The sequence below is a fragment of the Ochotona princeps genome, chromosome 2 (genome assembly GCF_030435755.1).
Source record: "Ochotona princeps isolate mOchPri1 chromosome 2, mOchPri1.hap1, whole genome shotgun sequence".
NCBI lineage: Eukaryota > Metazoa > Chordata > Mammalia > Lagomorpha > Ochotonidae > Ochotona > Ochotona princeps.
This window is the reverse complement of record NC_080833.1, coordinates 130290136-130362224: the sequence shown is the minus strand read 5'-3', so window position 1 is coordinate 130362224 and position 72089 is coordinate 130290136. Positions and strand designations below refer to the sequence as shown.

Here is a 72089-nt window from a genome sequence, read left to right as displayed (position 1 = left end):
GGAAGAGCAAAGGCATCCTGTTTCAGCTTAGACCTCTACTGTTACCTGTGAGCTGGAAGCAACCAAAGCTTGGGATTTGAAAATGTAGGTTGTTCTAGGACCCTTGAGGCAACGTGTGGAGGCAGCCCTTGGTAAAACATGGAAAGGAAAGGAGCTGCATGATCAGAACCTGAGTGTGAGCTGCAATATCTCTGTGTCCCATGGAACATTCTGTGAATGAGTCCAGCACCCCACACACACTTCACAGAGAGGAAAACAAGGAGAAATACAGAAGGCATCCCCAGCTTCTGACCCAAAACATCAGCCCTGGTCATGGGTACCTTCAGACTGAGATCACACAGCTAGTCCCATTAGAAAAAAAAAAAAAAAGGCTTAAATACTTGGTGGCCACTGAAGTGTGGATGTGTTTTTATATCAGAGAGATCATAGGCAAGTGTGGTATTGTTGGCTATAATGTTTAAAGATCAATCTTTAACATCTGATTTATTATTTGTATGATTTTGGACCATGTGTGTTGAAGCTGTTATCTGAAAAAGAGAGGCATTTTAGAAGTGAGTGCACAGGATCTTCTTGCCTCAGTGATACTCAGTGTATTTCTGGGCACAACAGAATGGACAAGCATCCCTGTTAATAGAAAAAAAAAGGAAAAAAAAAAAGCAGTTCCCTAGAGAGCCAAGTCATTGCTGAAGGGACATGATCCAGATACCAACTCTGCTACCTTTGGTAACCACAGGAGGAATCTAATGTTGTTTTAAAACATTTTGGCTGCTAAATTATATTTATAAGTTTTAAAAATATATATATTGGCTTAATACAACCTTCAAAACAAACATCTCTAATCATACCTATGATGGATGCACCTTATTTTTTCTTGCAATTTCTGATTTTGATGATTCAATCTTGTGACTGTGCATGCTTCGCAACATGTTTTGCTTTGGAGGTCAGAGGAAAACACAGATTTTATTAAAGCATTAGTTCAGTCTTTGTGTTTAGAATACAGGATCTTAGTTTAATGCAGAGACTGGAGACATGATGGAACATTGGCATCTTGGGATGATCCAGCGGCAAAGAATGTTCCCCATTCTTCTCTACTCTCACCTGACTCAGAAGGAAGCCTGAATCACAAACATCTTACAACCAGCAGACCAGCTCCCACCTGACAAGAGGTAGATAGGTAGAGGCGTATACCCAGCTGATGAGAACAATCTCGGGTTATACCCACATATGTGTTCTGCAGAGTACTTTTTCTGCTTGCTTCCTTCTGTTTCATGTTTCTAGGGCCTGCCTAGCCTCCCATCAGAGGAGGGACCAGCAAAGAGAATGTAACAGCCAGTCCTGGTGACCCCAAGGCTCTCACTGAAAAAAAAAAAAAAGGCAGTTTGGCTTTGGTTATTTACTTTTTTTTTTTACATTTAAAGATATTTTGTTTTGTTTTATTATATAGTTCCATAGCCTCTGGGGTTGCCTGTGTCCTTCCCTAAGGTCCAACTATCCCATTAATTTCCCCTCTAGTTTTACAATGGTTGTCATTCATGAACAGTCAAATTCCATCTTGTTATTATTGAAGTGTTTCCTGACAGTAGGCATAGATATTGTCAGAGTCCATCATCTTACTGCTAGGATGTATTCAGTTCTTTCACTGGGAGTCCATCTTTGGTCTGTATGCATAGAGATGTAAAGCACTTTGTCTCCATATATAAAAATATCAGTCCCTGCTACACTTCCCCTAAAATATAGAAGCTGTGAACACAGTCTACAACCGGGTGAAAACAATAGATTTCCATCAACATGATGTTAACAAACAAGCTACAAAAATAAAAATACATCACAAGAGTGCTGCAAATAGGAATTGAAAACCTTGTAGAAAAAGATGCTACATTGTATCCTCACCTCTGGATGTTAGTCTCCATTTCACAGCTACTGTACATCTCCTCAAATGAAAGTCATAATACAAAATCAATAATAGAAAAAATATACAAATTTATTATGCAATATGCATTTCTACTTCCAGACAAAGATGGACTTATAATTAAACTGTTCATTGTATCTTGACAACAGGATTCTGGACTCTCTGCCATTGTCCATGCCCACAATGATGGAGATAGGACTGGGTATGAAGAACTATACTTCAGTAATGATAGAGGAACTAGGTAGCGGTGGGGGGGGATTGGGGCTGGGATAAAGGAAATACCAGGACCCTATGGAATTGTATCACAAAATGACAATAATAATAATAAAATGTAACAAAGAAAAAAAGAAAAAGATGCTAGTGTGTGACCCCTTGTGGTGCTGAAGGAATTACAATTAAAAACTAGAGCTTATTCATGATATGTAGAAAAAAAGTTATTTAGTTTTGTTTAAAAAAAAATTCCCTCATGAATTTAAATGAGAAACAGAAACAGGAAGAGAGGGAGGAAGAGACAGACCATCCACCAAGTCATGGCCCAAACTCCTGAAAGCAACACAATGCTCTCCTGTGTGTGGTAGGAACCCAATCAGTTGAGCCTTATGAGAGATTGTCATGATCTGCATTTGCAGGAAGATGGAGTCTAGAACCATGATGAGAGGTTAAGCTCCAGTACGTTTATGTTTTAAGAGACACAGGCATCTTGAGCCTTGTGTGGACCATTAAGTACAAACCCCACCCTGTATGGTGATTTGATGTGTGCTGGAAAGTAGAGTCTTCCACAATCCAAAGGGCTCTTCTGACGTTCACCAGGCTATGTGACTGTGTTTTAGTCAAATTCAATTATATCAAGATTAGTGCAATAAAAATTAAAACAATGTAATGTAGTTTATTTTTAAAAATTCACTTAGTCATGGTAGTTCGGAATGTGTTTTATCTGTTGGCTTGGGCTACATTCTAAAGGCTTTCAAAGAATTTTAGATAACTTGCGATGGACAATTATACACTTTTGAAAAGAAAGCTGGGCCCGGCGCAATGGCCTTGAATGCGCTGGGATCCCATATGGGCGCCGGTTCTAATCCCGGCTGCTCCACTTCCCATCCAGCTCCCTGCTTGTGGCCTGGGAAAGCAGTCGAGGATGGCCCAATGCATTGGGACACTGCTCCCACGGGGGAGACCCAGAAGAGGTTCCTGCTTCCTGGCTTTGTATTGGCGCGTATCGGCCCGTTGCGGCTCACTTGGGGAGTGAATCATCAGATGGAAGATCTTCCTCTCTGTCTCTCCTTCTCTCTGTATATCTGACTTTGTAATAAAAACAAAATCTTTAAAAAAGAAAAGAAAAGAAAGCTAATATTGGTTATGTCATGAAGTTTTTCATGTATAGCTCATCTGCCTCTTAAAATGTGTCACTGAGTCAAAACAGTCAATGAATATAAACTTTTAATACACATGAAATGTTATAAATATGTATGTATGAATGTATATGTATGATTATATATGTATGTATATACATATAGTGTATGTGTTCATATGTATACTTATATATCTATATTTTTAATTCTTTAATAAAACTTAGTTCTTACCTTTTGCATTCTGACAATATCCAAAAATTATAAATCCAGAAGGTTCCAAAACCGAAACATTTTGAGAACTGTCTCCATGTGATAAATTGCAAATGCATTAAAAGCACCAAAGTGAATCCCCCTCAGGTTGTGTATATAAGGAGCGTATAAAATATAAATACATTTTATGTTTTGACTTTAGTCCCATCCCTCAAGAATCTCATTATATTCATGCAAAAATTTCCAAAACTTAAAAAAGGATAAACAAAGAGCATTAACAACAACAAAAAACAAAAACAGAGCTTTTGGAGTAGATTTGGCTGTGCACGTTTTAGATAACACATACTCAACCTGTATCCAGATAATTATGGCATTTGGAATTGCAAATCCCATCCCCATTCTATTTATTTGCACACACATATCCATGGCATCCTGTAAGCTGTTGATTTTAAGAATATACTCTAAGTCAAAATTAATGCTTACGAAGTGTTGAGACTCATTTAGATTAACTTGGCAGTGTTTAGTCGACCACAACTTACAAGAATATAAACACTCTCACATTTCCTATGTTACTGTCAAGGATGTATAGTACTTTTTTTATGAACATATTTGAAAACAGCAGCACCACACTATTTACCAGGCTTTCTATACTTCTGGCTTTTACTAATGCTTTATCGGCCCTTTGTGTTCTTGTGTATTTGCAGGAAAATAAACTGGAGTGGTTTAGTCAAAGGATTTATTGTTTGTATGCATACAGGTCATTAAAAAATGTTCCCAGAACATGTGTATGGTGCAAACATTCTGCATGGATTTCAAAATGTTTTCCCCATCATTTATCCATTGGTTTACTTAGAAGGTGGCTCCAACATTCAGGACAGAGCCAGAAGCTTCTTCTCGGTTTCCTACATGAGTGTAAGGAGCCAACTATTTGGACCATCTTTGATGCTTTCCCAGGTAATTGCAGGGAGCTGGACACAGCTGGGACACAGCCTTGTGCCTGCTGTAGTGGTTGGCATTCCTGGGGGCAGCTTTACTTCTGTGCTACAACACTAGCCCTGAATCTGAGAGTTTGCTCTTTTGTAAATAGACTCTGAGTGAGTGAGAAAGAACCCGGGGTTCACCTTCTGTGCTCAAATCAGTGCTGTGCAGTGGACTGCTCTATCTGTTGTCTCCAAGGACATTTTTACTAAACAGGAATACCCCTCATTGTAAATACACTTGGAAGAAACAACTGTCTCACCACTGAATGAGTGATTCACTATTCACACCCACTCATTGAGCAGATTATTTCTTTTTAAATCTGTGACTTAAATAAAAGATGTGACTAAAAATGGTTACATTAGAAATTGGATAAATTGACATTGTGAACTTCAGGGCTCCATTCGGTAGGCTAGTGGCTGAGGTCCTCACTTTGTATGCACTGGGATCCTATATGGGTGCAGGTTCATGTCCCAGCTGCTCCACTTCCTTTCCAGCTCCCTGGAGCCTGTGGCCTGGGAAAGCAGTCAAGTATGGCCCAGGGCCTTGGTCTCCAGCCCCCATGCGAGAGACCTGGAGGAAGCTCCTGGCTCCTAGCTTCAGAATGGCTCAGCTCCAGCTGCTGTGGCCACTTGGTGTGTGAGCCAGAGGGTGGAAGATATTTCTTTCCATCTCTCCTTCTCTCTGTATATCTGACTCTCCAATAAAACTAAAAAAAATCTTTTAAAAATATGCTGTGACCTACAGTTTTTTTAAATGAGTATATGTTTTAGAACTTTTTCTCTCTATTTTTAAAATATATTTAGCCACTTAAAAGGCAGAGTGAAATAGTAGGAAGGAGGGTTAGAGCTTTTCCTTCTGCCTGTTTGCTCCCCAGATGACTCTGAAAGCAGGGTCTGGCCAGGTTGAAGCTGGGAGCACAGGACTCCACCTGAGTCTTTTTTTTTTTTTTTTAAAGATTTTATTATTATTGGAAAGCCAGATATACAGAGAGGAGGAGAGACAGAGAGGAAGATCTTCCATCCGATGTTACACTCCCCAAGTGAGCCGCAATGGGCTGGTGCGCACCGTTCCAAAGCCAGGAAGCAGGAACCTCTTCTGGGTCTCCCCCGTGGGAGCAGTGTCCCAATGCATTGGGCCATCCTCGACTGCTTTCCCAGGCCACAAGCAGGGAGCTGGATGGGAAATGGAGCAGCCGGGATTAGAACTGGCGCCCATATGGGATCCCGGGGCGTTCAAGGCGAGGACTTTAGCCGCTAGGCCATTGCGCCTGGCCCTCCACCTGAGCCTTCAAGGTGAGTGGAAGGAGCCAGGCACTTTGGTCAAGTTCACCTTCCTGCAGTCAAATCACTAGGTTAGGGTTGAACACACAGAAGAGCAGAGACTTGAGAAAAAGACAAGCATTTTGAAATAGGGTTTGGTTATACGAAATGGCAGGGTAAAATGTTGTGCTACAATGCTTACTTCTAAAAGTATTCTTAATATTGCTTTTATTCTTATCCATGCATTTTTACTTTTCTCCAGTTTTCATTTATTATTGTGCAATGATTATGAAAATACACAGACTGTCAGGAGATGCTGTAAAGACTTTGTTTCCATGATCTCATTTAATCTTAGCAATTAGCCCTTGAAAAAGTTGAATGTTGGACTCATCTTCATAGGGATCTCAGGGTCAGGGATGTAAGCCACTTGGCAAAGAGACCGCTAGACAGAAACAGACAGGCATCCTCTCAGTCAGTCTGTCTCCACATGATCTGGGCCACTCCCCTCTGCTGCTCTAGTCTGTGCTATACACGGTCTAATTGGGGCAAGTAAATAAGTACACTGAGCATCACCTGTTTCCAGGACTTGGGTCACATGTACAAAGTCCACGTACTCTGTATCCTACTTCTTCTCCTAGGTTTGTTTTGATGTTCATTATTCAATTCACTCCTAAACCTGGTAATTTTGGCCACCTTTCACAGGTTTCAGGGATCTACATACAAAGACATGTCTTAATTAAAGCCGTGTGGTTTACTTTTCAGTACCTGTAATCCTGACTGTGCTTTGAGCTCTTCTTTAGAGAAGGGTTTTAACATCAATTTCTGGGTCTTGGTCTTAGTCTTTCAGACTTTTCATTTCAATGCAGGCTGAATTTCAGCTTTGTGCAGGTCCTGTGTGTGTATTTTGTGAGGATGTACATATATTGGTTGGTTGATTCAACGCATTGAGCCCAATGCTATACATTGAAAATCACTTTAGTCTTCATCAGTACTTGTAACATAAATATTTACATTTGGATATCCACAAGAAATATAAATATCTGATAATTTAATGCTGGAGATTTTTTTTTTTTGCTTTCTAAAACCAGAAAAACATGCACATCTTTTCTAAATCATTTCTATTTCTAAATCATCACCTTTACTAACCAAATCTGACAAGTCAAATACTTTATTTTACTTGGCTTTCCATTCTCATGCAACACAAGAGCAGAACTTCAGCCAACAAGTTCCACGCATTTTTCTTGTTGACATTGATACAGAGGTGAAAATAGTACAGCCTTCACAAGGAATGATGTAGGTTTGGTTTTGTTTTTTTTGAGAAATGGAGGTTTTCCTGGTAAAAGTTATATAGGGAAGATAATCTCCCTGCTTGCATTTGGTTGAGTGTATGTGTGTTATGTGTGTATATTTTATGTGTGTTATGTGTATTGAGACATTTATATATTTGAAAGCAGAGTAACAGGAAGTGACGGAGAGCCTAAGACACAAAGGAATCTTTCATACACTATTTCACTTTTTCAAATGCCTGTAAGCGTTAAGGCTTAAACAGGCTGAAGCCAGAAGGCAGGAAAAACTGTCCCATTCTCCCATATGTGTGCAGGCACCTAAATACTTGCTGAAAGTGCTGAATAATCAGAGATCAAACCAGGCACTCCCATAACGGATGCAGGTGTTCCATTCTGTGGATTCTGTTACTGTGCCCCAGTGCCTCCTCCTCTTCCCTGCATGCTTTAAACAGCATGTGGCTCACTGACTGGATCTGGGAACCCGCTGGCTACAAAGACTGATGGACAGAAGAAAAGCATATACAGTTGTACTGTATTTACATGTGCATGGAGACTTTTACAAGAGAATGAAGCCCACAAAAATGGCAAAAGCACGCTGCTTTGCAATTTTTAGAAAAAAAAAAAAAACAGGACAAATCAATCTCTAGGCCATGTTAATGAATTCTAGGAACGACACAAAAAGAATTACGGGTTTAGAAAATACAGTAGCTAATTACAAGAGAAGTTGTACTGCAGAAGGCTTCCTTCTTTAGATCCATCACAGACCAGTTACCCTGGTGATTAAAGCCAATTTCATACTTTGATTTTGAGGGAACATCTTCCCAAAATAATGCTTTAACTTGCTGCATGTAGAATAAAACAGGCCAAATGGCTTTTCTCCACAGTTATAGACTTCAGATTAATTTCCAAATGAAAAATATACCCACTAGATATATTTGAAGTTGGTATATGCTAAAAGCTTAGTGACAAGACTTATCGGTACCTCCAAGTCACAAGATGCTTGAGAAAAGAATAGGCATTTGAAAGTGTTATTATTAAATGAATGAATAATTCATGCACACAGAGCTGGCTACTGTTCTGTGAGGGAAAATAAGTTGAATTGCTCTTTACAGGACTGATTAGGAACTAATAGAATTTGTAGCATTTAGCTGAATTGTAGCAAAAAAGTCGAGTTTTGTCTGCAGAGAGTGGAATGAGTAATAGATATAAAGGCACAAAAATTTACAATTAGGGTTCTAAAATCAAATGCATTGTCCTTACTTAGATTAATTTATTCTGCAGGAAATTCTGTAAGTCTTCTTTATCAGTCCAGCAATTTCAGTTTTTGCTATTTCTTCTTAAACAATGGGTGTATGCATAAAAGTTACCATTTTACCATTTTATCTATTTATGGTTTAGTGGCTTTGAAAACAGTCACAATTATCTGTTATCATTGATACTCAAGGCTTTCATTTTTCAAAAACAATATTCTGCTTGTTAAACTCTAACTCATTGCCCTTCCTACAATGTTGAATCACCTCGGGCCCAGCACGATAGCGTAGTGGTTAAAGTCCTCGCCTTGAACGTACCAGGATCCCATATGGTTGCCTGTTCTAATGCTGGTAGCCATGCCTCCCATCCAAGCTCCCTGCCTGTGGCCTGGGAAAACAGTTGAGGAGGGCCCAAAGCCCGGGACCCTGCACCGTGTGGGAGACCCGGAGGAGGCTCCTGGCTTCGGATTGGCTCAGCACCAGCAGTTGCGGCCGCTTGCGGAGTGAATTTCTCTGTCTCTGTCTCTTACACTCTGTCTCTCCTCTCTGTATATCTGCCTTTCCAAATAAATAAATAAATAAATAAATAAATAAATAGATTAAAAATAAAAAGTATTAAATCATCTCTATTTTACTTTTTTATCTCTGTATACACGCTTGCCTGTACAATAAATGTAAGTGGAATTAAGCACCCTGTGTCCCGTTTTCAATTAATTTTTTGCATGCTGTTTTCAAGGCCATTCTATTTTGCAGCATGCATCAAAATTACATTGTTCTAGGGCTAGGCTATATAGTATATTATGTGTGTTTATATCTCCTTTTAATGTTTATTTAACTATCTATGGGATTAGCTATTTTGATTATCTACTGAATAGGCTTTTTTATGGCAATTGCTTTATTTTACATTCCCATTAGCTATTCAATCCCCTTCTCTACATTTCCTTTTGATGTGCTTTTGCAATAGCTATCCTAATTAGTGTTAAGTGTATCTCATGGTGGTTTTGCACTTTACTTCATAAATAAGGATGTTGAGTACCTTGGACGTGTTTAATGAGCACTGGGAGAAAACAGAAGCTCATTGCTGATTTTTAATTGAGTTTTTTGTTGCTGTGATTGTCATTGAGACTTAAGAATTAATCAAATATTCTAGAGAATCATCCTTTTTCAGATATGTAACTCAAAATTCTTATTCTATGTTTTTTCACTCTTCATGGTCGCTTTTAGATATAAAGGATTTACATATGTTTTAATTTTGATGAAACTGGAATTATTTTGTCTTCACTTTCCTCATCAAATCCTTTCATGTTCAAGAATTTATCATCTAATACAAGATTATAAAGATTTCAACTGTATTTTTTTCTAAGAATGTTACAGTTTAACCTCTTAAATTTAGATAAATCCTGACTTCTTATATTCTGAGATAAAGGTTCATAGTTTTCATAGATACCCAGTTTCTTCAGCATTATATGTTGAAAAAATATACTTTTTCTGTTGAATGGTCTTGACGTATTATTGAAAATTCATGTATTATGATTATGTGACCATCTCTCTGACCCTTGCATTCTGATTAATATGTGTACTTCATTCAAGGATGGCATGGGTTTAATCATTATTGCTTTACATTTTGAAACCAGGAAAGGTGCATCTCTTTTGTTCGTTTTCGAAATAATTATGAATATCTAGTACTAAGTGTTTCTGAAGTTTTTATATGAAACTAAGATTTTTCTAGTTCTGCATATTTGATACAGATTAATTTATAAATGGCTTAGAGTAGTATGTTTTTCAATCCATCAACATAGGTGACTTTCTATTTCTTTGATCTTTAAGATGTACTTATTTTTCTGAAAAAATTATAAGTATCAAGGGAAAATAGGTATTTCTTCCATCTAGTTGTTTGCTCTCCAAATGGCTGCAATGGTCTAGGTTGGGACAGGTGGAGGCCAGGAAGCAGGATCTCCATCCAGGTGTTTCATATGGGTGCAGGAGTCCAAGCGCTTGGGCCATCCTCTGCTCCATTCCCAGGCCCTCATCCGGTAGCTGGCTTGCAAGCGGAGCAGCTGAGGACATGAACCTACACTCATGTGGTATGCCAATGTTGCAAGCAGTTTCTATCTGCTCTATCAGCATGACAGCCCTGTTATTTGTTTTCTTTTTTTATTATTTTTTATTTTTTATTAAATTTATTCATCAATTACATTGTGTTGTAATTACATAGAATCTGGGATTCTACCCCACCCTCCCCCCATGGTGGGTTCCTCCACCCCGCTGCATAACCATAGTTCAAGTTTAGTTGAAATTCCCTCCCTGCAAGAATTTGCCAAGCATAGAGTCCAACATCCCATAGTCCAGACAAGTCCAACTACTTATTGGGAAGACCCTCTCAGGTCTGAGGGCAGAGTCAGCAGAGTATCTTCCCGGTCAAATAAAAGCACTAATATACCGTCTGCAACAATTAACATCATTATGGATTTGATTGGCATGGTATTGAGCAGTCAACATGTTAAAAATAAATGTGATTTCTTAACCACTATCTGTGACCCCCCATTCACAGCTCAATTTTAGTTTATATACTATAAATGACATAATATCCATAACATAACATGATATGCTTAACATCATATCATATTAAATTAAGGCAAACATGTGGTATATAACCTTTTGGGATTGGTTCATTTCCCTTAGCATTATGGTTTCCAGTTTGGCCCATTTGGCCACAAAGAACTGCATTTTGTTTTTTTTTTTAATAGCTGAGTAGTATTCCATGGAGTAGATGAACCATAGCTTTCTTATCCAATCCTCTGCTGATGGGCATTTTGGCTGTTTCCATGTTTTTGCAATTACTGATTGTGCTGCTGCTATGAACATAGGAGTGCATGTTGGTTTCTCATAAAACAAGTGTTCTGGATATATTCCTAGGAGTGCTATAGCTGGGTCGATTTTGAGTTGTTTGAATATTCTCCATACTGATTTCCATAGAGGCTGTACCAATCTGCAGCCCCACCAGCAGTGGAGTAGGGTTCCCTTTTCCCCACAACCTCACCAACAAGTGTTGTTGGTGCTTTTATTCATGTGGGCCAGTCTTACTGGCGTCAGGTGGTACCTCATTGATGTTTTAATTTGGATTTCCCTTATTGCCAGGGAACTTGAGCATTTTTTCATATGTTTATTTGCCATTTGGGATTGTTCCTTTGTGAAATGTCTGCCCATTTCCCGTGCCCATTTCTTGAGTGGCTTGTTTATTTTGGTGTTTTGGCTGTTTTGTAATTCTTTGTATACTCTGGAGATTAGTCCTCTATCACCTATGTCGTGTGCAAAGATCTTCTCCCATTGTGTGGGTTGCTTTTTTACTTTGTTGATTGTTTCCTTTGCTGTGCATAAGCTTCTTAGTTTGATGAGGTCCCAATTGTTTATTTTGGTCTTGATTTCTACTGCATTTGGAGTCTTTTTTAGGAAGTGAGAGCCTACCCCTAAGTGTTGCAGTGTGTTTCCAACATTTTCTTCCAAAAATTTGAAAGTTTCGGGATGTAGGTTTAGATCTTTTATCCATTTAGATTTGATCTTAGTATATGGTGAGAGATGTGGGTCTATCTTTTTGTTTCTACAGGATATCAACCAGTTATCCCAACAGCATTTATTGAAGAGACCTTCCCATTTGCCTGGATTATCATTTGTCCTTTTGGCTGTTTTGATAACCACTGCCCTATAGTATGTCCAGAGGTCCGGAATTGTGATTCCCCCTGCTAACTTTCTGTTCTTGAGAATGGTTCTAGGTATTCGTGTTTTTTTGTGTGTTTCCAGATGAACATTTGGATCATTGTTTCCAGTTCGGTGAAGAATGTTTTGGGCAATTTGATTGGGATTGCGTTGAATGTATATATTGCTTTTGGCAATATAGACATTTTAATGATATTGATTTTACCTATCCAGGAGCATGGGATGTTACTCCATCTTTCTAGATCTTGTTCAATTTCTTTTTTCAGTAGTTTGTACTTTTCCTCAAATAGGTCTCCTTCATTTTTGGTTAGATTTATTCCAAGATACTTCATGCTTTTCTCTGTTATTTTGAATGGTATCTTGCTGGTTAGATCTTTTTCCATCTTGGGGCTGTTTGCATACACTATGGCTGTTGATTTTTGTTCATTAATTTTGTACCCTGCCACTCCACTGAACTCTCGTATAAGTTCTAATAGTCTCTGTGTTGAGCCTCTTGGCTCTTCCATATAAAGAATCATGTCATCTGCATATAGTGAGAGCTTGACTTCTTCATTTCCCATTTGGATTCCTCTGATTTCTTTTTCTTGTCTTATGGCCTCAGCGAGTACCTCTAGAACTATGTTGAATAGCAGTGGACATCCCTGTCTTGTTCCAGATTTCAGTGGGAAGGGTTCTAGTTTTTCTCCATTCAGTATGATGCTGGTGTTGGGTTTTTCATATATTGCTTTGATTATGTTGTTGATTTTTCCATCTATGCCTACCTTGGTTAGGGTCTTTAGCAGGAAGTTGTGCTGGATTTTGTCGAAAGCTTTTTCTGCATCTATTGATACTATCATGTGATTCTTGTTTTTCAGGTTTTGGATGTGGTGTATCACATTTATGGATTTCTTTATGTTGAACCACCCCTGCATTCCAGGGATGAATCCTACTTGATCTGGATGAATGATCTGTCGGATGATTTTTTGAATTCTATTGGCTAGGATTTTGTTGAGTATCTTAGCATCAATGTTCATCAGAGAGATAGGTCTGTAGTTTTCTTTCTCTGTAGGATCTCTGTCTGGTTTTGGGATTAAGGTAATGTTGGCTTCATAGAATGAGTTTGGAAGGGTTGCTTCCTTTTCTATTGTTTTGAAGAGTTTGTAGAGGATTGGGGCTAGTTCGGGTCAGAATGTTTTGTAGAATTCTGTAGTGAAGCCATCTGGGCCTGGGCTTTTCTTTGTCGGGAGGTCTTTAATCACTGATTCAATCTCTGCTTCAGTTATGGGTTTGTTCAGGTTGTTTGTTGCCTCTGGGCTAAGTCTTGGCAGGTTGTGTGAGTCTAAGAACTTTTCCATTTCTTGGAGCTCCAATTGCGATGAATTTACCCCGTAGCACTGCTTTGGCAGTGTCCCACAAGTTTTGGAATGTTGTGTCAGGGTTTTCATTGGTTTCCATAAGTTTTTTGATCTCATCTTTAATTTCTTCCCTGACCCATTGTTCATTCGATAGCATATTGTTCAGCCTCCAAGAGTTTCTGTATTTCCTTGGGCTTTTTGAATTGTTGATTTCCAGTTTCATTCCGTGGTGGTCTGAGAGGGTACATGGTATGATCCATATCTTTTTGAAGTTATTTAGATTTGCTTTGTGTCCTATCATGTGGTCGATCCTGGAGAAGGTGCCATGCACTGCTGAAAAAAATGTATAATCTGTGGTCTTAGGATAAAAAGTTGTATAGATGTCTACTAAATCCAGTTGTTCTAATGTTCGTATGAGCTCTGTTGTTTTTTGTTGAGTTTTTGTTTTGTTGATCTGTCTATAGTTGTTAGCGGAGTGTTAAGATCGCCCACTATTATTGTGTATCTATGTCTCCCCTTAAGTCTGTAAGTAATTGCTTCACGTAGCTAGGTGCATTGGAATTAGGTCCATATATGTTCACGATTGTAATTACTTCCTGATGGATCAGACCCTTCACCATTGTATAATGTCCTTCTCTGTCCTTTTTGATGTCTGTCAGCTTAAGTCTAGGTCATCTGAGATTAGAACAGCTGCTCCAGCCTTTTTTTCTCGTCCCTTGGCATGAAATGTCTTTTTCCATCCCTTCACTTTAAATTTCTTACAGGCTTTTCTGGTTAGATGTGTCTCTTGTAGGCAACAGATTGTTGGGTGCTGTTTGATGATCCATTCCGTTAATCTATGCCTTTTGATTGGTGAGTTTAGGCCATTTGTGTTTAGAGACAATATTGAGAGAAATTGATTTTAGGCTGCCATGAGTGTGTGTAAGTGTGCAAGTGTGTATTTGCGACTATTAGAGTTTCTGACTGGTTGACTTTCCTTGTGTGGGTTTCAGTGGGGAGGTCTTCCCATTTGCCATCTTTGATTTTGGTTTTCATTTTTTCTTTCTGGGTTTAGCACCTTCCTGAGAAGATTTTCCAGAGCTGGTTTCGTGTTGATGTATTCTTCGAGTTTCTCTTTACTGTTGAAGTATTTGATTTCATTCTCAAATACAAATGAGAGCTTTGCTGGGTACATTATTCTTGGTTGGCAGTTGTTTTGTTTCAGGATTTGATAGGTTTTACCCCATTCTCTCCTTGCTTGGAGCGTTTCTTCTGATAGGTCGGCTGTGATTCTGATTTGCCTTCCCCTGAAAGTAATCTTATCCTTTTTTCTTACTTGTCTTAGAATAGTTTCCTTATGTTCACTTGAGGATAGCTTGAGGACCGCATGTCTGGGTGACGATCTGTTTGGATCATATCTACTGGGGGTCCTTTTTCCTTCCTGGATTTGTGCTGGATTTATATTTCCGGTGTTCTGGAAGTTCTCCTGTATTATCTCATTGAGCACCCGTTGCAAGCCTGTCTCCTATTCCACTCCTTCAGGAAGGCCTATTATTCTAATATTTGATTTTTTGAGGTTGTCTTTCATTTCTTGTATGGACCTATTGGCTTTCTCTAGATTTGTCTCCAATTGCTTGATGAGCTGCTGCCTTTCATTCTGATTGTCTTCCAATTCTGATTATCTGTCCTCTGCTATGTTCATTCTGTTGGTTAGGCTTTCAATTTTGTGCTCTATATAGAGGATTCCCTTTTTGACTTGGTTTATTTCTGCAGTGACATGGTTTTCAAATACCTTGGACTCTTCCCAACACTTCTCACTGTCTCTGATGAATTTCATCACTAGTTTCTTAAATTCCTTCTCTGGTAATTCCTCTATGTCATCATCTTGCATCTCAGGTATTGATATTAGTTTTTGGTTGTATTGGGAGGGAGTGCTTGATCTTTCTTCTGGGTCATTGCTTTTTGTGATACTTCTCCTCATTGTGTTTTGCCTCCTGTTGTTTTGGGATTTTAGCGTCTGACTTTTTTTGTCCACAGCCGTTGCCCTCAGTCCCCTGAAGCGCCTCCCCACTCCTCAGTAGCTCCAAGAGAGTGCAGAGGGAACTGCAGCGGGGTCGTGGACTGTGGCTCAGAAGTCCCCACACCAGCTCTGAACAGTGGAACGGCTGCTAGAGCATTCACTGGCTCTTACTGCTGGGCGTAGCTTGAGCTCCAGAGGCCGGACAACACTCGGCACAACCCCACGACCTGGGCAGAAGAGCAAGCAAGAAGGGGCATGGCTGCATGCTCCCCACAGCCCTGCTCCCCCCAGGACTCTGCTTCCAGGGTTGAGAAAGTGCAATTGAGAAAGTAGCCTCTCTCAGGCAGAATCCCCTGCTGGGCCCATCAGGAGAGGCCAAACCAGAGCCAACTCAGCGGAAGCTGGGAGACTGGTTCTTCCAGCAGGAGCCCCGCCCAGAAGAGTCTGCTTATGGTAGCTGGAGGCGACACTGCCCCTCTCAGCAGAGCAGCAGCTGAGAAGGAATTCTGTAGCAGCACTCCCGAGCGGGAATTCTGGAGAGCAGACTGGTGCTGAGGCCCTTGGAACTCTCCAACACAGCCCGGGACTGGGGATCCCAAGGCTTGAGCAGCAGAGGCCCACACGGAGGAGGAAGTCCTCAGTGGGGCACCGCCCCTGAGATGGTAGAGAAAGCTAAGCTGCGCAAGTCTGCTGCGATGAACCACTCTGGGCGCCCTGTAGGAACCCTATGCCCCGGCTCCCACACAAGTTGGAGTGTTCAGTTCTCACACAGCTTCAGACTGGGAGAATTCCGGGGGAGATGGTTCAGTTCTCACACAGCTTCAGACTGGGAGAATTTCGGGGGAAATGGGGCACTGAGCAGGGTCAGTCTCAGTATGGTTCTCTCAGGGAGCGAAAAGGCTGAAAAATTTTTCCTTTTTCGCCCCTGGCGCACTCCACCTCTCTGGGTTCCTGTGCGTCCTGGAGTCACCGGTGCCCACTCCACAACAAAGCTGCTAAGCCAGGTGCCTCTAGGGGCCTGTGTTGCTTAGAGCGCCAAGCAATCTCACAGCTTTGGTTGCTGGAAGTTCCACCAGGAAGGCAGCGGTCGCTGCTGCTGGTAGGGGCCTTCGCAAAAGGCAACCCGTCCCACTGTCTCCAGCCGCCCTGGGTCCTCTGGGCTTCCAGCTGATGCGCCCCTTTCCCGGAATGACTCACCACGTTTTAACCGGGTCTTTGTGTTTCCTGCGTTCCTTCTCTCGATTTCTTCAGAGTTATGTGTTTCTTCTTGGATGCTTGATGTCCAGGGAGCTTCTGGCACTCCTTCCTGTGGTTCTTTGGTCCGCAGATCTCTCTCCAGCCGCACCCTGTCTCACTTTCAGCACTTCCCTTTCTATGCCTGTCCTCTCAGGTTGGCCATTATTTTTCTCTCCTGTTACTTGTTTTCAAACAATGCTTTGCATACTTAGGATGGGAAGCCATTCATTTCCTGTATAATATTCATTCTAAAGGATTTTATTGTTGAAGCTGCAATTTTTAAAGGACAGTTCAGATTTCTTACTGAGAGCATATAAAGATGTGTCTGGGTTTTGTTTTCCTTTTATATTCTGCAACTTTGATGATTTGTCAGATTTTTGTTTTACCATATTTATAGTTTTCAGCCTAGAATATCATGTTCTGTATAAATACAGATAATTTTATTTTAACTTCCAATTTGAGTGTCTTTCCTTTACTTAGAAAACGGTTTTGTTGAGAAGATCCTGTTGAATAGTAGGGGCGATCGTGTACAGCTTTAACATGCGGTGTGATATGGAAAGTTGGAAGTTTTAGCTGTTTTTTTTTTAATAACATCTAGTCTAATGGGTCAAATGTAATTATTTCACTACATTTTCAATTTGCTATTTCTGCCTTCAATTCTTACGTACTAGTCAAATTTTTACACTTGATCTTAGCCAAAAGGCCGAGAAGCGATACTAGTCACATTTTTAAAAAGGGAACGAGATGTATTTTGGCTCATGATTCTGGGTATTTCACAATCTAACTGGGCCAAACCCATTTGTTCTGCCTCTGGGAATAAATGACAATCTTGTTGCCAGAATTCTGAAGTCCAAGGAATATGACAGTGAGATTTGGAGTGTGCATGTACATGTCCGTGTTCTCATGGTCAACATGTATGTGCCACCTGTATAGTTCCATCAGATCCAATAACCTCCCAGCTCTTCTCACTGAGAACACTATAATTGGATTAAGCCCATACACTATTGGTCCCATTAATTCAGCACTTTGAGGATCAAATCTTCAGCAGATGGACTTTGGGAACATTCAACTTTGAAACAAATGCCCAAATCCTAGCACCTCAGGAGCTTTGCTTGGTATAACCAGGGCTGTGCTTTCTATTATTTCTACGTTTATAACATGGTGCCTTTGTCATCAATTGCTTGCTAATTTTTGGACTTTATTTTGTCAAAGAATAATTTTGTGACACCCATATCTTTTTGTTTAATCTTTTCATGGAGCATAGTTTATTCTTTTTTATGAATGAATTTAAAATGTTTTTAATAAAAAGGAATTAAAGTCTAAGTGTGGGACCCAGCCGTGTGACACAGGACCTGAGATGACAGCAACACATGTTGAAGTCTTGGCTGCTCAACTTATAAACCAGCACCCTGTTAGTGTGCCTGGAATGAAGCTGAAGATGATCCCAGTGTGTGCAACTCTTCTGGCCACATGGAAAACCCAGATGGGCTTCCTGGTTCCTGGAGCAGCCATGGCTACTGCAGTCATTAGTGAGGTAAGCAAGTAGATAGAAGGTCTCTGTCTTTCTCTGTCTCTGTCGCTCCCTTCCTCTCTCTCTTTCCAATCTCTATCTCCATGCATTTTAAATAAAATAAATAAATAAATAAATAAATATTGAAAAATGAACTTGTTTTGGTGCATTCTTAAAGTTTTTAGTTTTTCATAACAAGCATTTTAATTACTATTTGAAACCATATTTTATATAATCAATACTTCTTAAAGTTTTATTTTTATTGGGAAGGCAGATATACAGAGAGAAAGAGAGACAAAAATCTTTCTTCTGCTGGCTCACTCCCTAAATGAACGTAATGGCTGGAGCTGAGTCAATCCAAAGACAGGAGCCAGGGGCCAGGGGCCAGGGGCCAGGGGCCAGGGGCCAGGAGCTTTTCCTCTGGTTGTCCCACATGTGTATAAGGTCCAAAAGCCTTGGGCTGTCCTCAGCTACATTCCTAGGTCACAAGCAGTTAGATGGATGGGAAGTGGAGCAGTCAAGATGCAAACCAGTGCCCATATGGGATCCTGGTACACGCAAGGCAACAACATTAGCCACTAGGCTACAGTGCCTGGGTCCCCAGTGGGAAGACTTCAAGAAATGAAGAAGATGTGAAGCTCATCTCCCAAGGAATTGAATTTTCAAGTTTAACATGACAATTTTTTATGTAGATGTTTATGCAATAGTTGTTCTTAAGAGCAGGCATTGGATTCAGCAGTTAAGATGTGGCTTGAGATGCTCACATCCTATGCTGGAATGTCTGCTTTGGGGTCTGAGCTCTGCCCCTGTTTCTAAGTCACTGTGGATGTGCACCGTGGGGAGCAGGGTGATCAATCAAGTAGTCGGATTGTTGGTCGCCTTGTGGGAGTCTCTGGTTGAGAACTTGGTTCTTCAGACTAACTCAGCCACATGACTGTGGGAATACAGGCAATCAAATGGTGGATGACAGACTGTCTGCCTGTCCTCTCTGCATTTCAGATAAAAGAAATGAATAATATTCAAAGAGGTGTTACCCTTCTATTAGCTCCCTTTTTCTGTAATATTATTGTTGTTTGCCTTCAAGTAGTTTTCCATTTATTAACTGTTATATCCTGGAGAGTGCCTTGCTCATTCATCTCAAGATTTCCTTAAGTGACACATCATAGATTAGTAAAAATTATTGAACAAACTGTATCACAGTAGCAGATTTGAAGCAAATAATCACTTTCTCCAAGAAGTCACAGAAAGCCTCAATCTTGTCATTTCTAGACAGCCTTGCTTACTGCAGTAGTGGAACAGTCTGTTCTTCAATAAAGATTATGGTGAGAAGCTTCAAGATAATAAACAAAATTGGCTCAATACCAAAGTGTCAAATTAGTGACGCAGAAATATAGCAATTAATGCTTACTGAAATAACCAGAATAAAAACATCACTAGGAAGACAAAACATGTCTTAGTTCTCAGAAAAAAAAATTCACTTCTACTTTCACATTTGAATAATAATAGTTTTCAAGAAATAAATTAGGTGCTACATTAGCAAAAGTAATTTCCCTGCACTTCTCTACGGAATTATTAAAGTGGTTGGGTTATTGGTTGAGCATTTGACAAATTACACTGAGGCATAGCTAAATTCTGAGGCATGAGTGAGCAACAAAATAAAGAACCTCAATGAGTTGTTATAGGTGTTTAGCATTGGTATGTGCCATACTGCTGGCAAATACTGTTATTTTGGAAATAACTGCAAAATCTGGTGAGGGAAGAAACATCTGACTCCCCAGCTGTCCTTAGTCTTTGTGCATTTGAAATCCTTGTTTTTTTTTTTTAATTTTATTTTAAATTCATTAATTACATTGTATTATGTGACACAGTTTCATAGGTACTGGGATTCTCCCCACCCCTCCCCAAACCCTCCCACCATGGTGGATTCCTCCACCTTGTTGCATAACCACAGTTCAAGTTCAGTTGAGATTCCCCCATTGCAAGCATATACCAAACATAGAGTCCAGCATCTTATTGTCTAGTCAAGTTCAACGGCTTCTTAGGTATACCCTCTCTGGTCTGAAGACAGAGCCAGCAGACTATCATCCCGATCAATTAAAAGCTCCAACATACCATCAGCAAAAATTTACAGAAGGTGGATAGGAAATCGCATTTACTTTTACCATATTGGTTACTCATTACTATGTCAATTAATTCCATGGTGATGTAAATTTTTGCTGAAATCCTTGTTAATTGGGTGGCTCTGCTCACGCCATCAGACTACACATGGTAGAAGGACCCAATTGAGCTAGTTGTCCCTGCTCAGACCCTCCCCCACACAGTCTTGTACCTGCAGAAGTTGGAAAGCTTAGACATCAATGATGTAACTCTTTAGGACCACTTGAAAACTATTAACCCCAAGAACCTCACAAACCACAGCTGGATCCTATGTCCCTGCTTTTCACTACGGCTCCCCAGGGGCTGTTGGCTCTTTCTGGATTTTAGCTTCTGAGACATGTAAATCCTAATGGAGGACAGCTACATCTGTAATATCTATGCTTTATCATTAACTTGTACAGTATCAGTTATGTCCATAATAGTAACAGTCACTTTTTCAATTTTTATACATTAAATCCTCTTTTTCTGTAGACTGTTTTATTAGTGTTCATTATTATTTCATTTTTTTCATGCTATTTAATTTTGCGTTTTGAGTAAGGTTATATTATTGAGATTTGTTATTTGAAATTTTACATGTCATTTAAATTATATTCCTGAGTACATTATTGGTGATAATTGTTTTATATAAACATATTTTATATGTATATAAATTTTATATATATGATTTTTATATTATATATATATATATATAATTTTTCTGAACAACACCATTACATGCTTTGCTTTATTGTAGTTACACTTGAAGTCCAGCAGAATGAATAAGAAGTATCAGGGCCTGTGCTGTGACAGAACAGGTTAAGCTGCTGCTTGCAATGCTAGCATCCCTTATAGAAGAGCATGCTCAAATCCTGGTTGCTCCAGTTTGGAAACAGCTCCCTGCTCATTTGTGGGAGCCAGTGAATGATGGTCCAAATATTTGGACCCGTGCCCTCCCAGGTCCTAGTTTCAGCCTGTTTTAGCCCTGAATAATGTGGTTGTTTGGCTAGTGAGCCAACAGGTCTCTCACGCACCTCAACTTCCTCTCTCTCCTTTTCCATTTCTCTTGCCCTCTGTAACCCTTCCAAATGAATGAAAATATAAATGTTAAAAATATAAAAATAAACATGGTCATGTAAATAAATATTGTCATTCTTGTCCATTCCATTGACATTGCATTAAATTTCTTACATACTAAACCACTGAAAGATTTTAGACTCAGGGACTCACGTGTTCCTATGCATAAAACCTTGCCTCCATTTTTTTTTTCAATTTACAGAATCTCAATATGGCAATAGATATGTGATATTATTACACATTCATGACTCAAAAATCAATGATGCTCTTCAATCTTAGTTAACATTTTACTTTTTCAAATACAAAGTTTTCAATGTTTTTGGCAGTTTCATTTCTTAAAACTTAGCCATATTATCACATAATGTATTTTAAGTCAGTCATTAATTACATGACAAACAATTCATCAAGGATCATAAAAATTCATTTATTACAAACACTATGTTTCAGCCAACTCTATCATCAGAAGTCAATTTTCAAAGTTGCTGAAGTTGTAAGTATTGTATTCTGGTAGACTCAGCTTGAAATGTGAAATGAAAATAATACTAAAGAAAAACATGCAAATCAAAAGGGAAACATGTTTTTGATTCTGATTAATAATCAAAGAAGTGTTTCACACTAATTTATAACTAAATTGAGACCATCCAGGCCTGCTAAAATCTTGGCCACACCGTCAGGTGGGTGGCACAAGCATTGGCCACCAATTTCCTAACTAGTTAAGAGACCACCAATGGGGAACATCTTACCTATAGTTTCCCACCCAATGAGGAGTCAGAGAACACTTAAATGCCCAAGACCCTTCCTCAAACCTTTGGTGTCTCTCTGTCCCTCCCCCTTTCAAAAAGCACCCCACCTCCCAGCTTTCTCTCAGAGGTGCTTCCCTGTCCTTCCTGGCTAACCTGGTCCATTCACAAATAAACTTTTCTGTCAGCAAATGGTTCCTGGCTTTTATTTCTACATTAAGCTTTTCTGGTAACATAAATTAGTGTGTCTGCCAGAACAAAAAGCAGAAATACATCACATTACAATCAAAAATAAAAGTCAAATAACACATTCCCTGTATATGTCAATTATTGCCATTGGCAACTAACTTTAAATTCACACCTTGACACTATAGGTGGAAATTCTACTTAACTATGCAAATAAACTTAGCTTTATTTCTTTGTTTCTCTATAGTCTATTCTATGGTCTCTCTCCCTCTCTATCTCTAATTTCCTCTCTATTCCTCAAAAATGTAAACCCACCTAGTGTACCCCCTGATGAATCATCTGAGTTCACCATCGCAGATTCAAGTTCCAGTCTGACAGATGAATCCATCATACTTCATGATAAAAGAGAGGGTATCTCTGGTCATACCATGCAAGGGATTTATTACGAGTGAGTACAAATTCCACCTGTGTTTTCATGGCAGGTATGTGGATCATTAGCCTATTGCTCAATTTGATCAGAGAATACTCTAACACTAAATACCATTTGATTTGATTCTAAGTATAATGACTTGAACTGACTTCCTACATGTGGAAATATTTTAAATGTGAAGACATTGGGGTTGATCCCATGACAAAGAAACCCTAAGGTATAGGGTTAGGGTGAGGGTTAGACTTCACATTAGCTAGGGTTAGGGTTAGAATAAGGACTAGACCATATATTTGATGCGTTAGGGTTAGCTTTAATGCTTACATTTGCTCAGGGTCCCATATTGCCCTGGTTAACAGCTTGGCAGTTACATTCACCATATTTACTCTGCTGTGGTCTGGGAAAGCTGTAGATGAGGGTACAGAGAAGGGTTATAATTAGGGTTAGGGTTAGGGGTAGGACTTACATTTGCTCAGGGTCCTTTATAGGCCTTGGTTAATGGCCTGGCTACGCCAGCTCCCATATATCATCCTGTTGTGGTCTGGGAAACCTGTAGATGATGGCACATACATGGGTTACAGTTAGAGATAGGGCTAGGGTTAAGGTTTGAGGTAGGGTTAAGGTTAGAGTTAGGGTGAGGGTTAAGGTAAGGGTTAGGGCTTGCACTTGCTCAGGGTCCCATTGATGCTCTGTTAATGGCTTGGTTACTCCACTTCCCATATATCGACCTGCAGTTGTCTGGGAAAGCTGAAGATGATGGCACAAAGATTTGTTGGGGTTAGGGTTGGGGTTATGGTTAGAATTAGGGTTAGGGTTAGGGTTAAGATTAAAGTGAGGATTAGGATTACATTTGCTCAGGGTCCCATACAGGTCATGGTTAATGGCCTACCTGAGTAACTTTCCAATATATCACGCAGGTGAGGTCTGGGAAAGTTGTACATGATGGAACAAAGAGTGGTTAGGGTTAGGGATAAGGTTAGGGTGAGGGTTAGGTTTACAGTTAGGGTTAGGCTAATATTTGCTCAGAGTCCCATACAGGCCCTCGTTAATGGATTGACTCCTCCACCTCTCATGTTTCACCCAGCATTGTCCTGGGAAAACTGTACATGATGGCACAAATATGGGTTAGTGTCACGGTTAGGGTTATGGTTAGTATTAGGGTTAGGGCTTACATTTGCTCAGGGTACCAAATAGGCCCGGATGAATGGCCTGGCTGTCCAACATCCCATATAATGCTCTGCTCTGGTCTGGGAAATCTGTAAATTATGGCACAAAGATGGTTTAGGGTTAAGGTTAGGGTTAGGCTTAGGTGTAGGGTTAGGGCTCACTTTTGCTCAGGGTCTCATATAGGCCCTGGTTAATGGCCAGGCTGCTTCACTTGCCCTGTATCTCCCTGCTGCGGTCTGGGAAAGCTGTAGATGGTGATATAAAGATAGGTTAGTGTTAGATTCAGGGTTAGGGTTAGGTCGACTATATGTCATGCTCTCTAATAGGCTCTGGGTAAGCAATGGCCTGGCTGCTAGACAGGAAACGATCAGTGGGGACTCACACTTACCTTACTAGGTATGACACGAAAATAAACTACTCTTAACTGGGGAATGGAGGATTTCTCTGTGCAACCCTCCCAACAATGTTCTATGCCTCAATGGGTGTCACATGCCTTGCTAAAGGTACAAACCAGTTTAGACTATCCTATAATCTGCCAAGTTCAGTAAAAATTATGCTTCAACACAATAAACTGCTAAAAACTAAAATGAAAATAGACATGAGATAGCTGAATGGTATCCTATAGCCAATTAAAGGTAGATAGAAGCTAGTAGTGTATTTGAAGTGCTAATGAAGTAGTCTCAGGAGGTGGTTAAGAACTCGCATCCTCTAACATAGCAGTCACACAATACAATATAAACTAACCCAATAATGTTGGAAACTGTTGTTGATGCTACAGCATTAAAGAGGTCGGAACGATATTCAGCCAGCTATGTCTTCAGACCAGAGTTGGTCACCCAAAGAAACTGTTGAACTGAGCTGGATAATGGGATACTGGACACAAAGCATGGTGCATGCTTGCATTGAAAGAAACAAGACGAGATGTGAACTGTAATAACGAATTAAGGTGGAGTAATCCACCATGCGGGGAGGATACGGGGAGGGGAAGGGGCAACCTCAGAGCCTCTGAAATGTTATAACAAAATGACATGCAATAAAAAATATATATTCGAAAAAGGGAGAAAAAAGAAAAAAAGGTGATGGAAAAAGATGAGTTAGGGTTAAGGAAGGATACGGTTATTGCTTACCTTTGTTCAGGGTCCCATATAGGGCTGGTTAATGGCCATGACTGCTCCTCCTTCCATATATTGCCTTGCAGTGGACTGGGAAAGCTGTAGATGATGGCAAATAGATGGGTTTGGGTTAGGATTAGGCTTAGGGTTATGGTTAGGATTAGTTTTAGGGTTAGGGTTAGTGTTAGGGCTTACATTTGCTCAGGGTCCCATATAGGCCCCAGTTAATGGCCTGGCTGCTCCATTTCCCATACACGGCAGTGCTGTCATCTGGGAAAGCTGTAGATATTGGCACAAAGTTGTGTTAGGGTTAGGGTAAGGGTTGGGCTTACGTTTAAGGTTAGGGTTAAGGGTGACATTTGCTCTGGGTCCCTTATAGGCCTTGGCTAATGGCCTGGCTGTTCCACTTTCCATATAACGCCCTACTGTAGTTTGGGAGTGGTGTACATTATGGTAAAAAAATTTCTTTTTCTTAGGGAAGGGATTAGGTTTTGTTACTGTTAGGGTTAGGTCAGGGTTTGGGTGAGACTTTCATTTGTTCAGTGTCCCATAAAGGTTTTGGTTCATGGCCTGGCTACTCCTCATCCCATATATTGCCTTGCAATGGACTGGGAAAGCTGTAGATGATGGCAAATAGATGGTTTTGGGTTAGGCTTAGGGTTTTGGTTAGGATTAGTTTTAGGGTTGCGTTTAGTGTTCAGGCTTTCATTTGCTCAGGGTCCCATACAAGCCCTGGTTAATGATATATGGCTGGTTAATGTCCTGGCTGCTCCTCCTCCCATATATTGCCCTGCTGTGTTCTGTGAAAGCTGTAGATGATGGCACGAAGATGGGTTAGTGTTAGGGTTAGGGTAAGGCTTATGTTTTAGGGTTAGGGTTGTGGTTAGGTCTTACATGTGCTCAGGGTACCATATAGGCTCTGATCAATGGTGGGGCTGCTCAACCTCCCAGATGTTACTCTGCTCTCATCTGGGAACGCTGTAGATGATGGCACAAACATGGAGTAGGGTTAGGCTCAGCATTATTGATAGTGTTAGGCTTACTGTTAAGCTTAGGGGTAGGGCTTACATTTGCTCAGGGTCCCTATAGGCCCTGATTAATGGTCTGGTTGTTCCACTTCCCATGTATCTCCCTGCTGTGATATGGGAAAGCTGTAGGTGATGGTTTAGGGTTATGCCTTATATTGCTCAGAGTCCCATACAGCCTCTGGTTAATGGCATGGTTTACCTGCTTATTACATATCGTCTTTCTGTGGTGTGGGAACGCTGTTTATGAATTCACAAATATGGGTTTTGGGTAGGGTTAAGTTTATTGTTAGGGTTAGTTTTGGGTCAGGGTTGGGGTTGCATTTCCTCAGGGTCCCACAAGGCTTTATTTTTGGTTTGGCTGCTCCACATCCCACGCAACGCTCTGCTGTGGTCTAGAAATCTGCTCTTGATGGCGCAAAGATGGGTTAGTGTTCAGTTTGAGATTAGGGTTAGGCTTAAGGTTAACATTATGGTTAGGGTTAAATTTAGTATTAGGATTAGCGTTCAGGTTAGTGGTTACATATGCTCAGGGTCCCTTATGTGCACTGGCTAAAACCATGGCTTCTCCAATTTGTGTATCACCCTGTTTTGGTCTGGACACACTGTAGAATATGGTACAAAGATGGTTATTGTTAGGTTTAGGCTTAGAGTTAAGTGCGGGTTAGGCTTAAGGTCCGATTAATGTTATGGTTAGTGTTAGGGTTAATGTTTACATGTACTCAGGGTCTCATATAGGCCCTGGCTAATGGCCTGGTTGAACAACTTCACATAATTGCCATGTTGTGGTCTGGGAATGCTGCAGATGATGGCACAAAGATGCGTTAGGGTTAGGGTTATTGTTATCGCTAGGGTTAGTGTTGGGGTTACTGTTAGATTTATGGGTTACATTTGCTCAGGGACCTATATAGGCCCTGGTTAATGGCCTTGCTGCTCTACTTCTGAAAAATCCTCCTGCTGTGGTCTGGAAAAGCAGTGGTTGTTGGCACACAGATTGGTTTTTCTTATGGTTAGGGTTAGGAGTAGTTCTTACATTTGCTCAGGGTCCCATATAATCCCTGGTTAATGGCCTGGATGTTCCACTTCCCATATATCAGCTTGCTGTGGTCTGGGAAAGCTGTAGATGATGACAAAAAGGTGGATTAGTTTTAGGGTTAGTGTTGATTTAGGTTTAGATTTAGGGATAGGTTTCATTTAGGTTTAGGGCCTACATGTGCTCAGGGTCGTATGTAGGACCTAGTCAATGGCCTGGCTCTCCAACCCCCATGTATCGTCCTGCTGTGATCTGGTAAAGCTGTAGATAACAGCACAAATATGCGGTAGTGTTACATTTAGGATTAGGTATATGGTTAGTGTTAATGTTAGGCTTGTGTTTATGGGGTACATTTTCTCAGGGTCCTTACAGGCCCTGGTTAATGACCTGGCTACTCCACTTTCCATATATCACCCTGCTGTGGTCTAGGAAATGTGTAGATGATTTCAGAAAGATGGGTTAGTGTTAGGGTTAGGGCTTAGATTTACTCAGGGTTCCTTACTGGCCATGGTTAATGGCCTGGCTGCTTCACGTTCCATCTATTACCCTGCTGTGGCCTGGGAAAAGTGGAAATGATGGTGCAAATATTTTGAATCCTGTCCACATGTGGGATCTCTGAAGAAACTCCAGTCTCCTGGCTTCCTACTGGCTCTCTGGCCACTGCACCTGCTTGTTGAATGAATCTTAGGACGGAGGATCGTTTTTGCGGCTCCTTCTCTGTGTTAATCTGCCTTTGAAAAAAAATATATACTTCTTTAAGTGAAGAAGTCCTTTACGGAACTGAAAAAGGAAAAAAATTAGGCAAGATGAGAGCTATTCTACTTTCCAGTAAAAGCAATGGATAGGAGTCAGCTTTGGACTCGACTTCCCTCAGCTTATCTCTACCTGCATCCTACCTTATTTCTGCCATCCACCTCCAGGAAAACATGGTTGAGCCTGAGACCCGGACCTTTAGGAAGCTTGGGGCACAGGAGTATCAACGCCCACCCTTTTCGTAGCGTCTCTCTCTGCGCGCTGACGCTCGCTCAATGCGTCACAAGACCCGAGGGTTTTTCTCCCGCGGGGATTGGCTGCTGCCCTCACGGCTCCGCCCATCGCCGCCATGCTCTGCTAGTGCAGACAGGCATTACCTGTGGGGGGTACCTGTGGGGCCTGTGCTGTGGGCGGGGCCGGTAGGGGGGCGGTGTCTACGCCCTGGGGGCGGGACCTGCTGCGTGGGCATTGGGCCTGCTGCATGGGAGTGCGGTATGCACTCTGGGGCGGGGCCATCTCTGTTGAGTCCAGTTCCGTATTTCGGGGGCGGGACCACGCCGAAGGGGCGGGGCCGACACTGTGGGGCGTGGCTGCGCTGTGGGGCGGGGCTGACACCTGCTGCCTGAGTGACTGGATGTTCCCTCTGCAGGCGCCTGATGAGAAAGACGCTCCTCAGGTCAGTCCCCCTTCTCCAGTGGGTTCCCGGGGCACAGCCTGCTCCATCCTGCAAGTCAGCAGGGCCAGGCTGGGAGAGAAAGGTGGAGCTGTGCTGTGTGAAAGTTGGGGGCCACACCTGAGCGTAGATGGGGGAGGGGGTCTCCTCTCCTTTCAACCTTGGAGAGGAAAACCTCAACTTTTCACCGAGTAGCACCACTTGTCCAGAATGAAGGATACTTTACAGAAAAGGGAATGTACGGCTGCTTTTCTGCCCTGATGGTTCCACAGTTTAAAATGTTTATTTAGCACATTTATTGCCGGAGTAATGCGCAGTGCGATTCCAGAAGGGCGAAGAGAGACTCCCTGAAAGCCCTGATCTGAGGAAGTTTAGAGTTTCCTGAGAAACTTGAAGGACTTACCTTTGGTGCACTTGTGTCACATGCGGAGGAACTGGTAATTAGAAACCGAGGTTTGATTCACAGTGTCACCAGGTGCTGACGGGAACTTGAGACTCACGTGAGTTATTTTGGGTCTTATTCGTACTTTTATCATTCTTGTGGGGATTTTAAATGTGAGAATTTGTGAAGTGCCAGGAGTGTGAAATGGATGAGGATTTACTGAAATTGATAGTGCAGACACTCATGTGTCATGTGTCAGTGTTTTAAGAAATTTCTTGGTGATATTAAAAGAATGTTAGATCTAGGAGTCACTGTGAACAAAATACACTTTAAATATCTATAGTGAGTCTTTGTGAGGTACAGTGTGTGGAATTCCTGGGGCCACCCATCATTCTATCAGTTTACTTCAGCAAGTGGCAAGCAGATTGAGGTGTGTACCTCGGCTTCCCAAACAAAATGGGAAGGTTTCCACATGGCTCCCTGAAGTCCTGCATCCTCCTACATCTTTTTTGAACTAACATTTTCAATTAAATGATCCCCTTCTTCCTGAAGTAATAAATGCATAGAATAATTGAAAATATCTTTCAGATAATAGGATTTCTCTCTGAGTGCAGAGATCTCAGTAAAGCTGCTTAACCTTTACTAATAACAGCAGTAGACACTTGGCGCAGCAGTTAAGCCACTGTTTGGAATTCTACAAGTTATATCAGAGTACCTGAGAATTACACATCACATTGAGATCTTGTTTGCTCACCACTGGACAGCCAGATCCCAAGGAAGAGAGCTGGGGAAAGAACAGGTTTCTCTAAGAAGCCAGCCTGTTTGGGAACGGCCATGTTTATAATCAAAGAGGTCTGTTGCTTTCTTAGCAGATAGATGTTGGCTTTTTAATTAAATACAAGTGTCTGCTTGCTTCAGCTGTCATCTCTGCTGAGTTGGCTGTTCAGCTGGGAGCAGCCAGGGTCTAGTTTTGGCTGGTAACAAAATGGCAAGCCAGCCCGAGGTAGCTTTGTAGTCTCCAGGCAATGTGGTTCTCTCACTGGGCAAGCTGCCCCTGCTGGCATCTACCAGGCTGCTCCTTGTGAACTGGCTCTCTAGTTTTTTGTTTGTTTGTTTGTTTGTTCGTTTTTTTAACCTGCCCATGGCACTGTTCTTCCCAGTTGATTGGTAGCAGAAACAGGCTCTTTGACACTGACATGATATAATACACCACTGCTCCCAGGTGACAAAAGTGTTGCCACAACTTCTCTACATCGGGTCTTGTCACCAGCATCATAGCAGGAGCTGCGGTGCCTGCTAATCTGGAAAGCCCCACAACCAATACAATTTGCAGCATTTGGAAAGGCCTTTCTGTCCTTCCAACTCCCAGGAGATGTGCTGATAAGAACAAGACTAAGGATTTGCAGCTTGGGCCTCTGGCTGCTCTGGACATTGAGAACAGCTGTGCCCTCCACCAGCCTGTCCCTCTTCTTGGGACCCCAGCCTTGTTGATGGTCCTGCCGTCTTGTCAGGCTTCTCCAAGGGGCTCTTTGATGAAAGGAGGGAACTTTCATTCAGCTAGGTCCAGCCAAGCTTTAGTTCTTAGGAAAACAACAACAAAGGGGATGTGGGGAACTATTTATTCTAAGACTCAACAGAAAAATGATGCAAGTACTTTTTATGAAGAGCACTTTCCAGCTCCCTGAGCCCAGACTGTAACGGAAGTAATTGCAGAGCCACCTTTACCCGAGACATGACACCATGCCGTGGCAGCTGTGCGCAGCCTCTGTGGCAGCCAGTGCCACCTGCGTGTCCCAGTCCAAAACGGAAGTAAACCATGTTTTGTTCCTGCAGGCTGGTCCATGCTCCTCCAGGCTGTGCCCTGCAGCACTGACTATAGGAATGGGACCAGGCCATCTCTGAAGGCCCCTCTAGCTAGGCCAGTGAAGGGCGCATACAGAGAATATCCATATGGACGTTATTAAAAACAAACAGGAGGGGAAAATAGCAATTATGAGCAAATTTGTTACTGATTTCTTGTATCTCCCAGGATTCCTGTTGCTTTACCCACAACAGACAAGTAATTGTCTAAGTGTTTTTCTTCGTGATCCCTTTCTTCCCACCTTACTCCATTCTTAACTCTGCATTCTGGCTTCTTTATGTAGTGTTTTTAAATGAGTTAAAATAGATTTAGGAATATCGAATTAATTTTTTTAAGTGTGTAGATGCTTTTTTCTTTGTTGCTTAAATATAAACAGAAGTGTACCTTTTATAATAAAAAAGTTGAGAAAAAAAAACACAAGCCTGTTAGTTTCAGTAGTGACATTGCTTGCTTAAAGGTTCTGAAGTAAAGGTTTGTTAACTTTCTCTTAGTTTTGATTTGAGGCATCCTGTAAAATTGTAGTTGCAGAATCCCAAACTAGGCTACATTTCAAAATTCAGGGCTGTTTAAGATTTAAAAATCACAAACGTTAATGGCAGTAGGTGCCACCATGCAAATGTGAGCTCAGACGTCTCTAAAAATGTTTTCTTTAAAAGCACATGGCAGTTGAACCTTAAAGTTAAATTTTAATATGAAAGATCCTCTTGAATTAAATAGTTGATGGCAATTTTTAATGTTAATTGATTAAAACACCAACAGCAAATTCGGTTTGTAAAACTGACTTTTTCATTATGTGGGTTTTGAAATCTAGCCCCAGACATAGTACCAGCTACTAAAATTTCAGTATTTAAAAAGACAAAGTGTTTTGTCCATCTGAGATTCTGCACTCCATGAAAAACTCACTTGGACATTGGGGTCAAAAGGCAATGATTTTTTTGAGTTGACAATTTTCCATTTTCAGCTGTTTCCAAAGTAGCCAGTCAAGTATGTCTCAGCACTAGCATGATATAAAAAGTGACACTGCAGCTGAACGAAAAAGGAACCAAAATTCACTTTGTGCATAAGTTAAAGTCCTAATTGGATTTGTGCTGTCCTCCCATTTTGTTCTTGGAAGATTAAATGCTACATGTGTAAGTCTGCCTAAATAGGTAGCTTAAACTTCTGCCAAAATGTCTGCAGCAGTTTGTCAATAAAGTTTAATCCTTTTTTTAATTAAAAAAAAAAAGAGAGAGTGAGAGTGTGCTGACCCTCAAGGGCTTTTCCTGGACAGGTACCCTCCCCCTGGTTGTCTTCTCTGGAGGAAAGCAAACCCTTCAGACGGCCACAGTAGAAGCGGTAGAGGCCCAGGAAGCCATCCAAGGGCTCTCGTACAAGGTCGGGAGTTTTGAAGAAGCCTGAGGTCTAGACTGAATCAATGAGCGAATGCCACCCCGAAAAGACCGTGTCCACTGGGCGGGGTCAGGGAAATCAATAAACCCCGCACGTGCAAACACGGCTCACAGAAGCAGCGACCACGGGAAGAAAATTCAGTAGTGGCCCAGTCCTGTGGTGGCACAGATGGATTCAAAACTTAAGAAAAAGTTTCAGTTATTTATTATTATCAGTTATTTATTTATTATCCGACAGCAATTGAAAGTTTGTTTGTTACTGTCCAAATAAATAAATAAATAAAATAAAAAAATAAAACCGCGCCTGGCACAGGAGGAAGCAGCAACATTCATGGCCGAGTTCCCTACGCCGGCCGGGCTCCCTGCCCGTCACAGCCATGCTCGACTTCTTCACTATCTTCTCCAAGGGCGGGCTTGTGCTCTGCTGCTTCCAGGGCGTGAGCGACTCATGCACTGGACCCATGAATGCGCTGATTCGCTGGGTCCTGCTGCAGGAACGGGGAGGTGACAATTCTTTCACCCATGAGGCACTCACTCTCAAGTATAAACTAGACAACCAATTTGAGCTGGTGTTTGTGGTTGGTTTTCAGAAGATCCTAACGCTGACGTTTGTAGACAAACTGATTGGTGATGTGCACTGGCTTTTCCGAGACAAGGACCACAGGGAGATCCAGCAGCACAGTGGCCCGAGTCTACTGAATGGCACCTTTGACTTCCAGAATGACTTTCTGTGGCTTCTTCGGGAAGTGGAGGACAGCAGTAAGATCCGCGTTCCTGCTACCAAGAAGAAATTTGAAGATTCTGAAAAGGCCCAAAAACCTGTGAGATCCATGATTGAGACACGGGGGGAGAAGCCCAAAGAGAAAGTAAAGAACAACAAAATATGGGACCTAAAAGGAAGGTTCTGATGGCTCTTTGGCCACCAATAAAGCAGTCCCAGTGGACAAGTCGGGTCTCCCAGTGGGGCCAGAGAATGGAGTGGAACTTTCCAAAGAGGAACTGATAAGCAGGAAGAGAGAGGATTTCATCCAGAAGCATGGGAGGGGTATGGAGAAGTCGAGCAAGTCCAAGTCAGATGCTCCAAAGGAGAAGGGCCAAAAGGCACCCAAGGTGTGGGAACTTGGTGGCTATGTTAACAAGGAAGTCCTGGATTACAGTCCTCCTAACAACAACGGAACCCCTGAGGCTGCCCCCTTGTCTGAGGACATCAACTTGATTGGAGGGACTGGGCCTGGGGGGGCAGCTTCAGGATCTGGACTGCAGCAGCTCAGATGATGAAGGGGTCTCTCAGAACTCCACCAAACTGAGTGCTACCAAGGGGACTCTGGGTGGCATGTTTGGGATGCTGAAGGGCCTTGTGGGTTCCAAGAGCTTGAGTCGCAAAGACATGGAATCTGTACTGGACAAGATTCGTGACCATCTTATTGCTAAGAATGTGGCTGCAGACATTGCTGTCCAGCTCTGTGAATCTGTTGCCAACAAGCTGGAAGGGAAGATGATGGGGACATTCAGCACGGTGACTTCCACAGTAAAGCAAGCATTACAGGAGTCCCTGGTGCAGATCCTGCAGCCACAGCACCGCATGGACATGCTGAGGGACATAATGGATGCCCAGGGTTGCCAGCGCCCTTAAGTTGTGAATTTCTGTGGTGTGAGCAGAGTGGAGAAGTCTACCAGTCTTGCCAAGATTTCTTTCTGGCTATTAGAAAATGGCTTCAGTGTGCTTATAGCTGCCTGTGACACATTTCTTGCTGGGGCTGTAGAGCAGCTGCATACACATACTTGGCATCTGAGTGCCCTACACCACCCGGAGAAGCATAGTGGTCGCACTATGGTGCAGTTGTTTGAAAAGGGTTATGGCAAGGATGCTGCTGGCATTGCCATGGAAGCCATTGCCTTTGCACGTAACCTAGGCTTTGATGTGGTGCTGGTGGACACGGCTGGCCGCATGCAAGACAATGCCCCTCTGATGACTGCCATGGCCAAATTCATAACTGTCAATACACCTGACCTGGTGCTGTTTGTGGGGGAGGCCTTAGTAGGCAATGAAGCCGTGGACCAGCTGGTGAAGTTCAACAGAGCTTTGGCTGACCATTCAATGGCTCAAACACCTCGGCTAATTGATGGCATTGTCCTCACCAAATTTGACACCACTGATGACAAGGTGGGAGCTGCTATTTCTCTGACATACATCACAAGAAAATCCATCGTCTTTGTGGGCATTGGCCAGACCTACTGTGACCTACGCAGTCTAAACGCCAAGGCCTTCATGAAGGCTTAATATTGGCTCTTGTCCAATACCAAATCGCCACTTTCCCCAAGCCCCTCATCCTGTGGCAAGAATGTGCTTTAGAGTATGTGAGCAACTGGTCTTCAGTGTAGTACAAGGGCAGAGTAAGGGGACTTCCAGTGGCTTGCAGCTCCTTCTAACCCCATGCCTTGTCCAACCCAGCCTCCATCTGCTAGGAGGGCCTAATCATGTTACGATCACCGCCCACCGACTCCCCTGTCCTATTCAGGCAGCCCCCTTACACTTTTCCAACAGACTGTCTCATTACAGCTTTGACCAATGGTTGGAACACCCAACATCAGAAATGTTAGAACTTTGTTCCTCAGCATGGTCATGGATCGCCTGGGCCTAATGAGCAGGCTGCAGTGCTAGCACCTTTTGGTTAGAGACTTGTGGCACCAGTGCTGGGTCTTGAAATGGTAGCTCTTCCTCGGACACACAGGGTGACACCCACCTCACTATGGCAGTGTATGGCCTGTTTTTAATTGCTGCTAATTCTAATTCTGATGACTCTTATCCCATTGATGTCCCCAAAGCAACAGAAAGGCCACAGTGATTTCTTGAAATTAAATGGATAATGAGTCTCCACCTCACTCAGAACTGAGAAACAAAGGGAGCCAAGCTGCAGTGTTGCCTTCCAACTGGACCCCACAACTAAGGTCCAGGTGTAACCTTTGCATGTTCCCCTTCCCAGGAAAAAAGCTGTCAGAGGCTATCAGTTGTTCCCTCCCCAGCTCCATCCTTCACCTCCTGACCAAATCCTAGCTTTTCCCCATCCCTCTCCACAGTGCCTGGTAGACAAGTGCTATACTGAAGAATACAAACCTCTGTTAAGACCTGTCCTGTAGGGCCCGGCGGCGTGGCCTAGCTGCTAAAGTCCTCGCCTTGAATGCCCCAGGATCCCATATGGATGCCGGTTCTAATCCCGGCTGCTCCACTTCCCATCCAGCTCCCTGCTTGTGGCCTGGGAAGGCAGTCAAGGACGGCCCAAAGCTTTGGGACCCTGCACCCCTGTGGGAGACCTGGAAGAGGTTCCTGGTTCCTGGCATCGGATCATGCGCACTGGCCTGTTGTGGCTCACTTGGGGAGTGAAACATCGGATGGAAGATCTTCCTCTCTGTCTCTCTTCCTCTCTGTATATCCGGCTTTCCAATAATAATAAATCTTTAAAAAAAAAAGAGAGACCTGTCCTGTAGCTTGGTATTACAGATGTGCTATTAGTGCAATAAGGTAAAGGCTGTCTGCCCAGAGAAATACATAATTCATATAAGAAAATAAATTTCATAAACAAACTGCCAAAAAAGAAAAAGAAATGTTTAATAAACTTAGAATGGTGGGTTTATTAAACTATAGTGTTATTTACAGCCATAATACATCAATGACAAACATAATAATGTATTTTCATGGCATGCTACAACAGAAGTTTTATTCATTCAGAAAACATTGGCAAAATAAATTTCAATTGCAAATTTACAGATACAAGCTTCAAAGTATAAAGTTGTATATAACAAAAATACAAGTAATATTTATAACAATAACTCACAGATACAAACTGATGATAAACTACAAGTTCACAAAATATTGTAAACATTTTGCACACTTGTCAGTCCTTTCTCTTAGGCAAAGTGCTCTTTTGATGACGAAAAAATTAACAGATACATACTAGAGTGAACTATTTCCAGACAATACAAAAGAAAAGGTTTTGATTTTTTTTCTTGTAAACATGAGCTTTACAAAAAAAATGAATAATTGATAAAAGTGTCTTGCAGGCCAACTATAGATACATATCTGGGCAGCAAAGTGATGTTGGAAATGCTTTGGGTGTTAAATAAAAAAAATTAACATTAATATATTTTAGTGATATTTTATACATAATAAATGAGAAGTTTATATCCTTAATCATTTGTTTCTATCCCTGAAGGAAAAGGAATTAGATATGACTTATTGGCAGTTGTGTCACTGAATGGGGTATCAAGGGTTGGAGTCCAAGAGTTGTTGGTGAATGAACATCTATATAACTATGCAGCACAGTCAGCATTGTCTCATCTTGGGGCACATAGTCAGAATAAGCCATTTCTTCTAGCATGGGTGGAGACAGCCTGAAGGGCGGGACGGCTGTGACTGGGGCAGAGGATGAGTGATTCGGACTCACATGTTTCTTGTGGCGAGCTCAGAGTCTGGTTGGACACTGTCCCCTGTGCCCCCGCTGTGGCATCAGCTGCATAAAACACTTTGTTGCTGCAAGGGGATGTGCTTTTTGGCAGTTAGTGGGCTCCTAGGACTGGTCTGTTGAACTGCCGTCCATAACTCCCTTATGTCATTTATTGCAGTAATAGCAGGTGGGATAGAAGATTCTAAGAATGCTATCCCAGGCCTTTCATAAGGACACTTTGGGTTGATGAGTATTCTGAGTGAGAATTAAACATGGGTTATGCTTTCAAAGAGGGAATCTCTTGAACTGCGGTTATGCAACAAGGTGGAGTAATCCACCATGGGGGGAGGGTGTAGGGAGGGGTGGGGAGAATCCCAGTACCTATGAAACTGTATCACATAATACAATGTAATCAATGAATAAAACAAAAAAAGAGAATTAAACATGGGGAACTCAGATGTCATCCAACAATAATTAGGGCAGCCTATAGTTATGGTCCTGTGACTGAAAGCCAACATGACCTATATAGGCATTAGGTTCCAATGAATGAGGTTGCCGGGATCTCTTAAAGCTAGTTATGCCATCTTACAGAAGTGATAGGGGATGCAAGATTTATTGTAATATCAATGAAATACCTTTCTAATAGAGTGCTAGTGAAGGATTCTGAAATTCAGATGTAGTTTACTTTACATAGCAAATATTCAGTTCTTTCTCAGGCAGTAAAATTGTTTTGTGTTGTGATTTTTTTCAAGTTGTAGTTTCTAATTTGCAGATCCTAGATGAGATGTTGAGACATGACAGTTTAAAATAGCTTATTAGGTTTTTCACCAAAAATCATGGTTAAGTAAAAAGGAAAGTAATTTAAAGGATGCTGTTACAGACTGCTTTTTTTCCTTGTGATATGTTGCCTAAACATGTGTTATAAATATGTGTGTCTATGTTGCATTGGGTCTACATATTAACAATTGCTTAACAACTGTATTTTAATTGACTTACATTAAACACTCATGTAAATGAAAAAATATTAAAGTGATATTTTGTGTTTTAGCTCACTTATATAAATGTTGATAAAGTAAAAGTGTCTTTAAATTTGCTGACAGATGTTTATGCCTGGTTTGATTCTATCAAACCAGTATGGTTGATTATATCTGATAGATGTTTAAGATCACAAAAATATAAATTTAACCTCATATTATGTCAAAGTACATTAATTTTTTCTCTGTCATCACAGTCTTCTGAAAATATTTGTACTGTTTTCCACACTACATTTTTGTAGGTATAAGGATTCCTCCCTCCCCCCACCCTTCCTTCCTCCCCATCTCCTTTTCCCACCATTTTCGCTGTATTATTACAATAGTATAATATCTTTGTGCAATTTGTAAGTTAATTGTATCATGACATGAGAATTACAGCCAAAGGTAATAAGTCTGGTGTCATAATTTAAAGGAATATTTTAAATTTTCATTGGGAGCCCTCCTTTCATTTGGAAATAGAGATGCATACTGCATAGCTCCTTTACTTCCTGCTGTGCTAGTCTCATGTAGTGCATGTTTATTAATATATAAAGCATTTGGTTAATATATTAATATGGGATTATGTACACACATGTTATATATTCTTACGTGTATGTAATACACATAATTTTCATATTGATTGTCTTAGAACATAATATTTGTCTTTTTGTGACATCTAGTTCACTAAGCAAAATGGTTTCCAGCGGGGACCATTTGGTTGCAAATTGAAAGGTTCATCCAACCCGACCCATTTGTTATTCCTATTTTCTTTGTTACAAATTGTAGGTTATAAGGTTTCCATCCATTCCTTCTCTTCCCTCCCTTCTCCTTCCCACCACCCCCACTATCCATGCTATGCTAGTTATATAGTCTTTCAGCTGTAGTTTCATCTCAGTGTCCTGCTTTTTGTGCGTGTCATGACACTGTAGGTATAAGCAATGTAGAGAGTCTAACATCTCATCATCAATGTATATTTAGCAGTTTTATTGGGGGCCTACTTTTATTCGGGAGGAGAGGTGCATGCTGCCATTCTTTGCTAATACTCTGGGCTCCATTACACGGTATGCTTATCAGAATGCAAGTATATACTTGTTTAGTATATTCTGTTCATTTTGTAATTTGTGTGACAGTTTTCTTATATATCAGAGGACAAATGATGTGTTTTGTGTTTTGCTTTTTGTTTTTGTTTTTGTTTTTGTTTTGCATTGAGCACAATGGTCTGCAGTTGGGACCATATTGTTGCAAATGGCAGAATTTCATGTAGTATTCCAGCATGCAAATGTACCACATTTTCCTTATCCATCCCTCTTTTGACAGGCATCTGGGTTGATCCCATGTGTTCACTATTGTGAATTGTACTAATATAAATATAGGATAGCAGATCACTCTCTTGAATAAAAGCAACCGTTTCCTTAAGATATATTCCCAGGAGTGGGATAACTGAGTCATGTGGTAGATAAATTTTCAGTTGTATGAGCACTCTCCATAGTGGTTATACTGGTTTACATTCCTGACATCACTGTGCTTTTCTTTACATATGCTTGCCAACAATTATTGTTTGCCAATCTCTTTAAGAAGAGCATTGCCCACTGAGTTAGGTCAAACTTTACTGTAGTTTTAGTTTGAATCTCCCTAATAACTAGGAAACCTGAACAGTTTTTCATCTGGTTATTATTCTTTAGCATTTCATCTTTTGAAAAATGTCTGTCCCCTTTTTGTTGTGTAGAGTGCAAATACTTTCTCCCATTCTGTTAGTTACATCCTCATGCCAGTGACAATTTCCCTTGCTGTAAAGAAGCTTCCTTGGTTTGATGTGATCCTATTTGTTTATTTTGGCTTTATCTGTGTGAGCATAGTATGTCTTTTCTAATAAATCTTTGCTTACACCTATTCCTTGTAGGACATTCCCTGTATTTTGCTCTAGTAGTTTGTTGGTATTTGATTGTAGGTTAGATCTATGATCCACTTAGAGCTGGTTTTTTATAAGGTGAAAGATAAGGGTCTAGCTTCTGACTTTTGCAGGATGATATCCAATTGTCCAAACAGCATTCGTTGAACAGAATATCCTTTTTCCTTGGTTGTTTCTATTTCTCTCACTGAAGCTTAATTCTCTATAGATGTGTGTGATCACATCTGTGTTTGCTATTATATTCCACTGATCATCTTCCCTGATTTTGTACCAGGACCAGACTTTTGATTACTACTGCTCTCTAGGGCATCTTGAAATTTGGTGTTGTGATTCCACCAACTATGTTTTTATTGTTAAAACAGTGTTGCCTATTTGGGGCCTCCTGTGTTTCCATACACATTTTTCCATCAGCTTTCATATTTCTAAGAAGAATATTGGCATTTGGGGATCATGTCGAATCTGTAGAATTACTATTGGTGATATGGACATTTTGATAAAGTTTTTCTGCCAATCCATTAACATGGCAGAATTTTGCATCCTCTAATTTCTTCTTTTATATCTTTGTTTAATTATTTATAATTTTCAACATAGACCATAGAGGTCTGTTTCAGTTTTGGTTAAGTTTTATGCAAAGGTATATAAGTTTAAAGTTATTTTCCATTATTTTTTTTTATTTAACTTCATTAATTACATTGTATTATGTGACACAGTTACATAGATACTTGGGTTCTCCCACCCCTGCCCAAACCCTCCCACCATGGTGGATTCCTCCACCTTGTTGCATAACCACAGCTCAAGTTCAGTTGAGATTCCCCCATTGCAAGCATACACCAAACATAGAGTCCAGCATCTTATTGTCCAGTCAAGTTCAACGTCTTCTTAGGTATACCCCACATGTTTGCCTTAATTTAAGATGATATGATGTTATGTATAACATGTTATGTTTTGAATGTTATATGTTGTGTATAAACTAAATTGAAGTATAGGTGAGGTGGTCACAGAAGGTGGCTGGGAACTCGTATTTACTTTCAACATGTTGGTTACTCATTACTATGTCAATTAATTCCATAATGATGTAAATTTTTGCTGATGGTATGATGGAGCTTTCAATTGACTGGGATAATACTCTGCTAGCTCTATTTTCCATTATTTTGAAGAGGATAGATATTAGCAGTTCTTTCTCAATTATAGCATTGTTTGTGTATACTCAAGGCATCAATTTATAGTCATTGATTTTGTATCCTGCTGCCTTGCCAAACTCTCTTATGAAAATCAGCTTGGGAAATTGAAGATTAAAAGCTCTCAACTGTTTATATTCTTGCCCTTTTTTTTATGTGCGTAAATGGTAACCGTTGTCATGTAACCAAGCCCACCTGCTTGGCCACCTGCCTGCAACTGTTACATAATGGCTTTCCTTTGACCTGCTGTAAACTGTAAGGCTGATATAAGGAACTGAGGGGATAGGTAGGCACAGCTGTTAGTGGATGAGGCTAATAGTGGATACAGCTCTGTGTTTATGTGTAACTATGTATGGATGTATGTAAGTATATCTATATGTGTGTGCATGTGTGACCAACACCATGGAACCAAGGGAGAATATCTTATGTGATCTCACCACTTTGTGTTCATACTGGTTGTTCATTATCCATTTCCCATTGTTGGCATGAATACAAGCAGTGAGTTAGGACACTCAGGGACATTATACATATACATACATATATATATATATATATATATATATATATATATTACATATATATATTGCATATATATATATTATTGATTACATTGCATTATGTGACACAGTTTTATAGGCACTGGGATTTCTCCCCTCCCAAAACCCAACCCATGGTGGATTCCTCCACCTTGTTGCATTACCACAGTTCAAATTCAGTTGAGATTCTTTCATTGCAAGCATCTACCAAGCATAAAGTCCAGCATCTTATTGTCTAGATAAGTTCAACGGTTTCTTGGGGAGACCATCTCTGGTCTGAAGGTAGAACCGGCAGAGTATCATCCTGATCAATTAAAAGCCCCAACATTACATCAGTAACAATTTATAACGTTATGGAATTAGTTGACATGGTATTGAGTAACCAATATGTTATAAGAGAAAAAAAAAAAAAGAATGCAAGTTCTGAACCACATCCTGTGACTTCTACATTGACATTTCAATTATTAGTTTATATACAACAGGGTTATATACACCTTAAAATTGCTCTGGATTACTATTCAGCTGTCTCATGTCTATTTTAATTTTAGTATTTAGCAGTTTATAGCCTTGAAGCATGATTTTGCTGAACCTGGCTGTTTTTCGCATAGTCTAACTTGATAACTCTAACAAGACTATGTCAACAGTTTAGGTGAACAGTTTTAGGAGGGGTGTGCCGAGAAATCTTCAATACCCTAGTGAGGAGTAGCTAATCTTTGTGTCCCACCCAATGAGTTATAAGTGCATCCCTGCTGACATTTTCCTGTCTGTTTCTAAGCTTTCCTTGTTCTTCTCTGTCTATACTAGTTTTTTGTTTGTTTGTTTTGAGGGGTTTCTGGAGTGATCCTGATGGTCATTACGAGAGAGGGTGGGGACCGAAAGTCGGAACCAGGCAAGGAACAGAGAAAGCTCCCTTCCCTAGTCCCGAAGGAAGTTTACTGCTCTTCTGTTTCTGTGGACCGCCCAGTGCTCCTGGTTGTCATTCTGATGACCATGGATCCTGCAAGGCAGGACTTGGGCTTCTTCCATCCCATGTGTTAGATCCAAATGGGGGTGGGTGAGCTCAGAGTTGTCGGCCTCCAAAGGCACTCCAATTCCCCATCGTCTCCTTGTCTGTTGGGATGTAGTCCTTGGTGCTCATACTGATAGTCCTTGGTGAGGATCTGGGAGTCTTCAGGGTTGTGATCCAAGCCTCTTCCTGTCCACCTGCTCCACTCTAGGGTTCCCCCCCACCCGCTCTGTGCATATGACCTCTTGTTAAGAGGTTGTTAGGATGTCTCCTGATTACCCCATATGCCTTTGTAGTTTTGCTATTGTCTAATGCTGATTCGAGTCTGTTCTCTATGAGTTACCAGTTTTGATCCTCATAGGTTATACTTCCCGTCTTCCTCACACCTTGTAAGGTGATGTAAGATTTCAGGGACATAATATTAAAACTCAAATAATCACACAGCTGAAGTAGAAAATGATACAGCTGCTGGTACATGAGGACAACTAAGAGATTCTAGAGAGAGAACAATTAAGCCAGCAAGAAGTAGAGATAGCACAGCTGCTGAGAGGCAGAAACAAAATTAAGTGCCATCTATACCTCAGAAGTGAAGGATTGCTGTCGTATGAGTTACAAGCAGTACCCAAATGCCACCCCACAGTTTTAATGGTTGTGTGTCCTGGTGGTGAGGACAATGCTAAGGCTAGAATGTTATTCTGGGACTCAGTCTACCCAGTGCTGAGGTGTAGGGGCAGATGGAGTTCTCTCCTTGGAATTAAATCCAAAATTTAAAAAAAAAATGTTTATGTGTACCCATTCATGTACCTACAATATACTATCATCTTATATCATGGGTTGACAATAACTGGTCTGTTGGCCAATGTTTGTAACAATATATGTGCTACATGATGTAAAAATGGAGTGATAATTTGTGACTGTTGTTCATTTAAAACCAGTTACTATTCCATGACACAGAATCATCTGGAGTATTGCCCTAAAAAATGAAAAATAGAATTTAGGGGACATAGAGATATACATTGTTGGCACAGTCAGCCTAAAGAAGTGGAAGGTTTGCTTTCAGTGTGGTGACGTGTGGTGACCAACACATCAAATGTATGTGCTACAGGCAATGAATTGGCAGCTAGGTATGCAGGAACTTTAGTAAAGAAGTGGCCAAGGACAAGGAAAACACTGAATTTAGATATGTAATGATTGCACTGGACTAGAGTCTTTAGTATTCTGAAATCAAATTGAGATGGGAATATTCCATATTATATTCTATATTATTTGCTATGATTTAGTGCTTTAAATGGAATTATTTTGAAGGCTTTTGTGCTTTTTGGATATAATATACATCACTTTGCTTACTGTTTTCATGAAGACATTTCTGGAAGATGAGGCACTTGTCATTTGTAATGTGTGAAAGCCTACAGTGATGGACAACGTAGTGTAAAATGTTAAGGAAGAGAAATGACACCTTAAGTCACTGCCTGGAATGCTGTCATCCCATTTATGAGTGTAAATTTGAGTACTAGCTGCTCCAGTTCTGATCCAGTTACTTGCTATTGAAAGAAGCAAAGGGTAGCTCAACCCCTTGGCCTTCTGTACCCACTTAGGCAACCTAGATGAAGTTCCTGGCTCTTTCCATCTTCCTGGTCCAGTCACAGCATTTTTTGAGTGTGAACCAACAGATGGAAGACTCTCTCTCTCTCTCTCTCTCTCTCTCTCTCTCTCTCTCTCTCTCTCTTTCTCATTCCCCTTTTGGGAGTGTAGGAAAGCAAAGATATTTAAGGCATATGTAATGCCAAGGTCTTAGCCCTGCCATTCACTGGCTGTAAAACCTAAATGCTTCATAAATTACAGGTTTCTTTTCTGGAAATGTAGATATGTCAACATAATGTTCACCTTCATTAAAGGATATCGGATGTTTCAGTAAGTCTGGAATAAATATGAGTTAGCATTCCTTTATAATAGGAATGCTAATGAAACAGAAGCCATTGCCAGTTGTAAAAAATCCTATTGCTGAATTGCTAATTTGATTTTTAAAAATATTTTGCTTGTGTTCTTACTGGGATAATTCAGATGAAATACAGAAAATAAACCAGAAAATTGACTTGAAATTGTGAACCTGCAATTTAATCTCTTACTTGTCATTTACTTCACTATAGGCTTTTGCAGTTTCCAAACCACTCTGGGATTCAATTCCCGAACATAAAAAGAGAACAATAGAATCTATGGAAATATGTTTTGCATGTTAGTTGCAGTTTATTGCTGGCATAGATGTTTCCAGCAAGGAAACAGGCACATGGAATTTGGCTACAAAAACTTGGCTATATGTCACTATTACTAACAAAAGTTGTGCTATTCACTTCCCATTTTAGTAGCCTATGAAGCACTATTGATGCCTGATTAAGGTGCAGCCATTTGTTAAAGGATTTGGGACAAAAAATGAGAGGAAATAAGCATTTTCTAGGTAGCTCTCATTACCCTCAACATAATGAGTGCTTCACATATATCACATCCTTCTTGTATTTCACAAAATTCTACAGATGAGTGCTCTTGAGGTGGCTGCCTGGGTTGCTAACAGAGGGGAGTTGACCAGGGCTGCCAACTTTCATGTAACAAGCCCAGATGGTCTATGTGAAAGATCTGCCCACAGTATGACAGCTCCAAATGGGCGATGCAAAACCCCTGCAGTGTGGTGTGGCAGGCATGGACAGTGCCTGCCTAAGGCCCTGGCATATGCCACCATTCAGGTCATGCTGCACCACTCAAGCCTTTTTCTGTGAACTGCCATACCTGCCTTCTGTGCACCATCATGTTCCCCTCTTCCCTTCAGTGTAGAGGAAACCATAAGCTTGGCAATGTTGCAAATTCAGAACCAACCTCAACTGGACGTACACAGCATGATTGCAGCCTGCCTTTCAGCAGTGATATTTAGGTAATTATCTCATAATAAAATTTCTTTGGTTGGCACTTTCATCTCCATCATGCCCTTGATGTCCTTATACTTTAGGGAGTTCTAGAAATGGCACAGGGCCTAGCTTGATGGCCTAGCAGCTAACATCTCACCTTGAACACACCGGGATCCCATATGCATGCCGATTCTAATCCTGGCGCCCTGTTTCCTATCCAGTTCCCTGCATGTAGCCTAGAAAGTTAGTTTTGATGGCTCAAGCACTTGGGAGCCGGCACCTGTGTGGGAGACCCAGAAGGGCATCTGGGCTCCTAGCTTTGGATCGGTGCAGCTCCAGCAGTTGCGGCTGCTTGGGGAGTGAATCAATGGACGGAAGATCTTCCTCTCTGTCTCTTCTCTCTGTATATCTGACTCTCCAATAAAAATAAATGAATCTTTAAAAATGTATCCTTTCTATCCTGCAATCAACAGTAGACTGTGAGTGAATGTGTAGCCTCTGCCAGGGAGGTTTCTGTATACAGCCATATCATGGGAGGAAAGGAAATGGAGATAGCACCACAAATCCCTAACACAATAAAAATAAATAAATCTTTTTAAAAAAGAAAGGGCACAGAAATGGATGGTACTTAAGCCTCAACCAAAAACTCCACAGTCCTCAGCTATTCAACTAAAACACACACTAGAATGCCAGTCCTAATATGTTGGTGTTTCTTTCTTATCTGTTCTCTGTTATCAGAATCAGTTTTTTTCTGGACAGGAAAAAATAATTCCACAAACCATAAGTGACATCCAAAATGTTACATGTTCCTTACTGAATAGTAAATGCATCATATATTATCTCACTCAACTAATACCCTGATAGTTTATTTTATGATTCATTTTGGTTGTACCAGAAAAGCTAACCACTAATGGCTTAAGTAATTGAGTTGTTTATTAGATGCTAGCAGTTAAGCCCTTTGAGTATAACTGTATCCTAGGTCACACATTTAACATTACCTGGTTGCAAGTTCTTCATTACCTCATGACCGGTGGACTTTTAATGTGCATTTAACGTATGAGGAAAGTGAGGAGAGAAAAAGCACAAAGAAAATTTCTTTATTCTGTTTCTAATTCTTGCAGAGCAATTATCAGGAATCAGTTGTCAACAATGATCAGTGTAACTCCATAGTTACCAGTATGAATCTTGGGAATAGGGACAACGAGAAAAGCAGAATTCTACAAATAAGCTGTTTTTCTTTTTTTTTTAAGAGCTTCAGACTTACAGACAGCTTGTAATGATAGTACAGAGAGATCTCAAACACCACATTGCCAGGCTGCCTCTCATATTAGAATGGTACATTGATTAGAATTAATGATCCAGTGCTAATGATGTCAAGTACTGACTCCAGTTCCCATATTTACCCATAATGTGTTGTTGCTTTTCCAAGATTGCATTTGAGTTATGTAATTACAAAAATTTGTCATGTCTCCTTAGATCCTTCTGGGCCAGGATGCTTTTATTCTTTTTTATTCTTTGTCTGCATGACAACTGGCTAGATACTTTGTAGAGTGTTCCAGAATGGAATCTGAAGTCATTACCAGACTGGGATTATAGTCTATGAGAAGAACATCACAGGCTGAAATGACACTCTTATGACATAATGTTATAATTTTAAAGATATGTAATTTATTGGCTAAATGTAGGTTGTACAAAGTGACTTTACTCCAAGTAATTTAATGTGGGAAAGGTAGGAGGAGACAACCACATTGCGGATGCTTGTGCTGGCCTTGTTGCATCAGGTGGCCAGTGTCCACATCAGCAGTCACACACCATCTGGACAGCATCTAGCCTTCAGGCAACATAGTTCAGGGAAGTACTGACCATTGTGAAGTCCTCTGCAAAGTTCCCAACTCAGCTTAAATACATAGGAATATCAGAAACTTCCTGGTCCAATGATAAACCTTGGTATGACTCTCCAGAACTGTGAAGGTTGTTAAAACAAGGAAAGCCTGTGAAACAGTGCTTCCCAAGAGTAAGCAGGGGTGACAAGATTAGTAAATGTCAAGTGCATCAAAGATTGGATCATGAGATAGAACTAACAAAATCTGTACTTGCACGTACATGTGTTATAATGGTGTCTCTATATCAATTCATCAACCATGACACATATTACATAATAGTGTAAGAAATAGTAGTTTGCACACATTACATGATGAGAAAGAACTACATGAAATTCCTCTATATTGATCTTGATTTGTAAATATAAAGTTTTACTGGACAACTAAGCCTAGTTTTTTGTAAAATAGATAATTTTGAAATAATCAGAATTTTTTTGCTGTTTGGATAAAAAACATAGTCAACTTAGAAAAAGTATCTGGGTGAAGATATAAATGATTCACACTACTGAAATTAATAAGCTAAATATATGTCTTAAAGAGAGAAAAACCAAACCCTGTAATAGAAAAGAAGCAATTACAATGCAGAAGAAATGAGAGGAGGAGACACACAAGGAGTAATTTCCCATCCACTGGTTTACTTCCTGGCTGCAAGAGCCAGAGCCAAACCAATCCAAAGCTGGAGTCCGGAACTTCTTCTGGGTCTCCATCAAGAGTTCAGGGGCCTGGCCCAGTGCAGTAGCTCAGTGGCAAAAGTCCTTGCCTTGCATGCACTGGGATCCCATATGGGCGCTGGTTCTAATCCCAGTGGTCCTGTTTCCCATCCAGCTTCCTGCCACTTGGGGAGTGAAACACTGGATGAAAGATCTTCCTCTCTGTCTCTCCTCCTCTCTGTATATCTGACTTTGTAATAAATAATAAATAGATCTTTAAACATAAAAAGGAGAGTTCAGGGGCCTAAGGATTTGAGTCATCTTCCACTGCTCTCCCAGGTCATAAGCAGGGAACTGGAGCGGAAGTGAGGCAGCCAGGACTTGAACTAATGTCCATGTGGATGGCTGTGCTGCAGGCAGGCAATTAGGGCACTTTGCTGCTGCACAATGTCCCCCCACACCCGCTCCCCACCACACACACATTTTAACTGGAAAGCTGGTTCTGTTAGCTGAGTCTGGGTCTTGCTCTGTGTGTTATGATTTTAAAAAAAGAAAGAAAGGGAGATTTCCTGTGTGGTAGGCAAAACGATGCTGCTGGCTCCGAGGCGGTGTGCATTCTGTGTGTATTTCAATTCCTAAGCTGGGTTGATTAAGGTCTTACCTGCTCTCACAGGTGGCTTTTTCTTCTGTCTCCAGCATGGCTGTGCACAGTGTATGTGCCACAGGCTACTGCGGTTTTAAATTGTCTCTTAGTATCAAGTTCCTGGAGTTTGACTTTTCACGCCCTGACCTGTCCGAGAGAGTTCTGGGACTGAGGGAGCAGAGAGGCAAAGCCAGCAGCCGACAGGGCTTCAGGAGGTCTTCTTGGCCCTTTGTGTGCCCCCATGGGGATCTCCATAAGAACCATCCCCTCTCCTTATCCCAGCTTGCTCCCTGAAAATGCCATGTGGCTCTGTCAGTTAGCTCTGGGCAGGAAGTCACTGCTGGACAATGGACAGCGGCCGCACAGCCCCAGGGGACCAGAGCCAGAGTTGATTTAGAGGCCACAGGAGCGCCATTAGCTGTCTCCATCTGATCTCTTCCCCCTTCTTGTTTCCTCCCTGACCTCTGTGCATTCCTGTTCCTCCTCTGTGACCCTGGCTCCCGTGGAACCTCTGTGGCTTGTCCTCCAGGCACCCGGCTGGACCTTGCCAGTCACACCGATACCGCCTTGCATAGGATGCACATTGCATCTTGCTCCTCCTAGAGTCCCCAGGAGCCGACATAATGCGTGGTATGTTTGGAAATCTTCCATTATGCTTTAGAATGAGTTCAGTTCTCCTTCCCTGTGTCCATTTCTCTTCTCTTGTCCCCCATTCTGGCCACACCAAGCCTTGGCCTGGTCAAGCACTTGCAAGTGCCAGGGTCCAACCAGGGCCTCTGCCTGGCAAAATGCTGCTCCCAGTGGCTGTGGCTACCTCATCAGCAGGTGTTAGTTTCTCCAGCAGGCCTCCAACAGGCCTCCAGCAGGCCTCCCTTCATCACCCCACCCCACCACTCTTCATCCGTGTTGCGGTCACAGCGTTAACACTCTATTGCTGCTGGGGGTTAAAGCTCCAGGAGGGCTCCAGGGGCGGGAACCCTGAGAATGAGTGAGAATGTGTACTCAGGAGGCCACCGGCCTTTGCACCTGTCCTCACCCAGCCTCCCCTCCCTGGTCCCGGTCTGCGGAGTGGATGATGATGGGCCCGAGCACTGGCCAGGCTGGAAGCAGGCTCAGCCAAGAGCCTCACCACTGTGTGTGTGACATCCCTGGGGGAGACAACAGCACTCATACCCTGCCAAGCCTCAGCTCAGTGGTGAAGATATGAGGGTACAGCATCTCCCATGAAGCAGAGCGCCAGTGCCTGGGGGAGTTGGTGCAGACACGGAGTCTGCAGGTCTGTTAAACTGCCTGGACACCTTGGCTGCCCAGAGCACCTTCCTCTGTGTCAGCAACAGCAGCAGCATGGGGAGGGGGGACTTCTGCGAGAGGTGGGACTGCCACTGGGGCTCTTGTTCTAATCAGTCAGCCCCAGGGAGTCTTGGGGGCAAGCCCTGGGGCACGGGGAGCCAGCCCTGTACCCCTCTTTCTCATACTCACTCTCATCCCTGCATCTCACGCTGTTTTATTCTCTCCATGTGCAAATGGGCCTTCTCTGCTGTCTCATCCACCTGGCAAAGGACACCTGCTTCCCTGCCCCCACACACGTGCCCACCATGCCCCAGCTACTCACTCGCAAGAGTGGCTGAGGCTAGGCCAGGCTTCTCTCTCCATCCCAGACAGTAGGTCCTGGAATGAGGCTGTGTTTGGCTCTGATAGGCTTGTCCCATCAGGAAGATGTGTGGGGTGACCTGGTGCCTGCTGGCTGCTGGGAGCATCTCAGAGCACCCTGGTGAGGGTTGCGGTGTTGGGGAGGGGCTGGGCAGAGCACCTAGCAGGTGACCATGACCATAGCTGTTTGGGGTGAATAGGTTCCCCAGTGTTCCAGGGTCACAGGGTGCTGGGGGCCAGGTGCAGGTGATGAGAGCTGAACTTTGATGTGTAGTGATAGTCCATGGAGCAGCTAAAAATGCAGCTTCCCCACCTTGGCCCCAGGGAGCTGCTCCTGTTTGTTCCCTGTCTAGAAGATAGAATGTGGCTGGATGCTGGACGTTCCCTGTTCCACTGAATGAGAGGGAACGGGGACGGCAGGCCCAATGTTCCAGTGAGTCCCGTGGGTGAGGTGGGTGAGGCTGCATCGTATCTTCCCAAGACATCCTCTTGGTGGCCCCGCTGTGCAGCCACCTGTCCTCCTCACTGGCCGCGTGCCAGCTCCCAGGGTCAAGGAGTTGGAACCCGAGGGGAGCCATGAGCTGTTCAGGATGGAGGGACCACTTCTCAAAGCCCCCAGTCCTGAGAGGTGAGAGATCAGAGTCAGTTCTGACTCCCAGTGAGACCTGGGAATCTTTTCCTTCTCCTGACCTCAGCCTTCACAGCCCCTAGAGGATGGGTTTGCCTCAGACCAGGAGCTGTGACCCCAGATGATCCCAGGACCAACTGGGTAAGGCTAATTAGAAAACAGCCAATGGAGAGAGAATGTGGCACACGTGCTCGATGGCAGCAGGCTAGCTAAAGTTCCCCAAAATCTATCCCTGCTACTTATCACAGCATTAGAGCCCCAGACCAGGGGGTCACAGACAGCCCTTCTAGCTCTGACTTCAGCTTGGGCCCTGACGCCGGCTCCAGCTCCCTCCAGGGCACAGCCTGAGTGGCTCAGAGAGCCCCACGCCCTGGCTGCCCACAAAGGTCTCCCCGCATGGGGGTTCTGCACTCAAGGTGCAATAGTGTCAGGCCAACTTTGCCCCTCCCCCAGTTAGTGGGTGGCCCATCACTGCTTCTTCCGAGACGTCCAGGAGAGGCCATGACACTGCATGCAGAAGCATCACGTATGGCTCTCTGTGTCACATGTGAAAATGCAGGCTGCAAGGAGGGGCAAACCCTTGGGGTTGAAGGTCAAGACGCCCTACTGCTCTCTGCAGCCACCTGCTGGACCCAGGCAGGTTGCCAGTTTCTCTGGGGTTTAGCCAACCTGTCCCTGCACCTCCTACCCTCCCATGCCTTTGAACTCTGAAACCTTTCCCTCCCGTCCCTGTGGCTTCTCGTGGCCCTGCAGCATCTGCTGCTGGCTGACACTTTCCTGGTGTCCTCTTAGTCTGTCTTGTGGCTGAGTGGTCTGACGTTCCTCCAGTGTTGAAACTGGGACCAGGTTTGTTGAGTGAGTCAATGGCTCAATACACAGTAGATGCTAAGGCAGAGCCAAAGGAGAAGAACAGAACGGAGACCTGAGCACACCCTTGGCTTAGAGAAACACATACGGCTGAGTAGCTCTCATCCAAGCATTGGTGACTGGAGGGTTGGCCAGGAATGGAAGCGACAATGGCAGAAGGAAGGCAGAGCTGTGGCCTCAGGAGCATGAGCCTGCGTGGACTCTGGCTTGGTGTTGCTCAGATGGGGCCTGGGGAACTGAGGCTGAGGTTGTGTCTCCTGGGCTCCCTGTTAGATCCCTGGGCTCACTACCGGGATGTACCAGATAGTCTCAGTATTTGTTGAATGAGAGCTTTGAGGCTGGTGTTTCTGAGGCCTGATGTTGGACTGGTGATGTCACAGGAGCTATCATTAAGCCCCAGAGACTTATTCTGACCTCAGAAGGTAGACCCGCGGTTGAGGACCACAGGGAATCTGATTTGGATGTACCAGGAGGAAGAACATTTAGCCAAGAGAGGTAGTGAGGCTCCCATCATGAGTGGTATTCAAGGATTGGTGATCACTTTTCAGTGGTGCTGACTGGAGCATTGGGTCCTGGATGGGATTTCTGTCCCAGGAAGCTTGGGTCCTATCCTCTGGCTGCCTAGGGCTCCTTCAGCCTGTCCTGGTTGTGATTCTAGCGTGATCCTAACCCAGGGACTGGGCCTGCCAGGCCGGAGGCCAGCAGCAGCCGCCTTCCGGCCCTCCTTCTCAGCCCCTCCCTCCACCAGGCTTCTCTCTGATGTCTACATGTTCTTAAGCCACACAGCTGAGACAGAAATGTTAACCCAAGGGGGCCTCTTGCACATCTCGGCTCTCGCTCGGCTCACACCCAGTCATCGCTGGAAATCAGATCATCTGCCAGCAACCAGAATCGGTTTCTAAATACGGAGCATGCTTGTCTAGCGTGTGTCCAGCTGTCCTTGTGCCAGGACAGTGACCTTCTGTGACTCCGCTCCCCACTGCCCCCACAACGAGCCCGTGTCATCGGACTTCTAGACATAGAGGGCCATCCCACCAAGCGTGACACCAGCCCCGGTCATTCACGCATGCATACTTGTCGTGCTTCTGCCCCACTGCCCTGGAAAATTCTTGTGTCTGCCATGGACAGTGCTGCAGAAAGGATGGCATCTTAGCCACAAGTCTGCCCTCTAGTGTCTGATGCCCCTGTGCCAGGCACAGAAACCTAGAGCATCTCAGCTTAGTGGTGGAAGGGTTAAGCCCGAGGGAACTTGAACAGGCTGGAGTAGACTAACCATCTACCCAAATTCTGCCTTCAGAACGCAGTGGGGACTCTCATGCTGGACAGGACATCCAGGAGGTCTCAGCAAAACATAGCCTCCATGCTTCCAAAAAGCAGCTGTGGCTCAGAGAGACTGATTTGCCCAAAGCCATACAGAAAGAGAAACAAGAGGCCAGCCCCCCAGCCCTTCTGGGCACTGTGTCCTTGTGTGGAACAGCAGGCAGTACGGGGCTGCATTAGAGGGAGGAGGCAGCGCTGAGCAGAGACTGAAAAGGATGCAACAAAGTTGGACTCATCTGAGATGTGGCCGCCCAACCTGACAGCACCAGGGCGTTGCTGGTCCAGACACTCACTGCTGACTCCTTTGTGGGAGAAAGACCCCACAGATCCCACACCTGCACCATAGCAGTGATACACAACTGTGTGCCCACAGCAGCCAGGTGGTGAAGCCCCCAAGTGTTCATGTCTACTTTAGGGATGATCAGCTGTGGTCAGCCACACAAGGCACCGTTGTTCTGCCTGGCGGAGACAGGCAGGATAGGTGTGGCCCAGCAAGGTCCATCAGTGCCTGGAATGCCTGCGTTCCATGTCATAGTGCTGGTTCCAGCTCCCTGCTTATGCATCTGGGAGGCAGCCAGTAATGGACCAAGTACTTCAGCCCATGTGGGAGATCTACATGGAGTTCCTGGCTTGTAGCTTCAGCCTGGGCCAGCCTTGGCTACTGCAGGTGTTTGGGAGTAAACCAGCAGATGGAGGATCTCTCTGTCTCTCTCTCATTCATTCATTCATTCTTGCTTTTTTTTCCCAAGTAGATGAAAATGAATACTTAAAAAAAATGACATGGGCCCAGTGTAATAGCCTAGCAGCTTGCAAGTGCCAGGATCCCATATGGGCACCAGTTCATGTCCTGGCTACTCTACTTCCCATCCAGCTCCCTGCTTGTGGCCTGGAAAAGCAGTGAAGGACAGCCCAAAGCCTTGGGACCCTGCACCTACGTGGGAGACCTGGAAGACGCTCCTGGCTTCAGATCAACTCAGTTCTGACCTTTGCGCCTCTTGGGGAATGAATCAGTGGATGGAAGATCTTCCTCTCTGTCTCTCCTCTCTGTATATCTAACTTTCCAAGAAAAATAAATAAATATTAAAAAAAGACAATTCTGCTTCTGACACAAATGACTCAATTGGCTAATCTTCCCCTTGCAAGTGCTGGCATTCCATATGGGCATCAGTTTGTGTCCTGGCTACTCCACTTCCCATCCAGCTCCCTGCTTGTGGACTGGAAAAGCAGCAGAGGATGGTCCAAAGCCTTAGAACCCTGCATCTGCCTGAGAGACCTGGAAGAAACTCCTGGCTCCTGGCTTCAGATTGGCTCAGCTCTAGCTGTTGCAGCCATTTGGAGAGTGAACCAACAGCTGGAAGATCCTTCTCTATGTTTCTCCTTATCTCTGTAAATCTGCCTTTCCAGTAAAAAGAAAAACTAAATCTTTTCAAAAAATGCAATTCTAACACATCAAAGAACCATGAAAATATTATGCTATTTGAAAGAATCAGATGCAAGAGGGTGCGTGCTGCATCATCCCACTTACAGGAGGTGTCCAGACAGGACGTGGGTTGGTGGTGTCCACAGCGGGCAGGGCTGGACAGAGGCTCCCTTTGTGATGAGCAGAGTTCCAGGGGCTGGGGGCGGTGACAGACTCTGAACATCACAGATGTTCTTAGTGTCCCTGAACTGTCCCCTGAACAGTGGCAATGATGGCAGATTGTATGTGCGTGTGTGTGTGCATCAAAATGGTTAAGGTGGTAAATTATGTTTATGCGTATTTTACCTGAATGTAATTCTTTAAAAAGTGTCAGGCTAACAGTGAAATGTGATAACACAAGGTGTCCCTCCCTCGGCCCTGCTGGTCTATGCAAGGCCCTTGGCAGCCCCCTTCTCTTCTTCACAGTTACCAGTCGCAGCCCGCCCTCCGGTGTGAGAGCTCTGTTTGCAGACATGGACCAAGGCCAGGAGGGGTGAAGGTCGACCCTGGATGAAAACCCCTGTGCCGAGGCTTGTTGATGAAATGGACTGAGTGACATGGTGATTGGGCATCCTGGTGGGTGTGGCGAGTCTCAGGAATTATCAATGCCCACTGGAATGTCACCTTGACAGTGTCCTGGGAGAGATCTCAGTAACACACAAGCCCCGCCTCCTCCCGGCACACACAGCCTGGCCAGTGATCCCACCCTCAGAGTAATAGGGGACACTGGGTGCTAAGGAGAGTGGAGAGTGGAGACCACAGAATGGGGCCAGAGTGCCTGCTCCCGTCATGAGCTGTTGCGAGGTCTCAGTGCTGCCTTTGCCACCTTCTGCTGGTCATTCTAGAAGGTTCTTTCTAAGCAGGTCACTGACAATTTGTCACATACTGGAATCCCACCACACACTGGTGCTCAGTATGCAACAGGTGCCTGTTGCCGCCCAGCAGCGACACTAAAATGATGAGGCATACTCTGAGGGTCTGGGAAAAGCCGGAACCGCATCCGGACCCTCCACTGCCGAAAGTGGCCACGTTTAAATCCTTCTCTCCACTGCCCCTGTCCCCATTGGTCTTAGCTTTCCTCCCTGCTTCTCCAGCCCTCTCTCTGCCCCCCTTCTTCCCTCCCATCCTTCTTCTGCATCTTTCTTCTTTGTCCCTCTCTTGCTCCAGCCCTCATTCCTTTCCCGTCTTTCTCGTCGTAGTTGTCATCATCGACGTCCCCTAGCTTTTACCGGCTACTTTTATATCGTTCTCCACCAATCGCTTCTCCCCGTGGGTCCACTTGGCACTACGTGATATGCCAGTAGCAATGACATAATCACAGTGAGGTCATTAGCCTATCCCTGTGACTTCCTGTTTACCTGCTGGCTAGACCAACTCCACCTCCTGGCCCTGGTCCAGCTGCCATCTTGCAACAACCCCTACCAATTCCAGGAGCTGCTCCCCACACGTGCCTGTTACTGAGGATGGAAGAGGGCATGGAGATGGAGCTGGGGGTGAGGATTCTGAATTGTAGAGGTGAGCATGGTGCAGGTACACAGCCTGGGCCTGGTGGTCATGGTGGGGGTGGTAGGAGAAGCGATGGCAGTGATGACTTGGGTAGAGGCAGTGACAATGACAGCCCAAACTCCTGCCTGCCATTGCTAGCATTCCAGCTGTCCTCACTCAGCCTCCACTCATCTCTTCCCGGAGGAAGGCAGGATGGAGAATCCACATCAAGGCCAGGCGCTTCGCCATGCCCCTGTGTCCTGTGGTTGGAGCTGGGAGGCAGGCTGGAGAGATGGGACCCTTGCTCTCGTGCCACCCCTTCCGCAGGACACACCGGGTGGGACCAGGACAAGTGAGGAGGAGCTCTTGCTCTCCTTGCTGTCTGTAGAAGTCAGCTTTTTGCTTCATCAGCTGAGTGTCTGTGAGACAGGGAGGGGAAGCAGGCCTTCTCCCCTCCATGGCCAATGGCTTTTAACGAAAGTGGTGGTGGAGAACAAAGGTCAACACTATTAAGAGATTAGAACCTGCTGGCCTGCATGCCTGGCTGCTGCAAAGGCAGGGTCATGCATGTCCTGGCGCTGCATCCCTCCTGTGCCACCAAGGGCTTGTGACAGTGGCCACAGCTCACAGGGCTTCTGGCCCTGCTACCTGGGAAGAACACCTAGCTGGGCATCGGGAGACCTGAGTTCTAGGCCCCACTCCAGCTGACCTCAACTGCCCGACTCTGGGATGCTGAAGAAAGCCTGGTGGTGTCACAGACAACCTCCTGTTGTCCTGTGGGACTATGAGGTCAGGATACTGGGGTGGCAAGCTCGGCCAAGCAGATGCAAGGCCAAAGGCAGCTGCTTCTTCCTAGTCCTTTGGGCCTGGGGTCCGAAGAGGCTACCTGAAGGGCAGGGAAGGATGTTTCAGGGGCCCAGGGCAGCCTTCCTTTGCTTAGTGAGAAGGAGTGACTGGGAGGAGGAAGTGCTGGGCACAGGCAATAAGGCCAGCACCCAGGGTCCCTCCAGCACCTTCCATTATGGGTCTGTCCCCCAGGATGTGGGAGTGAGAGTGTGCCTTCCATGGGTGTGCTGCGTGCTGCAAGGAGCTAGGCTGGGGCCTGGCTGGTTCAGCCACTAGCCTTCTGTCCCACAAGGCCTTCTAGCAGTAGAGGAGACTTGTAAAGCTCATGCCCCAAGTCTTGGACAGCCGGCTGCAGAAGCACAATCTAGGGGCCAAGGAGGATGTGCGGCAGGGCTGGGCTCTGGGGTGTAATGGAGTCCAACAGTAAATGAAATCAGCAGCAATCCTTGTTGTGGCCATTCAGATCAACAGTAAAAAAAGCATGATGGGAGTCAGTGCTGGAGACCAGCTCCAGCCGAGCTTGGAGTTCGGGAAGGGTGCGTGGAGTTGGTGATAAAGACCCAGACACTGTCACTTGGTGCCCTCTTGCTACAGCTCAAGAAGAAGCTGTCCTTTTTATTTACTCAGACACATCACAAGCCTCTGTACAATCATTTGATTGTTCTATTTTTACTTTGTGACTAAGTGGCTATGCATAAATGTTTCATTATTTTTTATTTCATGGTCAACCAGATGCTCTTAAAGATAATTCTGTGAGTTAGCATAATCAGTTTCTTTAAAGCAAGCTGTTATTCATTTTTCAGAAGTATCCATTAGATGACAGCCAGAACTCCAAGGCCAAAGCACAGATGGTTACTTACTAATCAGTAAAACATTCCTACTACATTTAATTTTCACGACTTGTTTATCACTTAGTGGGAGAAATACAACAAAAGAGAAAAAAAAAAACATAAAGATCCAAGACAAAATGTTTCAAACATTAAATCCCCCTACACCTGCAGGCTCTATAACCTCATAAACAGGCAAACAATAATCCAAAGTATATCTCTATGGTGTTAATAAAATCACCCTATATTTTCTCTAGTTAAAAAATTATAAAAGTGGCTGAAACAACTACATTTTCTATGTTCTAAAGAGTTGCAAGGCCAGGCTAACCTTTAAGGTTGCTGTAACTATATTTTTTGCCATAGCAGTTTCTGCTCATACTCCCATCACTTCCACTAATTTATAAAATTCTTATCAAGCCATTTCTCAGAAGGCATGCTCTATGTCTGGGCCAGATTTCAGGGCAATAGGTAGGCACACAATAAGGTGTCCAAAAATGTGATAGGCTTAATTGTATACCCGTGTGCAGTTAAAGGCCCACTCACCAAGACATTATCAATAACATTAACTCTCAAGCTTACGTTGGTTGCAAAAGCCATCTCAGAGGGGCAAACAATGCCTCAATAGATTACAGAATTCTTAATGGGGTGGTTGAGTGTCCATGCAAAAAGGGGGTGAAACTGTGTCAAGGTGGTCAGAGAGAAATCAGCCATGCCCTGCTAAACAGCTGGAAGCTCCCCTGGGCCCTGCCAAACAGGGGAGCTGTTCTCTTCACACCTTCCTGTCATCCACACCTACTGCACGGACCCCAGCAAGTCACAATTGACCTCAGTTCAAGGTCTCAGGGTACATCTTAGGGAGCCAGATGAAGCATTATAGTGACTTTGCTTTGAAAACAGCCTGGGCCTAGGGTGAGAACCTGCAGCTACCCCAGCATGGAACACCCCATAGCTGTTCAGAATAGGGGGTGTGAGTATCCTGATTGGACATGAAGATGCTTCCACTGTGGTCATGTGGAGAGCACGAGGAGCTGGTCCATGTGCACAGAAAAACACACCCAGGCCAGCACCAGCCCACGTGTTGGTAACTTCACATCTAAGAGCCTTCTACCATCTTCAGTTTGTTTCTCTCATCCACACGTGTATGCAGGCTTTGCCCAGCTAGCACATTTAGAGTAACAAACTTGGCACAAAGCGCTTTGCAGACCCTGTCCGTAGCTTGATTGGATCTATCCCTGCAGGGTCCAGTGTAGAGGAAAGTCCCCTACACAGGGAGGCTACAGGCCAGGCCCATTTGTTGCAGGGGGGGCTCAGCACAACAGGAGAGATGAGTCTCTCTCCATCATCTGCTGTGTCACCACCGTCTATTTCCAGAGGGGCAGCTCCGCTCCCTGGCAGGCTCAGGTGTCAGCTTCTGGGGAGAGAAGCCAGCAGGCCAGGGGCAGGGTGGGACTCTGGAGCAGGCTCCCTACTGGAGAAGCAAAAGCAGCCGTGAACAGAGGAGGAGCTTCAGCCTGGTGTGGTCTGGGCCTCTTTGGTTTGGGGGGGTGGAGGGAAGAACAGGTGCATGATGACCTTTGGCAGAAGCAATGTTGAAAGTGAACTCCCTGTGCCTGAGGCCTGCCTGTGAGTCTAAGAAGGGAGAGAACTGGGGTGCACCCCCACTGCCTCTGTAGGGTCTCTGGTGGAGTTAGCTGACCTGGGGCAGTGGGGCAGGTCAGCCTCATCCACGGACTCCATATTCCATCCTTTGGGGTGTAAACAGCAGGAGCCAACTTGTGCACAGGCCAACCACACAGGGTTGTCAGGCAGTGCACGGAGTTGCAGCTGGTGAGTTGACATGGCTGCCAAACCGAGTGGACTCTAGCTGTCTGTGTGCTTGCTGCACCAAGACTTGAGTTTCGGGGCACAGGGAGACGCTGGCCCGGGTGGGTCCTGTACAGCCCCTTTGGCTAGCACAGGTTTGTGCGTCTTAGAAGAGCTGCACCCAGGCAGGCTCAGTGGGTGGGAAGCGATAGTCCTTGCCCATGCAGGACAGGACCGGCAGTCAATGGGCAAAGGTGAAAGTGTGGAAGTGCATCTGTCCCCACCCACCCCCAGATCTGTCCAGGTCCTAAGCCCTGGGCCCTGGGAACGTGGCCTCATTTGGAGAGCCTGTGTAGATGGAATGAAAAAGAAGGGACTGAAAATGAGCTCACTCTGCTTGGAGGGTTGAATGGCCCTAGTGACATTGTCTGGTGTCCTTGTAAGAGAAAGGCTGAGGGAGATTGGGGAGGACAGTGCACGGGGCTGGCACTGGCACATCAGGTCAAGCCACCACTTCTGTTGCCAGCTTTCCATATCAAAGTGCTGGCTTCAGTTCTGGCTGTGCCGCTTAGGGTACAGCCTCCTGCTAGCGTGCCTGGGAGGACATGGAAGATGGCCCAAATGCTTGGGATCCTTGCCACCCATGCAGGAGATCCTGATGGCGTTCCTGGTCCCTGGCTTCATTCCGATGACCATCTGGGGAGTGAACCAGTTGAAAAGGCACCAGGTGATGACAGAGGTGGAAACCACAGTGATACAGCTACAGGCAAAGAAATATTGGAGCCTCAAGGGCTGGAAGAGGCTTGGACAGTTTCTGGGAGTTACAGGGGGCAGCCAGCCTGGTTGCTGCCTGCATGCCAGAATTCCTGCAAGGGAATGGCAAGGCAGCAGGCTTGTGTGCAGCCACACGGCTTGGATGGAAATGTGTTCGAGTAGCTCAAAGAAACGGATTCAGCACTGGACCCTTTGAAAGGACCCTTTCATCTTCTCGCCAGAGCTTCCTGCTACTCAGCCCAGTGCAGGAGGAAGATGGTGTGAATTCCTAATCAAGTCTGCCAGTCAACTGTACAGCTTTGGTGTAATCATGTGGTTCTCTTGGTCTTAGCGTCCCAGCAGGAACTTGTGCCAGCTTTGATAAGGCCCTGGGGACTCTGAGGCTAATGGTGTGTGCTCCAAGGTCAGACTGCCTAGTTTCTCCTGGTCCCAGTGCCACCATTCTGAGCTGATTCTATATGTAATACACCTTCTAGTTTCCACGAGGGCCAGAGTGTGGCTGGGGGTTGATGGGACATAGGCTGTACAGACTGCTCGAAATATCTGGCACATGGGAAGGCTAAGGAGGGGTGTTAACTGATGGTTAACTCCTCTCTGCCTGTTTGCTAAGAGCAATGAGAGGGGCTGGGCTCATGGCACAGTGAGTTAATCCACTGTCTGTAACACTGGCATCCCATGTCAGAATGGAGGTTCAAACCCTGGCTGTTCTGCTTCTGGTCTAGCTCCCTGTTAATGCCCCTGGGAAAACTGTAGGTAATGGCTCAAGTCCCTGGATGCCTGTCAACCCACACAGGAGACCCGGATGGAGTTCCAGGTTCCTGGTCTTAGCCTAGACCAGCCTTAGCCATTTAGAGTGAACCAATGAATGGAAGGTATCTGTCTCTAGCCCCACTCCTCTCTCTCTCTCTCTCTCTCTCTCTCTCTCTCTCTCTCTGTCTCTCTCTCTCTCTCTGTTAGTCTGGATTTCAAATAAATACAATAAGTAGGGATTTGGTTTTCTTTTCTGAAAGCAATGAGAATTTCCCCTTCCATGAGAGAAAGGCGCAGGACAAACCTCCTAAGCTCCCTTCTCATCTCCAAGACTCAGGAATTGCCCACTGATAAGTAGGGTTGTGGGGAAAGGGCAATGTGGAGGAGTCTGTCCTGCAGAGCAGGGGCCTGTGTCCACCCGGCACCATCAACGAGCTGTAATGGTTGGCCTGTCTCTTAGGGGAGACAATTTCAGAAGCCGTGCATGGCCCACATCTAAGCCGTGTTCCCCGATTGTGTCTTTATTCATGTATTCATTCATATGTGTTGTTTGCAGTTCTCCGCACAACAAGGAAGACTTGGGAGGGGCAGGAAGTATGTGTGTCACCTGTTGGGTGGGGGCTATAGATGCAGAGGGGGAAGGTGGACAGTGGCTGCCTCTGGTCGGGAGTCAGAGAGGCCTCTCTGAATTAGGGGACATCTGAGCAGAGACCTGGAGAAAGTGAGGAATGGGTCAGGCCGGGGCACGGGCACTAAGGCCCCGAGGCAGGCTCTGCTGGCGTGCTTGAGGGGCAGCCAACAAGGTACACATGAAGATGGGATAGGGACCGGGGTGTCATTTGAGGAAAGCTCTGGGGATTGTGGGGTGAGCAGAGGACGGGTGGGATATAAAATCAACATGTGATTTCACATGAAGATGGTCAGGAGGCTCCTGGGTAAGGAAGCTGTCAGGTTCCTTGAGTCCTCTTCAGACCTCTGTCTCATGCATTCGTCCCGAAGCCCAGGGAGGGAAATGTGCTGTCTGTTCGCCCCTCCAACTGGTCCCATTGGCACTTGTCCCATTGTATGTATCAGCAAGCAGGCCTTCTCAGGTTGGGATGAACCTCCAAGAAGGAGCGGTGTAGATCCTTGGCTCCCAGCTTGTTGGTCACAAAGAACAGCTGGGGGTCAAGGTCAGCAGACCGCAGCTTTGATGTTGGTAAAGATTAATGCATTTATTTGGAAGCATTACAGGGAGAGAAAGAGAAATTTAAGATTTATTTATTCTTAGTGGAAGGACAGAGAGAAGGAGAGACAGAAAGAAGGATCTTGCATCTGCAGGTTCACTCCCCAGATGGCTGCAACAGCTGGAGCTGAGCTGATCTGAAGCTAGGAGCCAGGAGCTTCATCCAGGTCTCCCACATGGATACAGGGTCCCAAGGCTTTGCGCCATCCTCTACTGCTTTCCCAGGCCACAGGCAGGGAGCTGGATGTGAAGCAGGGCCATGGGGGCTCAAACTGGTACCCATATGGGATCCTGGTGCTTGGAGGTGGAGGATTAGCCAATTGTGTCAGACCCCAAGAGAGATCTTTTTATCCGCTGAGTCACTCTGCAAAGGGAAGCAGCAGCCAGGTGTGGGTCAGGTCAAAGCCAGGGGCTTGGAGCTTCATCTGGGTCTCATACATGGGTGCAGGGTCCCAAAGACCTGGACATCCTGCACTAGTTTCCCAGACACATTATCAGGGAGCTGGATGGGAAGTGGAGCAGCTGGGATTTGACAAACTGGAGCCCGTATGGGATGTCAGCACCACAGGCAGGGGTCTTACCCATGCACCACAGCACTGGTCTTCTGATTGGCTTTTGACAAACTAGACTTCACTTACAGTCTCTTGGCCTCCTCCCCCACCATGGGAAGAGTCCCCAGGGTTCTCATTTGGACAGTTCTAACTTGTTCCCACCCACTTTTCCCAATGTGTGTGGTTCACACTTGATGTGCATAGGCCCTGAGCAGGGAAACACAGAGATCCATGGGTAGGAAGTGTTGGGGGCCAGGAAGCATTCTGGGTGGGCTTTCTGGAGGAGGTGTTCTCTGGGTAGGATGTTGAATAGGAGGAGCTGGCGAACTTGACTTGTAGGTTACATGGTGTCTGTAGCAATTATTCAGCTCTGGTGCTGTGGCTGTAGCAAGCTTCAAGTGGTATGGAAGCCAGTGGACAAGTAAGACTTCATTTGCAAAAATATACTGGGGAACTAATTGTTGTGTCACAGTAGCTCAAGCCACCATCTGCAAGCTCTGCTTCCATATCAGAGTGCCAGTTCAAAGCTTGGCTGCTCCACTTCCCAACCAGCTCCCTTCTTATAGCCTGGGAAGGCAATGGAGAATGGCCCAAGTCCTTGGAACCCTGCATCTGCGTGGGAAACATAGAGAGGGGCTCCTGGCTCTTGGCTTCAGATCAGCTCAGCTCAACCATTGTGGCCATTTGGGGAGTGACCCAGAAGATGGAAGATGTCTCTCTCCTCTTTTATGGTAAATCTACCTTTCTAATAAAAATAAGTAAATGAAAATCTCTTTTAAAAATTTGTCTATTTGAAAGGCAGGATAACAGAGAGACAGAAGCAAGGAAGAGCAATCTTCCAGCCTTAGTATATTCCCAAATGGCTGCAGTAGCCAGGGCTAAGCCAGGCAGAAAGGAGAAGCTGGGGACTCTGTCCTGGGTCCAAGAACGTGGGCCTTCCTCTCAGGGCATTATCAGGAAGCTGGATGGTAAGTGGAGCAGCCAGGACTTGAACCAGTGCTCTGTCGTGGATGCTGGCATCTCAAGCAGTCGACCACTATGTCATGGCACCAGGCCCAGAAGGTGGTTTGGTGCCACGTTTCAACAGCCCCTGCATTTGACCCTGACCTGTCATGCGAGGTCAGGTGTGGCATTTTCCAGATTTGATGTTTCTGGCCTTGGATTTGGGGCTTAGGAATGTTTAGCCCATAAGAAGTTCGTGCTCACATGCACGCATCTTTCTGGTTCTGTCACTCTCAGAAGCCTCGCTGAGACAGGTTCCTGCCTCAGGGACAGGCACCAGTCAAAACCTGGAGCTGTTCAAGGGCAGGTTGCAGAGCACGGGCACTGGCCAGGCAGCAAGCTTTTCGACCAACCCTCACCTCTGCACACAGCATCATCCCTCAGGGGGCTGGGCCTGACCATGTGCACAGGCACCAGTGGGGAGGAGCAGTCCCACCCACGGGTCTGTCTGACACTTGCAGCCGAAGTCTCTCTGCCAAAGGTGTCCAGGCACTCTACGGGTGGCTCAGTGGGTGCTGCATCTGGCGTAGGGCCCAGCAACATTGCTGCACAGTTCCACAGGAGTCTATTCTTGGGGTCCGCTGAGTTGAGGCCACCCTGGGTGTCATCACCTGGGCAGGGGTGGTTCCCAGACAGCAGTGTCACTTGAGCCAGACAGGTGGGATGAAGCCTTGTGTGGCCATCTTTTTCCTGTGTCGCTTTGGACACACCGCTCACTCTGGGCCCCAGTGTGTACATCTGTAAAGTGGAGAGGATGATGCTGGTCATGTGATGGCCAGGCATGCTAGCCACTCAGGCTGCCCACTCTGGCTTGAGTGTGGTACTGTAGCGAGCACCGGCCATCAGGGGGCACTATCTTTTGCGTTTTTCATTAAAAGCAATTGAGATGCACTTATCTCGTTATTCAAATAAACTTACTAGCTTTTCAAAAAAATGCAAAAGTGTTAAGTGAGTGGGTTGTCTGGCACTGTATGAGATTGAGGTTTCTGAAGAGCTGCCTCAGGGAAGTGGTGGTGGAGGGGAACTTCCAAAGCAGTGGGGGACCCCCCTCAGGGACTCCCCCATGCCTCCACTGCCCTGCTGTCTCACAGCCACCCTAGCCCCCTGAGTCTTCTTGCAGCTTCTCACTTTCTGCTCCCACCTTTCACCAGGTGCTCCCCAGGCCCTGCTGCCTCTGGTGTCAGAGCTCAGCTCTTTCAAGAACACCTCCCTCCCCTCCTCCTCTCCCCCTTCCTCCTCCTCTTCCTCCCTCTGTCCCCTCTATTCTTCCATCTGTATTAACTAAGTGCCTGGATAAAGCAAGGAGATTTAATAGCTCTACTTGGTAACTAAAAGCAGGCTTTGCTTAAAAAAAAAAAAAAAAAGACAGCTTTTTTTTTTTTTTTTTACAATCTTTACATTGTTGATTAGGGTAAAAAGTTACAAGGGCTGAAGGGAATAAGGGAATATTGAGGAGAAACCCCACCCAGTCTCCCACCAACCCCAGGTCCCAGATGTAGGGCATGCTCTGAGATCCTTGCACAAGTGGTCCCGGTAGTTAACCAGTTATGCATTGCTGCCAATCTCGCCACTCCAGACATGATGAGGCTGTTGAATAATCTACTGATTGACATAGTCCATCATAGAGTCTCCCCTTGTCCAGTGTTTCGCTGCCAACATATAGCTGTGGTGGTTGACTGACCTGTTCTATCTTCCGTCTTTTCTTGGTTAAGGTTCTAAGTCTGCCATTTCGGTTGAGGGGAACCCTAAAGAAACTCTGAGGTGTTGCCAGACCAGAATCCTATATGTACTAGCAAATACAGGACCCGGCACAGTCCATCCCCCCGATCAGCTGGTGGTTGCAATTGCTGGGTTGGTTCCGTCTTCAGCTCCGACTTCCACTGGAACCAATGGGTGTTGCAGTCCATCCTGGTTCTGCTCATCACATACTCGGTCATCACACCAACCAGTGGGAGCTGCAGCCTAGTCAGAGCAACCCCCAATAACCCCCACCAGTCCCATCCCTGCCCTAATTTGCCAGCATGTGTAGCAGACTAGTTCAGTCTGCCCCATATCCCATTGGGCTCTCATAAATGTCGAAGGGTACTGTAGCTTAGTTCCATCCAACCAGCTCAGCTGTCCAGCCCTCACGGATGTTGTTGAGTTCCTCTCTATCTAGCCACCCCAACCCCTGTGGTAGTTATTTTGTGCCCTCCTGTGGAAGTGGTGACCCAAGAGGAAGGAGCCCACTATTTCCCTCCCAGATCACTCTCACTTCCGGATTATGCTCTCTCCAGGTAGCCCTGTGGTTGGATTTGACTGTATTAGCTCCTAGTGCCAGCTTCTGCTATGGTTAATTCCCAACAGCTCTCATCCCCTCTAGTTTTGTTAGCACTAGTAGGAATAGTCTGCCCATCCTGGCTCTTCCCTGATCTGGTCCACATGAGGTGCACAGGTGCTGCAGCCCTGCCTGGTCTGGTCCACCCCCCTTCCAGCTCAGGCTCTCCAGTGGGAGTAGTTATCCAGCAAGGGAACCACACCCCTTATTCCCCTGTTGGCTCTGCCCCTCCCTTCCAGATTCTCACGTGTGCTGGTTGGGTGCTGTGGTCTCATCTGGCACAGGCAGCCTCACCTTGGCATTCTGTGTTGTGCACTGCTTTTGTTGCCACTGAACCTGCCCCGACCCACACTCTGCTCTGGCATTCTGATTTGCCAGTGGACAACTCGAACCAATTCAGCCAGGTCCGCCCCCAACCCATGCCAACTGTATGCCAGTGGGACAATTTCCATAACCTCTTCTGGGCTGTTTCCTTCCATGCTTCTTGCACTTTTTTGTAGGATCTGTGTCCTGTCAGAGGAGTTGCTAAGTCTCCTCCATCAGAACCCCTCCTGATGCCAGGTTTCACGCTTACCAGTGGGTCCATGTGCCAGCACTACTCCGTTCACCTACTGTCCTAGCAGAAGCAGTGGCTACTCTTGACTCATTTTCAACCCATTCTGGTTCTTGCTGTTGGATGTTTCAGCCCAGCCACGGCTCGTCCCTACCCACATATAGCGCATACATGGCTCAGTAGGGGTTGAGACCCAGCCCAGTCTGTCCCGCATCTACCCTGGTCCTCCAGAACACCAGAAGGTGTTGCAGTCTGACCTGGCCCGGTGCACCAAGTCCCAGTCCACACTTGTGCCAAGGGAGGCTACAACTGTATCCCAACCAGAACGCTGCCCCATTCCAGCCTGTGCGACCCTTGGTGGGAACCCCCACCCAGCCAGGGTCTCCCACTAACTCCCCAACTGGTCCTATTTCCAGCCAGTGTTAAGTGTGCCAGGGGTTGCTCTGGCTCAACTCGGCATAGCCCATCGCCTGTCGCAATCCCTGCCCTAGACACTGTGGCTCATCGTCCTTGTCTCACACAGACCAATTGGTCAAGAACCTAGCTGGGCATGTCTTGCGGTACATCCTGGTTTCCAATTTAACTTGTGGGCTAAGGTTTGCTCAGTACTGCCCAGGGTGCCCAATTCATCTCCTTTCCGTGCAGTGACAAGCAATCGGAGCTACTTTGCCCAGCCTGCCCGACCCCCGGTCTGGACCTCCTGTTCACCAGTGGGAGCTATGGATCACCAGAAAAATTCCCAAGTTTGTCCCCTTTATCCCCTCTCAGACCGAATCCTCACACCTACTGTTAAGTTTTGGGCCAGTGCCCGGCGCAGACCAGCCTTCCTTTTGGCCTTGCATGGGTTGACGTACGCAGCAGCCTGGCACACCCCACATCCCATTCAGGATGGACATTTAGGTGCTGTTGCCCTGACCTGTCCAGACTGTTGAGGGTTCTTTCATCTGTGGTTGTTGTTAAGCTCCTTGGTCTCACCCAGCTTAGACCAACACCATCCCCACTCCTAAGCCATCCAGTGAGGTTGGAATTTCCACAGGTTGTGGCCCACACATCCCCCACACAATCTACCCCCAGATGTGGTTCTCGAGTGCTGGTTAATATCTTGGCCCTGCCTACTATGACCCCTCTGCTGATCCATCATCATGGCAGGTAATGGAGACATCCTGCTGGGCATGTCCGGAGTCTTTGCTTTTGAATGAATTGGTGTTCGGTATTCAGCATTATTAAGTAATTACAAGTTCTTCAGAGGAAGATTTACAGTCATTGGGAATCTTTAAGATTGATTCACAGCCCCAAATCAGTGTGGGTTCAGCATGGAGCTACCTAAGCAGCAAATCAAATGGCCAAAATCCCAGCGCTCCCCTGCCGGGCGGCCAGCAGATGCAGCCTGGCGCCAAATGGCGCACTGGCCACCTGGGAGCAGCTCACCACGTGCATGTGGTGGCTGGCTGGTATAAAGTAGGCATGAGGTGACTGTCTTGCCTGGAGGCCTCCACAGCCAGGTGACTACTGGAGGTTAAGATCCCTGGACTCAAGCACCTGCCCCCTACTAGTCCCCTCCCCAGCTCAAGCCAAAGCGAACAGTAGGTGGGGCCAGACCTACCTAACAAAGCTCAGAGAGTTCCCCCTGAGAGGTCCGCTCCTGGGGAAAAAAGCTGTCTTTTAAAAACTGTTTTGTTTGCTGTGTTTTATTTATTTGAAAGATGAGGAGACAGAGACAAACCAAGAGAAAGCTCTCACCCACTGGTCTGTACCCAAGATGCCTGCAACAGCCAGGACTGGACCAGGTTGAAACCAGGAGGCCGCAGCTCCATGGGGCCCTCTCTTGTGGGGGACAGGGACCCAAGGACTTGGGCTGTCCCATGCTGCTTCCCAGGCTGAGCAGCAGCCAGAAGCCGACATCGGGAAGACAGCCAGGACCCAAACCTAGTCACCTGAAAGCAGGATGCCAGTGTCCCAGTCGATGTCTGCCCTGGATTAGTGACAGTCTCAGTCACCCCAGGCCACCACCAAAAAACACCTTTGGCCAGGCGGCTCAAGCAGCACATTTGTCTCTGCACTGTCCAGGAGCTGAAGTCTGACTGTGGTCAGGGCACCAGCACCAGGGGTTCTGGGGAGCGCTCTTTTCCTGGCTGGCCCACCGCTGCCTGCCTGCCTGCCTGCCTGCCTGCCTGCAGTGTCTCCAGAGCAGGCAGATATGGGGCAGACTTCCATGGCCTGTTTCCGGGGGCCCCGCCCTTATATCTTCCTATGTCACTAAGTTCTTCCCACCAAGGGTTAGGGCTGCAACATTGGGATTTAGGGGATATGGGGATTCAGTCTGTAGCAGCCACCTGCTTAGCAGGCATGGTTGTCGAAAACAGGGGCTCCCATGCAGGGAATGTCAGGCCTGGGTACATGGTTGATTAACGGGGGGTATGGCGCTGCTGGCCTCATGTGGGAGGCTGAAAAACATCATAGGGTACACAGGATAGCCCCTTGCTCACAGAAAGCTACCCAGCTCCAAGTATCAGTTGTGGCAAAGTTGAGGAAAACCCGAGTAAGGTTCCACAGGAGAGACGAAGGGAGCCCAAATCAGGAACCCCAAGTTCAGAGTCCTCCAGGTAGCCTCTGGTTTCTCTGCAGGTCCCTGCAGTAGCAAACCCCCACCCCCTGCCTGGCCCATGCGCTTTGTCCTGTTCATTTCTCTGCCTTTGTGAGCTACAAACATCATTCAATCCCTGTGGCTTATCAGGATATTCCCACCAGGCACCCACCCCCTCACGGGCTTTGTTTTCAAATAAGTCCCTGTTCCTTGCAGCCCGAGAGAAAGCCGAGTTGCCATTCCCTGAACCCCTGGCTTTGTGAAAGTGCCAAGTCTAATCTCCAGGCATGAGGCACTGGTGGAAGTCAGGATGGACAAGAACCGTTGCAGCGGGTGGGGTGGCTGTGAGCAGCAGGGGCTGTGCAGCTCGAGGCAGGCTAGTTCTTGCTGATGCCACTCACAGGAGACAGAATTTCCAGAATTGTCGCAGCCAGCTGCACCGGTAACGTGGACACGGGCGAAGGTCCGGGGATCAAGCACCAACACAGAGACCAGAGATGGTGGAAGTCTCTCTCAAGCCTCTCTTTATTACCCCTTATATATTCTTTCCCCCAAGCCCTTTAACAGAACAATAGGATGCCAATGAGTTTGATTAGACCAGGTGCTTTTAGCCGCAGGCCCAATTCCTGAGTGCTCAGCTTAGCCCACAACACAGAATTCTTCATCCTGAGAGGGATGTGGTGGGAGCTTGACCCCCTGCCCCCAGCTTTGACCCTGCCTTGTTTCACATGGCCTTATGTCTTCTGTTTCTCGCGACATCTTTGGCTGGCGTAGGATGGGATGGGAGGTGGCTGGACTGACTTCACTCCACTGCACTGAAGAAACTGGAGTCTACCAGGCAACCCCAACATTGTGGTGTCTCAAAGCATTCCAGCTTTAGTCACATGCACGTAGCAGGCTGTGAAACAGCTGCAGGTATGGCCTCTTAAGAGACGGGGCTGGCATTGTGGCACCGCATGTTAAGCCACTGATTGCAACCTCAACATCCCGTATGAACACGGGTAGGAGTCCAGCTGCCCCTCTTCTCATCCAGCTCCCTGCACCTGGGAGGGCAGCTGCTGGGGACCCAAAGGAGCCCCTGCCACCATGTGGGAGACAAGGATGGCGTTCCTGGACCCTACCTCTGGTCTGGCTGTTATTTGAAGCGTGAACCACTAGATGCAAAATCTTTCTCCCTTCTCTTCCTCTCCCTCCCTCTGCCTTTCACATTGATCAAACAGCTGATCATTTAAAAGAAAAGAAGCCGTCACAAGCTCTAGCCAGGGGTAGAGAGGGGATGGCTACTGAAGACTGGTCCAGCTTACCTCCAGGGTCTTTAAAGCAAGTGCTGATTCAAGGAGAGCAAGGAGCAGGGAGTCTGGTTGCTAGGCAACAGTTCCCATGGGGCAGTCAGCCTGGTAATTGGGGTGTAGACTAGCTGAGTGGGGCCAGGACAGAAGGCAGGGGGAAGCCTGCAGGCTTGTCCCCTATCTTCTGTTGGGGAGCTGGGGAAGGAAAGGCCCACGGGGTCCAGGGCTTCTTTGGCAACATGAAATATAGCCCATTAGCAAGTGTGAAGAAGGCAACTTGACTTTGAGAGACACTGGAAGAGGATGGAGGGTCAGCTGTCTGACACAAGCAGGTAGCACTTGTGGAGAGAGCCAGGATAAGTAATGCTGAGGGCCACAGAGGAAGCCGAAATGAGCCAAGATGGTGGTGGCTGAGCTCAGGGTGCCTCACAACCGATGGACCAGTGCCAGACTCCAGAGCTGGATGCCCAGGCTGCACTCCTAATCTGGCCACTATGAGGCTGTGTCATCAAAGGACACTATAGCAGTTGCTGGGCCTCAATCTTCCCATCTATAAAATGGGCCTCCTACTCATACCTGCCTCAACAGGGTGCTGTGAGAAGTAAGGATCACCATGCATGTGTGCTCAGCACAGGGTCCGCCTGACATGAGGGGTGTATGGCAGATGTCAGTGGCTCTGGGAGCCTGCGTGGACTCGTCACCGTGTCGGAGTGTAGTTCAGGAGGGATAGGTTGTACTTAGTAATGAACAGTCCAGTGGCTTGACAAAACACCTGTTTATTTTTTATTTAGAATTTTGTTAAAAATTACTTATTGGAGAGATGGAGAGAAATAAATGCATTCCCATTCACCCATTCATTTCTCAGATATCCATAGGGACTGGGATTGGGAACAGGTTTCCCATGTGGGTTGCAGGTGACCAGTCATAGTCGCCTCCCCAGGTCCTCACTGGTGGGGCATGGGCGTTGGGGTGGGAGCTGAGAAGTGAACCCAGACTGCTACCCCCGCTGGGTGGGCTGGCGCTAGCCTCTTCCACACATGTCTGTGGGGTTGCTCTGTGTCCAGCGAGGGCCAGTGGGGGGCCGGGGACTGCCTGGCTGCCATGTGCTTGGAGGCCTTGGCTATCGGGGGCTTCCTCGCAGCCCAGGCCCATGTCTGCTTGCGTTGTCTTCCGTTGTTCACGCCTGTGTTCCTGGCCATGCTGTCTCCCAGATGTCCACCTTCTTGTCTGCCTGGGAAGTTCTCGTGGGCATTTAGAGCTTCGTGAGATGGTCACCCCCACTCCCACCTTCCCGGAGACTGGTCATCTTCCTCCCAAAAGTTTCATGTGTCTAAAAGCAGGTGTCTAAAAAGCACTGGCTACTGAAGCCTGCTGTGTACTAAATACTCCGATAATGTCTGTGGACTAGGTGAACAAGTTTCTCTCTCCTCCTGGCAATTACACTGTCTGGACTTAGTGGCCTTCTTTGGCCTGTTGTTGCCAACCCCTTGGCACAGGTAAAGTGCCCAGTGGGTGTTTGTTGAGTGAATGTGTAAGCATACGCGATGCTGTTTCTCTCTTGTCAGGCAACCCTCCCTTGGGACTTCTGGGAGTAGACGGAGGACACAGCAATTCTCAGAGCTCCCCACTTCACTGGGTACCCCAAAAAGAGCAGCTCACGGATTGGGGAACAGCCATTAGGAGGTGTCTCCAAGTTGCTCTAATCATTGCACTAGTAGCTCCGTCCTCACCCTCAGGACTGTCAGCATCTGTCCCTCTCCCATGAAGGCACCCATAGGAAGAAGGCATCCGCTTTCTGCGTCACCATCCCCTGCACGCCAGCAGCCTCCCCCCACTCTCCTTTATTCAGGCATGTGACAGCTATGGGTCAGGTCCCTGGAGCCATACTGCTGGTGTTGGAGTCCAGGATTGGCCAGGTACTTGCTGTGCAGCTCTAAGCCAGTTATGTGACATCTCTGGTCCCCCATCTGTGAAGTCGGGAGGCTCAGCGAGCTGTTGGAAGGTGTCTGTAAGT

The 72089-nt window shown here is 45.0% G+C and overlaps 1 long non-coding RNA gene and 1 pseudogene across 1 annotated transcript; one reads left to right on the top strand and one right to left on the bottom strand.

Moving 5' to 3' along the window:
• Positions 1 to 32356: 32356 nt before the first annotated feature.
• LOC101518121 (signal recognition particle receptor subunit alpha-like) lies at positions 32357 to 34275 on the top strand (annotated as a pseudogene).
• Positions 34276 to 34762: 487 nt separating this feature from the next.
• On the bottom strand, positions 34763 to 35596 carry LOC131479535 (uncharacterized). The gene is made up of 2 exons (XR_009244946.1): positions 35470 to 35596; positions 34763 to 35121 (listed from the first exon to the last, which is right to left on the bottom strand). It is a non-coding gene; the product is annotated as an uncharacterized LOC131479535 (long non-coding RNA).
• Between the last annotated feature and the right edge of the window lie 36493 nt (positions 35597 to 72089).